This window comes from Hypanus sabinus (genome assembly GCF_030144855.1).
Source record: "Hypanus sabinus isolate sHypSab1 chromosome X2 unlocalized genomic scaffold, sHypSab1.hap1 SUPER_X2_unloc_17, whole genome shotgun sequence".
NCBI classification, from domain to species: Eukaryota; Metazoa; Chordata; class Chondrichthyes; order Myliobatiformes; family Dasyatidae; genus Hypanus; species Hypanus sabinus.
In genome coordinates, this window is record NW_026778987.1 from 512,503 (window position 1) to 584,591 (window position 72,089).

Below are 72,089 nucleotides of genomic sequence, written 5' to 3' on the forward strand. Positions count from 1 at the left end.
GTTGGTGTAATTTCAGACGGTGACGAGGAGGAGTACAGGAGTGAGATAGATCAGCAAGTTGAGTGGTGTCACAGCAACAACCTTGCACTCAGCATCATGAAGACAAAGGAATTGATTGTGGATCCAGGAAGGGGAAGTCGAGGGAACACACACCAGTCCTCATCGTGGGATCAGAAGTGAAAAGGGTGAGCAGTTTCCATTTCCTGCCTGTCAGCATCTCTGAGGAACTATCCTGGGCCCAACATATTGATGCAGTTACAATGAAGGCACAACATCGGCTATATTGCATTCGGAGATTGAGGGGAATCGGTCTGTCACTAAAGACACTTGCAAATTTCTACAGATGTACTGTGGAGAGCATTCTAACTGGTTGCATCACTGCCTGGTGTGGAGAGGCCACTGCTCAGGATCGGAAAATGCTGCAGAAAGTTGTAAACTCAGCCAGCTCCTTCATGGGCACTGGACTCCACAGCATTCAGGACACATTCAAAAGATGATGCCACAAAAAGGTGTCATCCATCATAAAGGACCCCCATCACCCAGGACATGACCTCTTCTCATTTCTACCATCAAGGAGGATGTACAGGACCCTGAACACACACTCACCGGTTCAGGAACAGGTTCTTCCCCACCATCAGATTTCTGAATGGACAATGAATTCAAGAACATTTCCTCAGTATTTTCTCTCCGGTTTTGCACTACGTTTTGAATTTACTTTTATAAATTCTTATTGTGATTTATAATTTTTATTACTATGTATTGCAATGTACTGCTGTCACAAAACAACAAATTTTACCACATATGCCGGTGATATTAGACCTGATTCTGATACACAAACACACGCAGCTGGGCTCAGACATACAACACTCCCACATTCCTCCCTTTGTGACACCCTGCTTGCTCCGTGGCCCCCGTATGAAGCTCAAACTGTTGCAACACCTGCCCTTTAAATTCATGGCTGAGGCTGTGTTGTGTCTGTTCACTGTTTGAGGTCAATATTAAATGAAGAGAATTGAATGGGAAGGAAGGTTTGAATAGAAGAATAAAGATCTCCTCTGAAGGTATACGGGGTCCTGGTGAGAGCGTACATGGAACACTGTGCACAGGTCTGGTCTCCCTCCCGGAGTCAGCCTGTGGAATGAAGGGAATGAAGAGATTTCCCAGATTCATTTAGGAGGTGAGGTAGTGTCCTCGGAGAGATTATACTGACCGGGCCTGTCTCAAAATAAGAGGTGGTCTGACTGAGACAGACACAGTCTCACAGGGTATTGACAGAGTGGGGCAGGAATGCCGTGTTTCTTCACTGGGTGTTGAATAAGGTCACAGACTCAGAATCCGATGTCATCTGACAGGACTCAGATGAGGAGTGCGGCAAATCTTTGATTTTTTCCCCACAAGGTTTCTACATTCACAAGAAATATTGAAGGACTAAGCGATAATGGGAACGTTGCAAGATATTTTCGCTGACGTCAAAGATCAGCCATGTTCGGAGTGGAAGGCAGAACATGGGCAAGGGGTCGAATGGACACGCCTGCTGCAGTTTATTATTTTCTAAAGCATGTATTTATCTTTGCGCCTTGTTTACGCTTGGGTTTCAGCCCGTCCGCTTGAGAGCACCGGAGATCCATCGGCTGCCGTAGCGCGTAAGATCCGGGCTCCCAGCAGCCGGAGACAGGTCTGGGAGGAAACTCCCGACGAAAGGCCCCTGATTCTTGGCAGGAAAAGACCGGCCACCCTCCGTTCAGCTGAAACATCTCACGGAATCTCTGCCATGGGAAGGATTCACCTGGCCGGTGTTGCAGCCTTTACCCGAAATTTGGCTCCCAATCTCCGGCCACATCCCTCGGACCGCTCCGAACATTCAGCATCCCGCCCACTGGCACTCCTCAACCAATAGGAGCAAGACTCTCCCAGCAGTGCCGCTGATTGGCTGTAAGTGTGACTGACGGGCTGCTACCGGGAGCTGGAGATGTCAGTCACAGTTTGTTCTCGCAATCGAAGGAATTTCCCCGAAACTTAAACTTCAGAGTAAATTTTATTATCAGAGTACGGATAACTCACCACATACAAACTCGAGAAGCATTTTGCTGCGGACACAGAGAAGATCGACAGAATAGTAACTATAACTGGATCAGTGAAAGATCAGCCAGAGTGCGGAAGACAATAAACTGTGCAAATACAAATATAAATAATTAGCAATAAGTAACAGGAACATGAAATAACCGCAGCGGCTGCTGATGGATCTCCGGAGCTCTCACCGCTCCCCTGTGCAATCCGACAGGCGGAAGGCCAAGGGAGAACAGGCGCAAAGGTAAATTCGTGATTTAGAAAATAAGAAACAGGAGCAGGCGTGGCCATTCGGCCCATTGCACTGTTCTGCCCCTCAATCAGAACATGTTGAACTTTGACCTCAGCGCCACTTTCCTGAAACGTTCCCAACACCGCCAAGCTCCTAAATATGTCCGTTTAATTTAGGAAACTTGTGGAAAAAAATTCCAAATATTCACCGCACTGTGTTGGGGAAAGTTCTCCTCATCTCAGTCCTGCTGAGGTGACCTCGGATTTTGAGTCTGTGATCCCTGGTTCTACTGCCCTGTATTGTATTTCATTTGCCACTTCTTTGACCATTCTCCTAATCTATCCAAGTCTCTCTGCAGACTCTCTGTTTCCTCAGCGCTACCGTCCCCTCCACTTATATTTGTATCATCAGCAAACTTAGCCACAAAGCCATCTATTCCATAATCCAAATCGTTGATATATAACGCAAAAAGAAGCGGCCCCAACACGGACCCCTGTGGAACACCACTAGTAACTGGCAGTCAACCAGAATGCAATCCTTTATTCCCACTCTCTGTTTCCTGACAATCAGCCAACGCTTTATCCACGTATGTAACTTTCCCGTAATTCCATGGGCTCTTGTCTTATTTCGCAGCCTCCTGTGCGGCACCTTCTCAAAGTCCTTCTGAAAATCCAAATACACAACATCCACTGCATCTCCCTTGTCTAGCCTACTTGTAATTTCCTCAAAAAATTGCACTAGGTTTGTCAGGCAGGATTTTCCTTCAAGGAAACCATGCTGAGTTCTGCCTATCTTGTCATATGCCTCCAGATACTCGGTAACCTCATCCTTGACAATCGACTCCAAAAACTTCCCAACCACCGATGTCAAGCTAACAGGTCTATGATTTTCTTTTTGCTTCCTTGCCCCCTTCTTAAATAGCGGAGTCCTCCGGAAATAGGCCAGAATCTATTGACTTTTGAAAGACCATTGCTAATGCCTCCGCGATCTCCACAGATACTTCCTTCAAAACACAAGGGTGCATACCATCTGGTCCTGGAGATTGATCTACCCTTAGACTATTCAGCTTCCTGAGTACTTTCTCTGTCGTAATTGTGACTGCACACACTTCTCTTCCCTGACACCTTTGAGTGTCCGGGAATACTCACCCTTGAGTATACTGCTGATATCTTCCTCAGTGAGGACTGATGCAAATACTCGTTCAGTTCCTCAGCCATCTCCTTATCTCCCATTACAATTTCTCCAGCATCATTTTCTATCTGTCCTGTATCTGCTCTCACCAGTATTTTTATATACTTGAACAAGTCCTGCTGTTCCTGCCCCGATCCTGTCACTATCCAGTGAGATTGAGCCTGTCCCTTTTACTTCTGTAATTCTGAGACAGGCCCAATGCGATCAGTCTCAGTCAAACCACCTCCGATTTCACTCATTTTGTTCCGATGATTGGTTGTGGGAGCATCTCAATGGACGGTAAGTGAGTGTAGTCATCCTGTGTTGTTCCCGAGTCGATTTTACATTTCTCTCCACAGATGCTGCCTGACCTGCTCAGTCCCTCGAATTTGTTACTCGAGATTCCAGCATCTGCAGTCTCTTGTGCCTCTCGTTTCAGAACTTGTCCCTTTCAGTCCTGCCTCAGACTGAACCAGGCTCTTCTCTCCGGCTTTATTTCTGTTCTGCTTCTTCTTCAGCCCATCACGCCTACCGGGACAGAGGCCGTCAACAGCAGCTCGTCAGAGTCCCCTGTCCAGGGCGAAGGTTAGCGGCCCTGTGGCTTCTCCTTTCTCCGCTGGACTTCAATCGTCTTCCAGGAGAAGGTCCTTCCGATCCCGGGGATGAGGTCTTTGGAGGTTCATTTGACATTTCTGTGCACTGCCACTTTTCGGGACGAGGTTGCAAACCCCAGGCCCAACGCCGCTCCTTTCGGAGCCGGGCTCAGACAGTCTACGGCCGAATTTTCATTTATGTTCTGATCTGTTTAATGTGTTGCTGATCTCACCCTGCGATTACCACCATTACTTCCCATTGAACACATCCAGCAGCAGAATGTTCATCCCTGAGACTGTTCCGACATGCTTAATCTGTTTCTAATCCCTCCTTGAAATAGATAGAATTTCTCCCACAGAGAGCAACATAATGTTCACTCCCTGAGACTGCAGCGCGCGTAGTGGACAATCCCGGTACTGCAGCTGATCAGCAGCTCCCCGAAAGTGAAAGCATTCTGAATCAGGAAGTGCTGGGAGTTAACATGGCTTCGAAAGGAGAGACCGAGAGTTTGAGCGAGGAGGTAATTTGTCCCGTCTGCCTGGATTTCTTCATCGATCCGGTTATACTGGAGTGCGGACACAACTTCTGTCGCTCTTGTATCACACGGTGTTGGGAAAGGGAGGAGAGAAACTCCTGCCCGGAATGCAGAGAGCTGTTTGCTGACCGCACCCTCAGGGTGAATCGGGCCTTAGCAAATCTGACACAAAAAGTTCGGAATCTAAGCCTGAACCCGAAAGGGAAGGAAAGTAAACGTCACTGCGAGGAACATGAGGAAGAACTGAAGCTGTTTTGTGAAACGGACAAGTCACTGATCTGTCTGGTCTGTAGAGACGCGCAGGAACACAGAAAGCACCGCTTCATGCCGATTAAAGAAGCTGTTAAAATCTACAAGGTAAAACTAACGTTAGTTTAATACTTAACATATTAACATATTACATTACACTTAACAGCCCAGACCCACCCCTCCCCACAACTGTCCACGTAAGCTCTGTAACTCCCTGATCCACTCGCTCCTCCCCACTGATCTCCCTCCTGGCACCGACACCTGCAAGCGGGACAAGTGCTACACCTGACTCCTAACCTCCTCCCTCGTCACCATTCAGGGCCGCAAACAGCCCAGTTCCTCCCGTTTCTTCCATGGTCGATTGTCCTCTCGTATTAGATTCCTTCTTCTCCAGCCCTTTACCTCTTCCACCTGTCCCCTCTCAGCTTCTCACTTCATCACTCTCCCCCACGTTCCCCCTCACGTTGTCTCACCCGTCACCTGTCAGCTGGTTCTCATCCCCAACCTTTTTATTCTGGCTCCTGTCCCATTCCTTCCCAGTCCAAATGAAGGGTCTCATCCCGAAACACCGGCTGTTTATTTCCTCTGAATAGATGCTGCCTGACTCACTGAGTTCTTCCGGCATTTTGTGTGATAATCGGGTTTGATCACCTGTTTCTTTTGATGCATCTTTGTTTCTATTTCCTTCACTCTCTGACTTCCAGGATCAGATAAAATCTTCCTTCGACTCTCTCACAAAAAAGAAATCAGACTTCCAGGAAAAGGAGCAGCAACAGAAAGAGAAGATTTCCGGAGTTCTGGTGAGGCTTCCTGAGCGGAATTTCTGATATTACTGTCGAGTTTTGCTCCCTTTAATGCAGAATAGCCGAGTATTGCAGCTCTAGTGACCTGGTTTCGATCCTGACCTCTGCTGCTGTCTGTGTGGAGTTTGCATGCTCTCCCTGTGACCACGAAAGATTCCGACACATCCCAGGGACATGCCGGATGAATGGCTAATTACCGTTAACCCTGTAAAGGTGGGGAGGGTGTGTGTGAATCAGATGGGAGTTTATGGGTCAATAAGTGATAATAGGTTTCAGGAAAACTTGACGGAATGGAGTTGACGGGAATGCACTCAGAAGTAGCATGGACTCCAATAGACCGAACTGAACGACAAAAGGAAACAGAGCACAGCAATGCAGTATATTAATCTTCACCTTTCCTTCGACAGGAACAGTCACACAGCCTTCAGTCCCACATCACATCCCAGTTTGCTGAACTGCGCCAGATTATCACTGAGAAAGAGCAGAGTTTACTCAGGGATCTCAGGGAAGAAGAGAAGAGGATTCTCAACCCAATGGAGAAAAATCTTCTAGCTCTTCAAGAGAATATAAGGATTATTCAGGAGGAAATCACTAAGTTAAAGGAACAGATGGATCAGAAAGACAGCGTGATATTTCTCAAGGTGAGGGATTATATTTCAATTTGTTTCTGTCAAAAGGCACTAAATGAACAGTGGTATATTTGAAATAAACACAGCACAGCGGCCAATTCTAACAAATCAATTGCCACTGCTGGCGACCTCACACAAGTTGTTATACCTGCATGATGCACCCTCCCATCACTCCAATAATGACATTTCAAAATGTCCAAGATACGCTTTCAGTCCTTCATTAAAAAAACACAATCTTGAAGCGATGAAACTTCAGGGTAATTCATTGTAAAGTAAGCTGCAACACAGCGGTCAAGAACAGAATGACATCCGCCCGTCCCCAGCTCAAACCTGCCCAGAACAAAGTACAGATACGTAACTTTTTCCCTTCGCTTTTACCACGTCCCCACTCACGTGACGAGTTACCGTAATAAACACGTAACACAGAATACAATGCAGACAGAAAACAGACGTGTTTCTCCGACACACAACATTTACAAATGGCAGCAAACTGTTTCTCACCAGACAATTGTTGCATCTATTCAGGGTTGTTGTTGTCCCATAATAATAAGATTATTAAGGGATTCGACACGCTGGAGGCAGGAAGCATGTTCCCGCTGATGGGTGAGTCCAGAACTAGAGACCACAGTTTAAGAATAAGGGGTAGGCCATTTAGAAAAGTGATGCGGAAAAACTTTTTCACCCAGAGAGTGGTGGATATGTGGAATGCTCTGCCCCAGAAGGCAGTGGAGGCCAAGTCTCTGGATGCATTCAAGAGAGAGTTAGATAGAGCTCTTATAGCTAACGGGGTCAAGGGATATGGGGAGAGGGCAGGAATGGGGCACTGATTGTGTATGATCAGCCATGATCACAGTGAATGGCTGTGCTGGACAGAAGGGCCGAATGGCCTACTCCTGCACCTATTGTCTATTGTCTATTGTCCTAAGAGAGGGCTTCCACAACTTCTGTACACCCCAGGACAAAATGCAAATCTCTCTGAAATTATTTACTCCGATCATAACACAGAGCTGCTGACTGTTTCCTTAATTACTGCACTAAATATCCTTTGAAATTTCCATTAACACCCAGTTCCAGTCACAGGCTGTGAGTGTGTCTGTTGCTGTTGGTGTGAGGGTCTCTGTCAATCAGTGAGAACAAAGAATGTGACCCACACATTAGACTTATCCTCCATATCCGGTTTCCATCAGATTATGGAAACTTTCACTGTCTCTTTATTTTTTGGATATATTTCACATGGGATTATATCCCATTCTCTATCATAAACAGGCCATTAGGTCCATCTTCTATCAGTTTCCCTGCATCACAATCCTCCTGCCACCTACTCACCACAACCAGCAACAGTGCCCAGAACTCCCTGGTCCCTCACGTGTTTATCCAGCCTCCCCATTACAGTCACTCTGCTGTTCCATTTCATCCACTCCTGTGGCAGCGAGTTTCACATCCTCCTCACTTAATTTCTTGTGGAATTTGTTAAAATCCATCTGGAATTATATATCCCCACGAGTCTTCCCATACATTGAGGTACTTCCTCCACCCGCACACAATCACATACATCACTGATCTTAAATTCCTCCATCCTATCACACTGACGTCATATCCAGATGATAATGCACAGCCTGTCCTGTCTTCCCTGTAAGATTCATCCACTCAGTAATGGTCTGATATTCAGAAACTTTCCCTGTAAATTCATGGTTCTGTATTGTCCGTGTGTCTGAGTGATTGTGGGAGTGCGAATTTTCAACACCTTGTAATGATTTGGATGAAATTCAGGATGTGGACAGTAAGTCCAAGTCTAATCAGATTTGTGTTTTATTTATTTCAGGAGGAAGCTCGTCGGAACAGGAGGTAGGACAGGCTCTTTACTGAAACACTGAATGGATTTGTAAGATAGTTCAGAATAGCAATTTATAACCAGTAGTTTAATATTTACAGGATTAATGACGATGTCCAGGAATTAGCAGTGACAGATGAGACCCTACCGGTTGAAAACTTCGATCACCCCTATTTGTTGAACACAGTGCTGAGAGAAACGCTTGATGCTATTAATCGAGGTAAAACGTACAACGATTCATTTCCCCTTGTTTATGAAGCTCAATTTAGTTCCAATGTGAGGCAAAGATTGTCTGTAATACTGGGCTGAAGGGGAACTGAAGTTTATTCCACATCAACCCCACCGACTGGGAGGCATCACTGTCACATGGTCAGCTGGAGATGTCAGACCCCTGAACATACCAGCACAGGGTCACAACACAATCAATATACGGGACTGTCAGATGAACCACTGTGTTCCAATCCCAGGCAAATGCATTAACACACCAGGACATAAGTCTGGATCTACCAGAGGAGCTGAGAATTTAATACTGACAATAATATTGTCAGGAATAAAAATGAGTATCAGTGTGGTGACAGGGATTGTCAGGAAAATACACAAGTCGTTCATGTGCCCTGTGAGTGCAGACTCTGACTGACACAGGTCTTCCCCCTTCCGGATCAGCATCTCTCATTGTTGTTAGAGGCAGAAGAGGGGAGTGGTCGTGATCGGGGACTGAATCGCCAGGGGAACAGACAGGAGATTCTATTGATGTGAACGGGACACCTGAATGGTATGTTGCATCCTGGGTGCCAGGGTCAGGGATGGGTATCAGTGCATTAGGGAATCGTCAGGGGAACAGACAGGAAAATCTATTGATGTGAACGGGACACCCGAATGGTATGTTGCCTCCTGGGTGCCAGGGTCAGGGATGGGTATCAGTGCATTAGGGAATCGTCAGGGGAACAGACAGGAGAATCTATTGATGTGAACGGGACACTCGAATGGTATGTTGCCTCCTGGGTGCCAGGGTCAGGGATGCCTCGAATCGTGTCCGCAGCATTTTAGAGAGGGAGGGAAAAGAGCCAGATATCTTTGTAAATTTGTGACAATGACATTGGAAGTAAAAACAAAGAGGTCCTGAAAATAGAATTTGGAGAGCTTGGTAGAAAGCACTGAAGCAGCACCCCCAGGGTTGTAATTTCCAGATTATTGCATGTGATACGTGCTGGTGAGGGTAGAAACAGGATAATTTGACAGATAAACATGGCTGAGAAGATGGTGCTGGGGACAGGGATTCAGGTTCTTGGATCATTGGGATCTCTTCTGGTGGAGGAATGACCTACTCAAAAGGGATGGGTCGCACCTCGACCCGAGGGAGAACTATATTCTCACAGAGTGGTTTGATAGAGCTGTTGGGGAGGATTTAAACTAATTTGGTGGGGGGAGGGGGTGTTGGAACTGGAGTGAAGGGATAAGACTGATGGTAAAAATGCAAAGATAGCGTCCAGTCAGACTGTCAGATAGGGCGGACAGATGAGAGGAGAAAATTGCAGCCAGTAGGGTGAGTATCAGTGCATTAGGGATGCAGAATTAAAAAGGGTAGCAGATACAGTACACCAAGTGTTATATTCCAATATATGGAGTATGAGAAATAAGGTGGATGATCTTGTTGCACTATTACCGATTGTTAGGTATGATGTTCTGGCCATCACTGAATTTTGACTGAAGGATGGTTGTAGATGGGATCTGAATGTTCAAGGTTACACAATGTATCGGAGGAAGGAAGGAAGGCCGATGGGGTGGTGTGGCTCTGCTGGTAAATCAGTAGCAAGATGTGACATAGGATTGGAAGATGTTGAATCCTTGTGGGTTGAGGTAAGGAACTGCAAAAGTAAAAATGACACTGACACCAGTCATATACAGGCCTCCCAACAGTCAGTGGGTTGAGACCCACAGATTACAACTGGAAATAGAAAAAGCTGATGAAAAGGACAATGTTATGATAATCATGGGAGATTTCAACATGCAGGTCAATTGGGGAAATCAGGTTGGTAAAGGATTTCAAGAGAGTGAGTTTGTTGAATGCAATGTGATGGCTTTCTAGAGCAGTTTGTCGTTGAGCCTACTCGGGGAACAGCTCTACTGGATTGGGTGTTATGTATTGAACCAGAGGTGAGTAGTTAAAAGAAACCTTAGGAGGCAGAGCTCACAACATGACTGAGTTCAACTTGAAATCTGATAAGGAGACAGTAAAGTCTGACTTTGTAGTATTTCAGAGGAGTAAAAGAAATTACAGTGGTCTGAGAGAGGAGTTGGCCAAAGCAAATTGGAAGGAGATGCTGCCAGGGATGAGAGCAGAGCAGAAATGGTGTCAGTTTCTGGGAAAATGAGGATAGATGTACTCCAAAAATAAATAAATACTCAAATGGCGAAATAGTACAACCATGGCTGACAAGTTAATGTAAAGGCAAAGGAGAGGGCATACAACTAAACAAAAATTATTCGGAAGAGAGAGGATTGGGAAGCTTTTAAATATCTACAGAGAGGAACTAAAAGGTGGGAAAAAATAAACAAGAAATTGATTTGAATTGAACTGGCCTGGTTGAAGAGGCTGTCCCGGAGCCTGTTGCTCCCGGCTTTTATGCTGCGGTACCGTATCCCGGATGGTAGCAACTGGTACAGGTTGTGGTTGGGGTGACTCTGGTATCCAATGATCCTTCAGGCCCTTTTTACACACCTATCTTTGGAAAACAAGATAGCAAACAATATCAAATTGTTTTTCAAGTATTGTAAAAAAAATAAAACAGAGATGAGAGTGGATATAGGACAGCTAGAAAATGAGGCTGGATGCATAATAACAGAGGATAAAGAGATGGCAGATAAGCCAAATATTTTGCACCAGTATTCACCGTGGAAGACACCAGCACTGTGCCCGGTGTTGAAGAGTGCGAGGGAAGAGAAGTGAGTGCAGTTACTGTTACAAGGGACAAGCTGCTCAAAAAGCTGAAAGCCCCAAAGATACATAAGTCACCCAGACCAGATGAACTGCACCCCAGTGTTCTGAAAGAGGTCGCAGTAGAAATTATGGAGGCATTCCAAATGATCTTTCAAAATCACTGGACCCTGGCATGGTGCCAGAGGACTGGAAAATGGCAAATGTCACTTGACTCTTTAAGTAAGGAGGAAGGCAGCAGAAAGGAAATTATTGACCAGTTTGCCTCACCTCTGTGGTTGGGAAGAAATTGGAGTCAGTTGTTAAGTATGAGGCTATGGAATACTTGGTGACACTGGACAAGATAGGACAAGTCAGCATGGCTTCGTTAGGGAATATTCTGCCTGACAAACCTGTTGGGATTCTTTGAGGAGATTACAAGCAGGATCGATAAAGGGGATGCAGTGGATGTTGTATACTTGGAATCTCGGAAGGCCTTTGACAAAGTGCCACGCATGAAGGTGGTAACCAGGTTAAGAGGCCATGGTATTACAGAAAAGTTACAGGCATGGTTAGAACATTGGCTGATTGGTAGGAAACAGCGAATGGGAGTAAACGGAACCTTTCCTGGTTGGCTGCCAGTGACTCGTGTTCCTCAGGGACACAGGTGTTAGGACACCTTCATTTTATGCTGTATATCAAGATTTAGCTGATGGAATAGACAATAAGATATAGGAGCAGAAATAGGCCATTCGGCCCATTGAGTTTGCTCCAATATTCAGTCATGGGAAGACCCAATTCTTCCGGACATCCCCACTCCACTGCTTTCACCCCATACCATTTGATGCCCTGGCTAAATGAGAACCGGTACATCTCTGCCTTAAATATGCCTTGGCCTCCACAGCCACATGTCGCAACAAATTCCACAGATTCTCCACACACACTGACTAAAGTAATTTCTCCGCATCTCAGTTCTAAAAGGACGTCCTTCAATCATGAAGTCATACCCTCTTGTCCTAGAGTAAATGGCTTTGTTTCCAGGCTTTGCAGATGATACGAAGATTGGCGGAGGGGCCGGTAGTGTTGAGGAAACAGTTAGGCTGGACAAGGACTTGGATGAGGAGAATGGGAAAGAAATTGGCAAATTATATACAATGTTGGAAAATTCATGGTCCTGCACTTTGGTCGTAGAAATAATGTGCAGATTTTTTTTTCAAATGGGGAGAAAATCAAAAAATCTGAGCCGAAATTGGATTCAGCAGTCATTCTGCAGAACTCCCTAAAGGTTAACTTGAAGGTAGAGTCACTGGTGAGGAAGGCAAATCCAATGTTAGCATTGAATTCAATCGGTTTAAATAGCATTCATTTCAAGAGCAGGGATGTGATGCTGAGGATTTATAAGGCACTGGTGAAGACTCACCTTGAGTATTGTGAACAATTTTGGGCTCCTCGTCTAAGAAAAGATGTGCTGGCATTGCAGAAGGTTCATTTCATAAGGATGATTCCAGGAATGAAAGGGTTATCATACGAGGAACGTTTGATAGCTCTGTGTCTGCACTCGCTGGAATTTAGAAAGATGAGGGGGAATCTCATTGAAACCTTTCAAATGTTGAAATTCCTAGAAACCTTTCGAATGTTGAAAGTCTCAGACAGAGTAGATGTGGAAGGGATGTTTCCCATGGTGGTGGAGTTTAGGACAAGAGGGCACAGCCTCAAGACAGAGGGGGAATCTATTTAAAACATGCGGAGAAATTTGTGCCAGCAGCTAGTGAATTTGTGGAACCTGTTGGGTGTATTTAAGGCAGAGCTTGATAGGTTCTAGATTGGACACAGCATCAAAGGTTACGGGGAGAAGACCAGGTAGTGGGGCTGAGGAGGGAAAAAAAGGATCATCAATTATTGAATGGCGGAGCAGACTCGATAGGAAAATGGCCTAATTCTGCTCCTATGTTTTATGGTGATCAGACCACTTCATTGAAGCATTGTGAGAATCAGCTCGGACACACCAACAAGCATTGACATGAGTCAAGATTTCATCTCGGGAGAAGCACACACAGCATAACCGGCCTGGCAAAGCTCCCTCACACACATACACAGGAAGGACTGGCAGATTGTAGTCAGAGCCTCAGCAATGTACGTTGTTATTTCCCTCAGTAACCTGGAAACCAGTCTCTTCAGAGACAGTCATTTATTCATTTAAACAACTCAATCACGTGTGACTCATTGTCAACACACACCAGACATGTGATGACACACTGAAACATACAAATTCTTCAATGTGCACACTCTCCTTCAATGTGTATACACTCCACACGGATATTTACCACAATCAACACACACACACACACACACACACACACACACACACACACACACACACACACACACACACTAACAGAGTGTGACACACGGCCACAGAAATAGGCACAAATTCCCATTTAGGATTGAAATCTGCCGTCCTTACCCAGTCTGTCTGTTCTGTGTCACTGAGCTGCCCTCTGACGTGACGTCACATCAACACTTCACAGACAGACTTAGGGGTGAGATTCCTCAGGAGGATGATCTCGGAGGGTTTGATGGATGTTGAACTCACGGCCCACTTCATCAATTTGCAAGACTAAGATGTCTTCTTGAGCATGGCCCATTTGTGTGTATTTGCCACACCCCCCATCCCTCTAACCATTTCCCATCTGTGTATTTATTTTAAAATATGTTATTTTTTACCTGTTTCTACAGCGTCTGAGGGAAAATTCCGTTCACCAACCTCCCTCTCTTAGAATGTTACCCGATTTCCCATCTCACTTTCAATCTGAGGCCTCTGGTTCTGTACTCCCATTTCTTGGAAAAAGAACGTTATTTAAGCTCCTTAGAATTATTTCCCTCCATAAGGGGTCATACCTGAACATCCTACACTACAGCTGAATAGCCCAAGCTTACCCACTCTCTGATTTTAACCCAAGCCCCCAGTCCTGGTAACATCCTCCTGAAGCCTCCTGTCCAGTGTAATGACATCCTCCCCATATTCGGGAACCGGAAAAGCAGACAATACTCCAAGTGTGGTCTGTCATCGACATCAAAGGCCTTGCTTAAGTTCATGTGGACAGTGTGGAATAGGCTGATGAATACAGGACTGAAGGTGTTTTTTTAGATTGGGACAAGAAGGGCGGCGTGGGAGCTAAATTCTGAAGGAAGACAGTGTAAAAAAAAAACTTTGTGTACAAGAACGGCGAGACTGCACAGGACAGCGCGGAGAGTTTAAAAAGATGACCACCCTATACAGCGGGCAGCGGAGTGGGTGGCAGCAGAGTGTAGGGCTTTGGCTCAACGGGCTTAGGCGGTAACGGGAAGAGCTGAGAGCGAGGAACCGACTCTTTTTCTCCCCTTGGCAAATCGGCCTGGACGGACGGGGGAACAGCAGGGCACATTAGTTAACCGTTTAAAAAGTCCGTGTGCTTGGTGAAGTAAGTGGGTGAGTAGACCCATCTTTCTTTGTGTCATTCCTGTAGAATTAGGTAGCATGTCTGCAGGGTCTGTGCTTTGTTCAGGGTGTCAGATGTGGGAATCCTGGAAGACCTCCAGCCTCCCTGATAGCCACATCTGCACCAGGTGAACCGAGATTCAGCTCCTCGGAGACCGTGTTAGGGATCTGGAGCTGCAGCTTGATGACCTACTGCTTATTAGAGAAAATGAAGAGGTGATAGACAGGAGCTACAGGGCGGTAGTTATCCCTAGGCTACAGGGGTCAGAAAACTGGGTGACTGTCAGGAGAGGGAAGGGAAATGCCCATATAGTGGAGAGCACCCCTGTGGCTGCCCCCCTCAGCAACAAGTATATCGTTTTGGACGCTGTTGAGGGGGATGACCTGACAGGGGACGGCTACGGTGACCGGGTCTCTGGCACTGAGCCTGGCGCTGTTGTGCAGGAGGGAAGGAGGGAGAAGAGGAATGCGGTAGTCATAGGGGATTCCATAGTCAGTGGAACAGACAGGAGATTCTGTGCGCCTGGCAGAGATACCCACATGGTGTGCTGCCTCCCAGGTGCCAGGGTACGGGATGTCTCGGATCGGGTCCAGAATATTCTGAAGGGAGAGGGTGAGCAGCCAGCTGTCTTGGTACATGTTGGTACCAATGACATAGAGAGGGAAAGGGAGGAGGTCCTGAAGAGAGATTTCCGTGAGTTAGGAATGAAGCTGAGAAGCAGGACCTCCAGGGTAGTAACCTCAGGATTGCTACCTGTGCCACGTGCTAGCGAGGGCAAGAATAGTAGGATCAGGCAGAGACTGGTGCAGGGGGCAGGGCTTCAGATTCTTGGATCATTGGGATCTCTTTCGGGGGAAGTACTACTTATTCAAAAAGGACGGGTTACCCCTGAACCCGAAGGGGATCAATATCATCGCGGGAATGTTTAATAGAGCTGTTAGGGAGGGTTTAAACTAATTTGGCAGGGGGATGGTAAACCGGAATGATAGAGCGGAGGAGAGGGAATCTATAAATCTAAGATAGTGAGCAGTAAAGATGTCAGGAAGGACAGGCAGGTGATGGGGCAAATTTGCAGCCACTGGGATGAGTTGCAGTGCAATCAAAGCAAAACTGACCAAATACTGGACTTAAGGTGTTATACTTAAATACACACAGCATAAGGCATAAGGTGGATGATCTTGTCGTACAGCTACAGATTGGCAGGTATAATTTTGTGGCCATCACTGAGACGTGGCTAAAGGATGCATGGCTGTGAGAGCTAAACGTCCAAGGATACACGGTGTATCGGAAGGATAGGCAGGTAGGCAGAGGGGGTGGCGTGGCTTTATTGGTATGAAATGATATTAAATCATTAGAAAGAGGTGACATAGGATCGGAAGTGCAGAATCTTTCTGGGTTGAGCTAAGAAATCGCCGGGGTAAAAGGACCCTGATGGCAGTTATCTACAGGCCTCCTAACAGCTGCAGTGATGTGGATTACAAATTACAACAGAAAATAGAAAAGGCTTGCCAGAAGGGCAGTGTTATGATAATTGTGGGGATTTTAACATGCGAGTGGATTGGGAAAATCAGGTCGACACTGGATCTCAAGAGAGAGAATTTGTAGAATGTCTACGAGATGGCTTTTCAGAACAGCTTGTTGTTGAGCCCACTAGGGGATCAGAGATACTGGATTGGATATTGTGTAATGACCCAGAGGTGATTAGAGAGATTGAGGTGAAGGAACCGTTAGGAGGCAATGATCGTAACATGATTGAGTTCACTGTGAAATTTGAGAAAGAGAAGCCGAAATCCGATGTGTCGGTATTGCAGTAGAGTAAAGGAAATTACAGTGGCACGAGAGAGGAACTGGCCAAATTTGACTTGAAAGGGACATTAGAGGGAAGGACGGCCTAGCAGCAGTGGCTGGAGTTTATGTGAGGAGTGAGGAATGTGCAAGACAGATATATTCCAAAAAAGAAGAATTTTTCAAATGGAAAAAGAGAAGTCAAAGCCAAAGTGGCTGACAAGAGAAGTCAAAGCCAAAGTAAAAGCAAAGGAGAGGGCATTCAAAGAAGCAAAAATTAGTGGGAAGACAGAGGATTGGGAAGATTTTAAAAGCTTACAAAAGGAAACTAAGAAGGCCATTAAGAGGGAAAAGATGAACTATGAAAGGAAGCTTGCAAATTATATCAAAGAAGATACTAAAAGCTTTGTCAAGTATATAAAGAATAAAAAACGGTTGAGAGTGGATATTAGACAGATAGAAAATGATGCTGGAGAAATTGTAATGGGAGATAAGGAGATGGCTGAGGAACTGAACGAGTATTTGCATCAGTCCTCACTGAGGAAGATATCAGCAGTATACCGGACACTCAAGGGTGTCAGGGAAGAGAAGTGTGCGCAGTCACAATTACGACAGAGAAAGTACTCAGGAAGCTGAATAGTCTCAGGGTAGATAAATCTCCAGGACCAGACGGAATGCACACTTGTGTTTTGAAGGAAGTAGCTGTGGAGATCGCGGAGACATTAGCAATGATCTTTCAAAAGTCAATAGATTCTGGCATGGTTCCGGAGGAGTGGAAGATTGTAAATGCCACTCTGGTATTTAAGAAAGGGGCAAGGAAGCAAAAAGTAAATTATAGACCTGTTAGATTGAGAAATGGTTGTAAAGTTTCTGGAGTCAATTGTCAAGAATGAGGTTACGGAGTACCTGGACGCATATGACAAGATAGGCCAAACTCAGCATGGTTGCCTTAAAGGAAAATCCTGCCTGACAAACCCATTGAAATCTTTTGAGGAGATTACAAGTAGGCTAGACAAGGGAGATGCAGTGGATGTTGTGTATTTGGATTTTCAGAAGGCTTTTGACAAGGTGCCACACATGAAGTTGCTAAACAAGATAAGAGCCCATGGAATTATGGGAAATTTACTTATGTGAATAGAGCGTTGGCTGATTGGCAGGAAACAGAGAGTGGGTTAAAGGATCCCATTCTGGTTGTCTGCCAGTTACCAGTGGTGTTCCACAGGGCTCCATGTTGGGGCCACTTCTTTTTACATTGTATATCAACGATTTGGATTATGAAATAGATGGCTTTGTGGCTAAGTTTGCTGATGATACAAAGATAAGCGGAGGGGACGGTAGTGCTGAGGAAACAGAGAGTCTGCAGAGAGACTTGGATAGATTGGGAGAATGGTCAAAGAAGTGGCAAATGAAATACAATGTTTAAAAGTGTATGGTCATGCACGTTGGTAGAAGAAATAAACGGGCTGACTATTATTGAAATGGAGAGAGAATTCAAAATTCTGAGATGCAATTGTACTTGGAAGTGCTCGTGCAGGATACCCTTAAGGTTAACCTCCAGGTTGAGTCGGTGGTGAAGAAGATGAATGCAATATTGGCATTCATTTCTAGAGGAATAGAAAATAAGAGCAGGGATGTGTTGTTGAGGCTCTATAAGGAACTGGTAAGACCTCACTTGGAATACTGTGTGCAGTTTTGGGCTCCTTATTTATGAAAGGATGTGCTGACATTGGAGAGGGTTCAGAGAAGATTCACGAGAATGATTCCGGGAATGAGAGGGTTAACATGTGAGGAATGTTTGACCGCTCTTGGACTGTACTCCGTGGAGTTTAGAAGAATGAGGGGAACCTCACAGAAGCATTTCGGATGTTAAAAGGCATGGACAGAGTGGATATGGCAAAGTTGTTTCCCATGGTGGGGGAGTCTAGTACGAGAGCATGACTTAAGGATTGAAGGGCGCCCATTCAGAACGGAGATGCAAAGAAATTTTTTTAGCCAGAGGGTGGTGAATCTGTGTATTTCTTGCGGCAGTGGAAGCCAAGTCATTGTGTGTATTTAAGACAGAGATTGATAGGTATGTGAGTAGACAGGGCATCAAAGGTCATGGTGAGAGGGTGGGAGAGTGGGACTAAATGGGAGAATGGGAAAATGGATCAGCTCATGATAAAATAACTCCTGCTTTAAAAATCAAACACAAGAAAATCTACAGATGCTGGTAATCCAAGCTGCACAGGTCCTGATGAAGGGTCTCGCCAGATCTCTCTGACACCTGTCTGGAGAGAGTTGATGTTGGGAGGATGTGGGTGGGTCGAGAACGGTGAGCACAGCCTCCGACTATAGGGATGTCCATTTAGGACAGAGTCTCCCCCGATCCCCGGGGCCGCGCTGACCGAGTCTCCCCCCGATCCCCGGGGCCGCGCTGCCCGAGTCTCCCCCCGATCCCCGGGGCCGCGCTGTCCGAGTCTCCCCCCGATCCCCGGGGCCGCGCTGCCCGAGACTCCCCCCGATCCCCGGGGCCGCGCTGTCCGAGTCTCCCCCCGATCCCCGGGGCCCCGCTGTCCGAGTCTCCCCCCGATCCCCGGGGCCGCGCTGCCCGAGTCTCCCCCCGATCCCCGGGGCCGCGCTGCCCGAGTCTCCCCCCGATCCCCGGGGCCGCGCTGCCCGAGTCTCCCCCCGATCCCCGGGGCCGCGCTGTCCGAGTCTCCCCCGATCCCCGGGGCCGCGCTGTCCGAGTCTCCCCCGATCCCCGGGGCCGCGCTGTCCGAGTCTCCCCCCGATCCCCGGGGCCGCGCTGTCCGAGTCTCCCCCCGATCCCCGGGGCCGCGCTGCCCGAGACTCCCCCCGATCCCCGGGGCCGCGCTGTCCGAGTCTCCCCCCGATCCCCGGGGCCCCGCTGTCCGAGTCTCCCCCCGATCCCCGGGGCCGCGCTGTCCGAGTCTCCCCCCGATCCCCGGGGCCGCGCTGTCCGAGTCTCCCCCCGATCCCCGGGGCCGCGCTGCCCGAGTCTCCCCCCGATCCCCGGGGCCGCGCTGTCCGAGTCTCCCCCCGATCCCCGGGGCCGCGCTGCCCGAGTCTCCCCCCGATCCCCGGGGCCGCGCTGTCCGAGTCTCCCCCCGATCCCCGGGGCCGCGCTGTCCGAGTCTCCCCCCCGATCCCCGGGGCCGCGCTGTCCGAGTCTGCCCCCGATCCCCGGGTCCCCGCTGTCCGAGTCTCCCCCCGATCCCCGGGGCCGCGCAGTCCGAGTCTCCCCACGATCCCCGGGGCCGCGCTGTCCGAGTCTCCCCCCGATCCCCGGGGCCGCGCTGTCCGAGTCTCCCCCCGATCCCCGGGGCCGCGCTGTCCGAGTCTCCCCCCGATCCCCGGGGCCCCGCTGTCCGAGTCTCCCCCCGATCCCCGGGGCCCCGCTGTCCGAGTCTCCCCCCCATCACGGGGCCGCGCTGTCCGAGTCTCCCCCCGATCCCCGGGACCGCGCTGTCCGAGTCTCCCCCCGATCCCCGGGGCCGCGCTGTCCGAGTCTCCCCCCGATCCCCGGGGCCGCGCTGTCCGAGTCTCCCCCCGATCCCCGGGGCCGCGCTGTCCGAGTCTCCCCCCGATCCCCAGGGCCGCGCTGTCCGAGTCTCCCCCCGATCCCCGGGGCCGCGCTGTCCGAGTCTCCCCCGATCCCCGGGGCCCCGCTGTCCGAGTCTCCCCCCGATCCCCGGGGCCGCGCTGTCCGAGTCTCCCCCCGATCCCCGGGGCCGCGCTGCCCGAGTCTCCCCCCGATCCCCGGGGTCGCGCGGTCCGAGTCTCCCCCCGATCCCCGGGGCCGCGCTGCCCGAGTCTCCCCCCGATCCCCGGGGCCGCGCTGTCCGAGTCTCCCCCCGATCCCCGGGGCCGCGCTGTCCGAGTCTCCCCCCGATCCCCGGGGCCCCGCTGTCCGAGTCTCCCCCCGATCCCCGGGGACTCACTAATTCTCTGCTTCTCCCCCCGATCCCCGGGGCCCCGCTGTCCGAGTCTCCCCCCCGATCCCCGGGGCCCCGCTGTCCGAGTCTCCCCCCCGATCCCCGGGACCGCGCTGTCCGAGTCTCCCCCCGATCCCCGGGGACTCACTAATTCTCTGCTTCTCCCCCCAGTCTCTGTCACCCTGGATGAGGAAACGGCGAATCCGTGTCTCGAGGTGTCTGAGGATCGGAAGAGTGTGAGACGGACCGGGACCGGGACCCGGAGGAATCTCCCTGACACCGGGAAGAGATTCACAGACTGGCCTTGTGTGCTGGGATCGGAGGGATTCACATCGGGGAGACATTACTGGGAGGTGGAGGTGACGGGGATTCAGTACTGGGGTCTGGGAGTCGCCGCAGAGTCTGTGAAGAGGAAGGGACCGGTCAGACTGAGACCGGAGACCGGATTCTGGGTCATCGGGCGGAGTTATGACGTGTTACATCGGGATTGTGACGTGTTCGGTCCCCCCTCCCCCGAGTCCCGTCTCGCTGCCCGTCCCATCCCCGGGAGGGTGGGAGTTTATCTCAGTTACGAGTCCGGGACAGTTTCATTTTACAACGCGAAGACCAAGTCCCATCTCCACACCTTCACTGGGAATAAATTCACGGTGAAACTTTATCCTTTCTTCGCGACCTGGGATGAAAACCAGTGGCTGAGAATCTGCTCCGGTTCCGCTCCGGGTCTGTAAACGGGTCGGGTCCCGGGACCGGCGTCAGGAGTAAAGTCCCTGTAAATATAAATGTGCGGAGAGTGCAGCTAAATACGTGGCTCAGGGGATGGTGCAGGAGGGAGGGTTTCATGTTTCTGGTCAATTGGGCTTTGTTCCCGGGAAGGTGGGGCCTGTTCCGACGGGACGGTTTGCCCCTAAACTGGGCGGGGGGGGGGGGAATAACATTCTTGCGGGTAGATTTGCCAGTGCTGCTCCGGGGAATTTAATCTAGATTTGCAGAGGGAGGGGAACCAGAGTGTTAGAGCAGATAGTGAGGAGCAGGAGGATAGGGAACATGAGAGGACTGCATGTATAAACGGAAATGAAAAAAAAAAGCAGACGATATACATATTCTCAGGTACATCTATTTCAATGCACGGAGTATTGTCGGTAAAACAGATGAGTTTAGGGCTTGGGTTGACACGTGGGATAACGACATTACTGCTATCAGTGAGGGGCAGAACTGGCAGCTTAATGTTCCGGTAAAATTGGAGAACGGCCAATTTTGTGGAAATGAAAAAGGATCTAGGAAGAGTGGATTGGGATAAGTTTTTTTTCTGGCAAGGATGTGTTCAGTAAGTTCACAGGCATAAGAAATTAAATAGAGATTGGGTTGGAAATGTTATAGCAACTTCATTTAATTCAAAATCGAGAGGAGTTGCAATTTCGGTTAATAAATCTTTACCAATTAAAATACAAAATGTAATAATTGATTCTGCGGGAGATATGTGATTATACATTGTCAATTTTTTTCAGAATTATGCACTTGTATGAACATTTATACACCAAATGAAAATGATGCAAAATTCATACAAGCAGATTTTTTGAACTTCTGACGCAAATGATAAAATATTAATAGGCGGAAATTTTAATTTTTGTTTAGATCCAGTTTTGGATAGGTCAACTAAAGTTGTTACAAAATTAAAAGTAATAAAACTAACTTGATCATTAATGAAAGATTTAAACCTGATTGATATATGGAGAAAAATTAATCCAGGAGAAAGAGATTATTCATTTTATTCAAATAGACATAAATCTTAGATGGAGATTTAATACAATTTTATTAAAACGTCAAGATTTCTGTGATTTTATGAAAAAACAGATTCAATTTTTTTTGGATACAAATTTACATTCAGTTGAGGATAAAATTGTATTATGGGAAGCGATGAAAGCATATTTAAGGGGTCAGATTATAAGTTATACATCTAAAATTAAGAAGGAAAATTGGGAAAAGATATCATAAAGTTAGAAAAAGAATCTCAAAGATATATGACAGAAGAAAAACAAAGACAACTTGTTAATAAAAAACTACAATATAATACACTCCAGACATATCGTACAGAAAAAGTAATTATGAGAACTAAACAGAAATATTATGAATTAGTTGAAAGATCACATAAAATTCTTGCTTGGCAGTTGAAAACAGAACAGGCTTTTAAAACAATAAATGCAATTAAAACAAGTGTAAGGTTGCTGATAAACCTTTAGAAATTAATGAAACTTTAATTTTTTTTTAATACTGAACTATATCAATCAGAATCACAAAATAAGATTACTGAGATAGATAAATTTTTTATCACAAATAACCCTTCCAAAATTTAATTTGGAAGAACAGAAAGGATTGGATATGCCCTTTACATTAAAAGAGGTTGAAGAAGCTTTAGGATCACTTCAGAGTAACAAATCCCCAGAAGAAAATGGTTTTCCTCCTGAATTTTATAAAAAAAATTAAAAATGTATTAATTCCTCCCTTTATGGAATTAATATACCAAGTGGAAAGAATGCATAAACTCCCACAATCTTTTTTAACAGCGATCATAACTGTATTGCCAAAAAAGAGATCCTCTAAAACCAACATCATATAGGCCTATTTCTTTGTTGAATACAGATTATAAGATAATAGCAAAAATTTTATCTAATAGAATATCTAAATATTTACCAAAATTAATACATATGGATCAAACAGATTTTATTAAAAACAGACAATCAATGGATAATCTAACCTGGTTACTTAGTATAATTCATCTGGCACAAAAAAGAGAGGAAATGAGTGTGACATTTGCTTTGGATGCAGAAAAAGCATTTGATAGATTGGAATGGGATTTTTTGTTTAAGATATTGGAAAAATATGAGCTCGGAAAATCTTTTATACAATGGATTAAAACCTTAAATACTAATCCTCAAGCTAAAGTAGTTACAAATGCTCAGATTTCAACACCATTTTGCTTAACGAGGTCAACGAGACAAGGCTGCCCGTTATCACCTGCTTTATTTGCATTGGCAAAAGAACCATTAGCTGAATTAATTAGAACAGATTCAGATATTGGCGGTTTTAGAGTTAATCAAGAAGAATATAAGATCAATTTATTTGCTGATGATGTTTTGATTTATTTAACAAACCCATTACAATCTTTGCAAAGATTATTTTTAAATTGGAAGAATACGGGAAAGTATCAGGGTATAAATTAAATTGGGATAAAAGTGAAATTTTACCCCTTACCAAACGAAATTATATTCAATGTCGATTAGTAACTCAATTTTGATGCTCAATAAATGGGATAAAATATTTAGGTATCAGAGTTGACAATGATGTAAAAAATTTATATAAACAAAATTATTTCCCATTATTAAAAAAAAATAAAAGAGGATCTTGATAAATGGATGATGTTACCAATAACATTAATAGGTAGAGTTAATGCTGTAAAAATGAATATATTCCATAGATTGCAATATTTATTCCAAACTTTACCAATACAATTACCGCAGAAGTTTTTTCAAGAACTAAATAAATATGTAAGGAAATTTCTTTGGAAAGGAAAGATGTCAAGAATATCATTGGAAAAATTGAGATGTAAATTTGATTTAGGAGGGTTACAACTTCCAAATTTTAAGAATTATGATAAAGCAAATCAACTTAGATTTATTGCATCTTTTTTGATGAAAAAAAAACCGGCATGGATTAGAATAAAATTAGATAATATAGCAGAAAACATACCAGAAGATTTTACATATAAATGGGAATCCAAATTGATACGGGAAAAAAAAGAATCTCCTATATTAAGACACTTGATTGATTTATGGAATAAGGTAAATATGGACGATAAGATAAAGAAATCTTTATTAGCAAAAACAAACTTTAATTCAAAATAGGCTTATTCTTTTTACAATGGATAATAAACTTTTACATAATTGGTTCCAAAAGGGGATTAAATATATACGTAATTGTTTTGAAGGGGGTATATTGATGTTGTTTGATGAATGAAAAAATAAATATAAAATATCAAACAACACTCTTTTCTCTTATTTTCAATTAAAGGACAATTTACGAGAAAAGCTGGGTCAAACAATGTTGATGCCAAAACTTAGTGAAATAGAAATATTAATTCAAAAAGGAAAAATTTAAAAAATTACATCTTGTATGTACAATTTGATTCAAAAACAGACTAAATCTGGAATTCATAAATCAAGACAAAAATGGGAAACTGATTTGAATGTTAAAATTGTTGGAAAAAGCTGGTCAAGATTATGTTCTGATAGTATGATAAATACAATAAATGTTCAAATCAGATTAATACAATATAATTTTTACATCAATTATATATAACACCACAGAAAATAAATAGATTAAATTCAAATATGTCTGACCAATGCTTTCGATGTAATCAAGAAATTGGTACTTTTTTACATTCTACTTGGTCTTGTTTTAAAATTCAACCATTTTCGATATATCTGACTTTTATTGGAACAAAGTACTCCCAAATAGTTCAATATTATTTTTATTAGGAGATATTGAAGGGACAATACTGAAAATTAAATTGAATAAGTATCAGAAAAAAATTATATATATTGTATTGGCAGTAGCTAAAAAAGTTATCGCAATTACTTGGAATTCTGAGTTATATTTAACTATGGATCAATGGAATAATGAAATATATAGTTGTATTCCACTTGAAAAAATTACATATAATCTAAGAAATGAATATGATATATTTTTAAAAATTTGGCTCCCATACCTACAAAAGAGATTAAATATATAGGTCCTTTGAAGATAAAATTATAATGTAATTGGGGAAAGTAAGTATAAATATTAAAATTATTTTGAACTCCATGGAGCATGTGGGTATCCTCCAATATCGAGGCAATATTTTTCTTCTTTATTTCTTTCTTTAGATAAGGGTTAAGGTGGGGAGGGGGAGGATTAATATTATTTTTCTTTTTCTTACTAATTTTTCATTACATTTATTCTTTGTAATTTTCTAAAAAAAATAATAAATAAATAAAAAGAGCATCTCAGTAATCCAACAGCCCACTCACCTTTGCTACCCTTTATGTTATTTCCTTATGTTTAACACAATTATTACGTGCTTTTTCCAGCTCAAACTGTGAATTGATCTAAAGTTAGTCCCATAATTTAATCGTTTTTAATTGAAAACTATCTACCCTCGCAAAGATTGTACTGAAGACTGCATTTGATTTTTCTTCAGCCTTGTACGCTTCACATTGAAATAGTATGTGTTTCGACGGTTTCATAATGACAAAATGTACACGACACAGAATGAAGTTTTCCAATTAGTTACAAGGCATAATTAAGCATAGTGTGGATATTTCTGTCATGTGAATATCATTCCTTCACTTGTTTTAAGCCCTTCTTCTATAAACCCAACAGGTTTATGTATTCTGGAAAGGTGTCTGACTTTACGTCCATTATCCTACGTCTTGCCATAAGCCCCTAATTCTTAACACTACCAACCTTTTAGCTTCTAATTTGCTAAGTGGAAGGTTCGTATCCACAGCTTAACATTTAACAGCTTTTGGTGCTAAACAGTCAACATCATCATTTCCCTCAACACTGTGATATGCAGGCCCCATAATGTGCAGACATATAAATCAAACTTTATATACGAAATACCGTTTGACAAGTTTCCAACAGTCAATCTGACCTACTGCCAGAATGACCTGTTTAAGACTCATCAAAACCGAAATATATTCTGAGCAAATTATAAGGACCAATTTCTTCCATCCACTGTAAGCCTAAACTGTTGGCAAAGAATTCTGCCTTCTATGCTGATAAATGGCTATAAGTCATTTCTTTATCATTATCTCAATTCAGGCACACAAAAACAGCCACACCAACATCGCCAGTTAAATTATCTTTTGATTCATCTGTAAAAATGGTTACTGTATGATAATAACTTTCATTAATATACTGATGACCAACAGACTCTCAGGCAGAACCGAATCCGATCGTGTAAACTAAAATCAACTGAAGTCATTGGAAAAAACAAGGTGGGGTTACAGAGAAAGCTACAGTGGGACATACTGTACCATCAGATACACCCATATTCGCAGCGTGGTAAGAACCCAGCCACCCAAAACAAAAAACACTCTTCTAGTGATGTCCCCCACTGTCCTCCAGCGCACCTTTAACAGGATGATCATTTCCTTGACCCGCAAATTAATCCAGTATGTTGACATCAACTTGAACCTCTGTTACTTTGAGGGCAATTGTCCCACTGCAATCAGTAAAGCCAAAACAGGAGACAACATTACCGCACCAGAACACAAACTAAAAAGTCGGTAATTGTATCACATACAAACATTTTTAATTTGAAGATGAAGGTGATCCACAAGCCACACATACATAATCAAGAACAGATCAAATTCAACAAATATAATTGGTCAACAAAGATTTTCATGTTGCACCCAAGAATACCCACATAGATGTCTGAGGAGATTTAAAGCTCCTTTACATTTATCAATTATTTTACTGATAGGTGCTTCCACGTCAGCCTATTATCCATCCACATACTGAGAAATCTTACCACTGACACTTCCTCGAGACATTAATCCTGTAAGTTAAAATCAAGTGCAAGTCTATTAATGGTGTTTGTAAACCACATAATGTGTTTTAACGACTGAAAGCTTACAATCCTCATCAATCTGCCCACTGTTTGATCCATTAATTGTAAATTGCAGTTAATACCTCAAATCCATAAAGCTAAGTCATCTGTATATTGTGATTTACCCAGGGAATCCCATTTTCCCATCTCAGAAAAAATATCATTAATCATAATATTAAATAATGAAGGGCTACAAATACTGCCTTGTGGGATTCCATTCTCTATCTCATAGACACAAACATGCCAACCGTTACTTGGACAGTCCATACAAAAAAAAACTCAGAAAAATTATACAATGTCCCCCTTACTCCTAATTTAATCAAAAGTCCTTTCTTCCGTATCATTTCCCTTTTCAGTCTCAAGAAATACTGCTATTACAACATCTTTATTTAATTGTGCTTTCCGAATATCATCTTCCAAACCTAAAACTGAATCTAATGTCATTTCACACTTCCAAAATCCACTCTAATAAAACACTTTATCACCACTCTTTCCAAACTATAACTCAAGCGTTTGATTACTATACATTCCATAAGTTTACATAAATGAGACTTTCACGATATAGGCCCTTAACTAGAAGGATCAAATGGGGATCTGACAGGTTTTCAGGCACTACTATTTCCATTTTCCATGAGGAAAGTAGATGCACAATTCAAATATTTAATATTTTACAAATGCGAATTATATACAATTACAATTTCAAATATCATTCTTTCCTGGAGACACCTGACCTGCATTATTAATAGACTTCTTAAATTCATACAAAGAAATCTCTCCATCGGTGATACAATCATTGCTACAGCTGACTTCCAGCACATCAGGGTATTCACTGAAAAATATATCCCTGCATTGTTTAACTTCTTCACTTAAATTATCCTGATTATGAATCTCAGCAAATGACCCAGCCAGTAACACAACCTTCCCTGTTTCAGTAACCATCATTTTGCCCTCAATAATCAACACAGGAATATTATGATCCCCACAAATCCCCCCATTTTCTAAATCATATCCCAAACAATTCCAAGTTTGATATCCCTTCCAATATTATATCCATATAACCTCCAGTAAATCACCTACTTCCTCACCACGTCCTTTGCCCTTTTATTGTTAATAATGTAACTCGGAGACTGATGCACCATCACATAAAAACTCACATTTCTCCCAATTTGCTTCCTGTCCCGTTATAAATCCAAATCCAAACTCATAAAGACAGGAAGGCTGACTGACGTTCACATAAACCAATCACCCTCTGAGTTCCCATTTGAGCGACAGGCACTGCAGCCAATGACAGCAGGGGTCAGTGTGAAATCTGAGCTACGATAGGCTGGAGGAAATCGGCCCATGACCAGCCCCTCCTCTTCCGCTCCATCGCCATGGCGGAGATCAGCGAGTCGCTTCTGTCGGTGTCGCCGGCCTCGGCGCCCACAAGGACGGGTGTGATTCCCCTTCGCGCCTCGGTGGGTCTGTTTCGGTGGCGTCTGTGGTGGCTGACAAAACATGCTTCGACAGGGAGCGAGCGAGGACATTGACTACAACTCCCAGAAGGCCCCACTGATGACGTTGTGGTGTTGTTTAGGGGTAAGGGATAAAACCAAAATGGAGGAAAATGTAATGCATTACGTTTTCTGTACTGTGTCGTGCCTTCAATAAACAATTAAACTAAAAGAGAGATTCCAGCGAGAAATAGATAGAACACAGAACTATACAGCACAGTACAGGCCTTTCGGCCCACAATGTTGTGCCGACCCTTAAACTCTGCCTCCCTAAGCTTAACTTCCTCCATATACCTGTTTAGTAGACTCTTAAACTTCACTAGTGTATCTGCCTCCACCACTGACTCGGGCAGTGCATTCCACGCACCAACCACTCTCTGAGTATAAAATCTTCCTCTAATATCCCCCCTTGAACGTCCCTCCCCTTACCTTAAAGCCATGTCCTCTCGTATTGAGCAGTGGCGCCCTGGGGAAGAGGCGCTGGCTGTCCACTCTGTCTATTCCCCTTAATATCAACTATACCTCTATCATTTCTCCTCTCATCAGCCTTCTCTCCAGAGAGTAAAGCCTTAGCTCCCTTAATCTCTGATCATAATCCATACTCTCTAAACCACACAGCATTCTGGTAAATCTCCTCTGTACCCTTTTCAGTGCTTCCACAACCTTCTTATAGTGAGGTGATCAGAACTGGACAGAGTACTGCAAGTGTGGCACAACCAGAGTTTTACAGAGCTGCATCATTACATCGTGACTCTTAAACTCTATCCCTCGACTTATAAACGCTAACACCCCATAAGCTTTCTCAACTACTTTGTCTACCTGTGAGGCAACTTTCAGGGATCTGTGTACATGTAGCCCCAGATCCTTCTGCTCCTTCACACTTCCAAGTATCCTGCCATTTACTTTGTACTCTGCCTTGGAGTTTGTACTTCCAAAGTGTACCACCTCACACTTCTCCAGGTTGAACTCTATCTGCCTCTTCTCAGCCCACTCCTGCATCCTATCAATGTTTTTCTGCAATCTTTGACAATCCTCTTCTCTATCTGCAACATCACCAACCTTTGTGTCTTCTGCAAACTTGCCAACCCATCCTTCTACTCCCACATCCCGGTCGTTAATAAAAATCACGAAAATTAGGGATCCCAGAATTGAAACTTGTGGGACACCACTAGTCACAACCCTCCAATCCGAGTGTACACCCTCCACCACAACTCTCTTTCTGCCGGCAAGCCAATACTGAATCCACCTGGTCAAACATTCCTGGGTCCCAGACCTTCTGATTTTATGAATAAGCCTACCGTGTGGAACCTTGTCAAATGCATTACTAAAATCCATGTAGATCACATCCACTGCACTACCCTCATCTATATGCCTGGTCACCTCTTAAAAAATCTCCATCAGGCTTGTTAGACATGATCTTCCCTTCAGAAAGCCATGCTGACTGTCACTGATCAGACCATGGTTCTCTAAATGCCATCCACCTCTGCGTGTTTCCCATTCCCCAGTGTACTACGACAGGTATATGTAGCCTCAGGTCCCCCGGGCGGGAGGGGGCAAGAGAGCAAATGCTCCGGGGGCCCTGGCCTTCATCGTATGGGGGGGGGGGGGGAGAAGGTCTGCCACCCCTGTGGTGAGGCGCCTTGGTGGCTGAGGTGGGGCATTTATTTCCTGTCTCAGGAAATCTCTGAGTTCTGCCCTCAGGCAGTTTCAGGTAAGGGAGGTGCAGAGGTTGGGTTGGTGTGGGCATAATCTGGCTGGGTGGGGCGGTCTGGGTGGTCTTGTTGCAGCTAGATTTGCCCCTGTAATGCAGAGAACGAAGTGAGATTGGGGAGAAAGACGGGGGAGTGGGGAGAGGAAAGAAGGGGGAGTGGGGCCTGTGAGAGAGAGGGCAATAGAAGAGAGAAGGGAGTGTGGGGACCGGGAGAGAGACGGGGAGTGGATATGAAGAGACGGGGGTAGTAAAAGAGAAAAGGGATTGTAGGGGGAAAGAGAGAGAGAGAGAAGGGAGAGTGTGGATTGAAAGAGGTAGAAGTCCGAGTGGGGAGATGAAGAGAGATGAGGAAGAATAGGGAATAAGTGACGAGTAAGGGCAAGTGTGTTGTGGAAGAGGGATTCCGGAGAAAGGGGAGTACAACAGTGTCACTCCACTCTTCAGGAAGCGAGAGAGGCAGAGGGAAGAGGGATTCCGGAGAAAGGGGAGTACAACAGTGTCACTCCACTCTTCAGGAAGCGAGAGAGGCAGAGGGAAGGAAACTGAAGGCCAGTTGGTCTGACCTCAGTGTTTGAGAAGATGTTGCATTCGATTGTTAAGGATGATGTCTCAGTGCTCTTTGGGCAAATGATAAAAAGGGCCGTAGTCAGCATAGTTTCCTGACAAATCTGTTGAAATTCATTGAAGAAATAACAAGCGGGATCGACAAAAGACAATCGGTTGATGTTGTGTGTTTTGAATTTCAGGCCTTTAAAAAGGTGGCAGACATGAGGCTGTTTAACACGCTACGAGCCCATGGTATTACAGAAAGAGCCCAGCACAGATAAAGCAGTGGCTGATTGACAGGAGGCAGAATGTGTGAATAAATGGAGCGTTTTCTGTCTGGCTGCAGATGTCCAGTGGCATTCCACAGGGGTCTGTGATGGGACCCATTCTTCTCTGCTATATGGCAATGACTTGGATGATGTATTTGATGGTTTTGCTGCAAAATCTGCAGAGGACATGAACAGAGATGGAGGGAAAGGTAGTTCTGAGGACGTAGAGAGGCCACAGAAGGAGCTAGACAGATTAGGATTGGAAACGGCAGATGGTATACAGAGCATTCATTTCATGAGGACTAAAAGGTAAAAGTAGGGACGAAATGTTGAAACATTAAAAAGCTCTGGTGAGGCCTCACTTGTAGTATTTTGAGCAGGTTTGAGCTGCTTGTCTTAGAAAGCATGTGCTGAATCTCGAGGGGGTTCAGAGGTGGGGCACGAAAATGGTTCCAGTATTGAACAGGTTGTCATATCACCATTGATGTCTCTGGGCCAGAATTCAGAAAAATAAGGGGTGAACTCGTTGAAGGAGGAGCCTTGATAGAGTGGATGTGGGCAGGGTTTTTCCTGTGATTGGTGGGTCTAAGACCGGATGAGACATGAGGGCATCCTGTTAGAACGGAAATGAGGAGGAGTTTCTTTAGCCAGAGTGGAGAATCTATGGGATTCTTTGCCACAGGCAGTGGTGGAGGCCGAGTCTCTCTGTACATTTACTACAGATGGTCATATATTACTGATTGTTCAGGGTGTTAAAGGATACGGGGAGAAGACAGGAGATTGGGTCTGTTGCGAAATTGGATCAACCAGGATGATATGCTGATATATTGAAACAGAGTGGATGGGCCGAATGTCCTAACCTGCTCCAGCACCTCATGGTCTTATGGACTTTCTGCCTTTTGAACACTTCTGTCTCTTTGGGATGTGTATATCCTGCGCTTTCTGAATTGCTTACCGAAATTCCACCCATTCTTGCTTTGACGTTATCGGTGCCAAAGGTCTTTTCCAATCACTTTTGGCCAGCTCCTCTCTCAGGCCTCTGCAGTTTCCTTCATTCCACTGCAACACTGCATCTCCGTTGTGCTTCCCCTTCTCAAATTGCAAATTCAATCCCGGTTCATTGCATCACACCCTAACCAGAATAGCAGATCCCTTAGTGCAGTGGTCCCCAGCCACCAGGCCGCAATGCATGTTCTACTGGGCCGCGAGGAACCGAAATGATTTGGCGATAGTGGGTTTAACCACGAGCTGCTCTCTGAAGCCACCTCGCAGGCATTCTAGAAATTCTCCCCCGGGGCATCCAGCAGCAACCGGGCTTTCCCAATCTATTTGTGTACTGAAATCCCACATGACTATTGTAACGTTGACCCGCTGACTTGCATTTTCTATCTCCCGTTGTAGTTTGTAGACTACGTCCTTACTACTGTTTGGGGGTCTGCACATACCTTCCACCAGGATTTCTTTGCACTTGCAGTTCCTCAGCTCTCCCCACAGCGACTCAGCACCTTCCGACCCTATGCCAGCTCTTTCTGATGGTTTGATTTTGTTATGTTTACCAACAGGGCCACGCTGTCAGTGATGCCCACAACCTCATGTATGCCAGTCTGCAGCTCTTCCTCCTCGTCAGTTTGCACAATGCGCGCATTCAAATGTAATACCTTCAGTCCTGTGTTCAGCCTTTTAGATTCTGTGCGTCTTTTCCATCGCAACTCATCCTGTCGACTGCCAGGTTGCCCGATCAGCAGCCTTTCATTGCCAGCAGTCTCACAACATACTGTCTCTGTCTACAAACCAACGACCTCATCCTCGGCGGTAGCACATCGGTTCCCAAACCCCTTACCTAACTCACAAAATTTCTTTTCAGGGCCTGCTGACATTTTTAACTGTCATTGGTGCCAATACTTACCAACAAGTCTGGTTGCTCGCCCTCCCCCTTTAGAATGCCAGGGACCTGATCGGAGTCATCCCTGTCCCTGGCAGCTGGACACATCTCACCATCCGGGTGACTCTATCGCCAGCACAGAACCGCTGGTCGGTGGTTGACAACAGGAGGGACTCTAACCCTGTTACGGCGGAGGGAGGATCGGGTGAGAGTTAATGTTCTGGAAATGGAGGGGTTGCCTCATCGATCAGAGGGAATGAAAGGTTGGAGAGGCTTCAGTTGTTTCCTCTGTAGCGATGGGGGCTGAGGGGAGACCAGAGGCAGACCGAGGCTGAGTAGAGATCTGAGAGAAGAGAACCGACATCGTTTGTTCACCAGGTGAATATCTCAATTCCCAGAGGATTTCAATGTGAGCGTGGGACAGTTCAGAGATGATATTTACCTGTGCCCCAGTACTCAATTCTGCTCCACAGTTCGTTCGTGTTCTCTCTCTCTCTCTCTCTCTCTCTCTCTCTCTCTCTCTCTCTCTTTATAAATATACAATTCCTCATCTCATCTTTTCCTCATCCATACTCTTTTGCACCTTCCCACTCCCCACTCCTTCCTCCAAACATTCTTCCCGACACAGTCACTAACCTGCATCTTTCCCTTATTGTCTCTTACTCCGTTTATGCCTAACCTTTCGCTTGCCTCTCGTTTACTCCCCAATTCCCCCTTTGCTGTAGCTTGCTGTCTCCGCCACCCACCCGTCCAGACCAGCACCCCTCCCTCACCCCGCACTGTGATGACGGTTTTACACACTCAGTGGATTACAGATGTTGTATAATTTCTCGTCGGTTGGAAAGATTCAATGTTCTCTCAGAAGATAAAGGCTTGTGGTTTCTGGGAGAGGCCTGTTTGTTTCCGTTTAGTGTGCTGCAGAATAGGCGGTGGAGGAGTGTGGAGAAGGGGGAGAGAGGGTAATTGAGGATGTAAGAGAGGGGGAAGAAGAGGGGAAAGGAGAGGGGTAGAGAGAAGGGAAAGAGAGAGGGAGAGAGTGACAGGCACAGAGAATGGGGGGGGAGAGGAGAGAGAGTACGAGAGAGTGACAGGCAGAGTTAGGGTGGGGGGAGAGAGAAGAGAAGAGGAGAGATGAACGTAAATTGGGACATTTGCTTTAAATGAATCAAGGTACAGTGATATCTTTTGATTCGCATCCCGTCTATAAAGAGCAATTCATCACCTCGAGACTGGGAGTGCGGGGTCGCGAAATGTGAGGGGGCAATTAATTAACAACGAATCATACAGACCAATTAATCACAACACTGGATTAGGCAGATTGTGAAGTTAGTGGTCCATCTCTCAGGAAGTCAGAATGTTCGACGTTTGTGGGGTCTTTGATAATGCGGACTGTTTTATTGAGGCAGAGAGATGTGTAAACAGTGTTCACAGTTTCCATGATGTACTGAACTTGTTCACAGCTCTCTGCAGTGTTTCCGGTGGTGGTCAGTGCTGTTGCCGTGACAACACGACTAGTTTCCGCACAGGATGTGTTCTGTAAAAATAGATGATGATCGTCCAGGAGGAGCCGATTTTCTTCAGCCTCTGGAAGAAACAGAGATGCCGCTGAGCTCTCTTGGCGATAGTGTCCTTGTGGCTGGACAAGGACAGGCTGTCAGTGGTGTTCACTCTCAGGAGATTGGAGCTCTCAACCCCCTTATCCTCTGCTGTTGATGTAAACAGGAATGTCTGCATCGCCCCGGCTGACTTCCTGTTGTCAGTAACCAGCTCTATTGTATTGGTGAAATGGAGGGGGTGGGGAGTGTTGATACCAGGTCACAAAGCTCTCCAGCTCCGACACGACACGCGGGTGGAGAAGGTTTACAGGAGTAAATTCCAACCGTGTGAAAACAGCACTGGCTCTGTGAACACGGGTGGATCTGTCCAGACGGACTGAAGGGTCTATTTACGCGCTTTCCCCGAATCTCGTCCTTCTCTCTCACTTTTCTCACTCTCACCTTCCTCTCTCTAGTCTCTCTCCGCTTCTCCTCTCTCATCCCAAACTCTACTATCCCTCCTCCTCACTCTCCTCTATTACTCCCCACTCCCTCCGCCTTACACCACGCTCACACTGACCCCTCACCCTCTGCTTACTCCCTACCTTCCTGAATCCTGCATCACTCATATGAAACATATTCCTCCCGCGTCCTCCTCATCCAGCCGAAAGGCTTTATCTGCTGTCGCTTCCGCAGGACACGGATTTACTCAAATTCCGGTGACTCTGATTCACTGTCAAACCCTCAGCGGAGAGGGTGGGAGAGGGCGAGGGGAAATATCAGGACATTGGGAAGAGGGAGAAACAGTTGAGGGAATTGGGAAGGGGGCGAGGGAGGAGGGAGATTAAGGGACGACGAGATGTGGGAAGAAGTAAGTGTGTAGAAGGAAGAGAGATAGAATGGGTGAAGAGCTCGGGGGAAGTTGAGAAGCAGGAGATACCGGGAGAGCAAGTTCACTCTCACCCTCTCCATCTCCCTCTCCCTATACGTCTCTCTCTCTCACTCCCACTCCTTTCTCTCTCTCCCTCTCCCCCTCTCTCTCTCTCAAACTCCCTCTGTCTCTCTCCCGCTCCTCTTCTCTCCCCCTCTCCCTCACTCTCCTCTCTCTCTCTCTCACTCTCTCTCCACACCCCCTCTCTCCCCCTCTATTTCCCTCTCCCTCTCACTCTCTCTGACTCTCTCACTCCCTCTCTCGCTGTCTGTGTCTGTCCCTCTCACTCACTCTCTCCCCATCCTCTCTCTGTTCCTTACTCGCGCTCTCTCTCACTCTGTTCCTCTCCCTCTATCTCTCTCCCTCTCTCTGCTTCTCCCTCTCCCCCCGTTCGTCTCTCTCTGTGTCTCTCTCTGCCTCTCTCTGTCACCCCCTCTCTCTGTTCCTCACACGCTGTCTCTCTCACTCTCTGTTCCTCTCTCCCACTCTCTCTCTCTCTCTCTTTCTCTCTCTCTCTCTCTCTCTCTCTCTCTCTGTTTCTCTCTGTCTCTCTCCCTCTCTCTCCCCCCCTCTTTGGCCTTCCCTCTCTCCCCCTCTCTCTGTCACCCCCTCTCTCTGTTCCTCACACGCTGTCGCTCTCACTCTCTCTCTGTCTCTCTCTCCGTCACTCTCTGTTCCTCTCTCTCTGTCTCTCTCCCTCCCTCTCCCCCTTCTCCCTCTCACTCTCAGTGTACTATAAAGGCACGGATGGAGGAAAAGATATGCAGTCTGGGAACAAGGCGGAGCAGGGGTCACTGACCAAAGCCAATGCCGATACAATTAATTGCTGACTTGGTCAGTTTCACTCCTCGCTCTCCATCTCTGTCTAACTGTCCGTGGCGGACAGATGTGACAGAGGTGAGGAGAGAAAGAGAGTGAGGTAGAGATATGTTAAGAGACAAAGGGTAGACTATGGGGGAGAGAATGGGACAGTGCGGGTAGGTAGGTTGAAGAGGGTGAGAGTGGGATGAGCGAGTGGGTGCAGTGAGAGAGGGTGAAGAGAGGCACCGAGGGAAGGGGGAAGGAAGCTGGAGGCTAAGAACGTGAGCAGCGATAGAGGGTGGGCAGGCAGAGAGGGAGAACCATTTTATGTGAAATCTGAGCAAACAAGAGAAGAAGAGCGGGAACAGGGGTGGGAAGGAAGGAGTGGACCAGCGTGAAAGTGGGAGAGATGGAGAGGGCTGGAGTGGAGGAGAGTGTGGGAGTGATTGCGAGAGTAATACAGGGGAGAGGTGTGTGTGTGTGTGTGTGAGAGAGAGAGAGAGAGTGATAAAGGGGGAGACAGAGAGACTGCAATGAACAGTTGGGGTGAGAGAGGGACAGAGAGAGTGAGCACGTGGGAGAGATGGGTAAGAATGGAGGAAGGGAGAGATGTGCAGGAAATGGGAAAAGAAAGGGGCAGAGAGGAGGAGGTGTAACGGAGAACACAAAATGCTGGAGGAACTCAGCAGTTCAGGCAACCTCTATGGAAAATAATAAAGAGTGGACGTGTCGGACCGAGATCAGCAAGCTGAGAGGATTCTATCAGTGGGGAGTAGGAACTGTCGAGGATGCTGCGGGATTGTTTGTCAGATTACAGTAAGTGAGAAGTACAATATATAATGAAAAACACAATCCCAAGTCTAAAACAAAGAGTGAAAGAATTGATAAAGGAACAAGTGATACGAACAATCTACTAAACAAATGTAAACAGAGCACAGAATCATTGATCTGAGAGAGGGGGTGTAGAGAGGATGAGGGGAAGAGTGGGTGAGACTTGAGAGGGGTGGAGAAAGGGGAAAAGGGAAGGGTAGAGTGAGGAAAGAGAGGGGTGAGAGTGAAAGAAAGAGAACGTGGGGAGAGAGGATTCAAGTGTAGGAGAGTGAGGTATATTGGGGAGGAAAGAGTGAAGCAGAAAGTTGCGGGAGTGTGAGGAGAGAGTGTGGAAGAGGGGAGGAGAGTGAGTGAGAGAGGAGAGAGTTGAGAGAGGGGAGGGAGAGAAGAGAATGGTAAGGAGTAAAAGAGGTTTGTAGGCTAGAGAGTGGGGAGGGGGGAGGGACAGAAATGGATGTGTATGGAGTGGGAGGTGCCTCACCTCATCTTGCCCTGATGACGGATTCTGCTTTTCCTTTTGCTAAGGCAGACGTTGATGGACTTTCGATCGGTCAGGACATGAAAGGATACAAGGCGAAGGCAGGAAAATGGAGCTGAGAGGGAAAATGGATTTACCGTGATGAAGTGGCAGAGCAGTTTTGATGGGCCAAATGGCCTAATTCTGCTCCTGTCTCTCATGGTCTTATGGTCCAAGAGCAGCCTCTCATTCAATTAGAGCAAGAGCAATGAACTGGTTCTGGACTTTGGAGGAGGAAACAGGAACCCATGAGGCAATCCTCATCGGGGCTCAAAGGTGGAGACCTTCAGCAAATTTAAATTCCACAGTGTCAACATTTCAGAGGATCTGTTCCGAGCCCGGGACACAAGTGCAATTACACGAAAGCAGGAACTGTCTGTTCCTGCTCAGAAGCTTGAATGGATTCAGAATGACATCTAAAACCCTGACAAACTTGGACAGATGTGTGGTGGGGAGCATGTTCAGAGGTTGCATCATGGCCTGGTATGGAAACACCAAAGCCCCTGAAAGGAAAATCCGATTAGAAATAGTGGATATGGCCCAGCACATCACGGGTAAAACTCTCCTTACAACTGAGCACATCTCTGAGGGCTGCTGTCACAGGAAATCAGCATCCATCATCAAGGACCCCCACCACCCAGGCCATGCTCTCTCCTCAATGCTGCCATCAGGAAGAAGGTGCATGAGCCTCAGGAGCCTCAACCCCAGGTTCAGGAACAGTTATTACACTCAACCAACAGGTCCTAAAAAAGAGGGGATAATTTTACTCAAATTAACTTGCCCCATCACTAAACCATTCCCACAACCGATGGACATAATCAACAACTCTTCATCTCATGTTCTTAATTTTTATTTCTGGGTTATTTCTTAGTTTTATTCTTTTGTATTTGAATTTCGTTGTCTTTTCCACATGGTTGTTTTGTTTGTCCTTTTGTGGGCGATCTTTCATTCATCGTATAATGGTTCTTGAGTTTACTGAATTTACAATATAATCAAATCCCAGGATTATACTTGGTGACATGCGTATACTTTGATAATAAATTTACTTTGCACATTTTAAATTGTACATTCCAATTTGTAAATAACTCTGAAACACAAGAGCGGGTTGTGAGCTCGGTCTGCTGGGTAAATTATTTTGTTCTGATCTGAATGGTCGGCCCAACACTGTGACCCATCCTTCGAGGCACACCAATTACTGGAAATATTACTGCATCCAAAACCCTCAAATGCTCTGTCTCTCTGCTCAAGTGTGCAAACACACGTAGACACACACACACACACACACACACTTAAAAATGTCGACAATCATACCAGCGCCCAAAAATACCTGGGTGACCTGCCGCAACGATTATCGCCCAGTGATGCTCACTACTGTGATGAAGTGCTTTGAGGGGTTGGTCATGGTCAATCAACTCCTGTCTGTGTGCAGGGACCCACTGCAATTTGCCAACCGCCACAATCTGTCAAAAAATACTGGCTCAAACTCAGCCTTAGATCACCAGGATAAAAGCAATTTAGGCTGCTGATATCAGCTCAGCATTCAACACAATCAGACCCTCAATTGTAATCAACAAGATCCAAAACCTGGGCCTCTGTACCTCCTTCTGCAACTGGATCCTCACCAGGAGACCCCAGTCTGTGTGGATCAGAAATAACATCTCCTCCTTGCTGACAATCAACACTGGCACACCTCAACGATGCGTGCTCAGCCCACTGCTCTACTCTCTCTACACCACGTCTTTGTGTCTAGGCTTATCTATAAACTTGCCGATGACACAACTATTGTTGGTGGAATTTCAGACGGTGACGAGAAGGAGTACAGGAGTGAGATAGATCAGCAAGTTGAGTGGTGTCACAGCAACAACCTTGCACTCAGCATCATGAAGACAAAGGAATTGATTGTGGATTCAGGAAGGGGAAGTCGAGGGAACACACACCAGTCCTCATCATGGGATCAGAAGTGAAAAGGGTGAGCAGTTCCCATTTCCTGCCTGTCAACATCTCTGAGGAACTATCCGGGGCCCAACATATTGATGCAGTTACAATGAAGGCACAGCATCGGCTATATTTCATTCGGAGATTGAGGGGAATCGGACTGACACTAAAGACACTTGCAAATTTCTAAAGATGCACCGTGGAGAGCATTCTAACTGGTTGCATCACTGCGTGGTGTGGAGAGTCCTCTGCACAGGATCGGAAAATGCTGCAGAAAGTTGTAAACTCAGCCAACTCCTTCATGGGCACTGGACTCCACAGCATCCAGGACACATTCAAAAGATGATGCCACAAAAAGAGGGCATCCACAATTAAGGACCCCCATCACCCAGGACATGCCTTTGTCTCATTGCTACCATCAAGGAGGATGTCCAGGACCCTGGAGACACACTCACTGGTTCAGGAACAGCTTCTTCCCGACTGTCAGATTTCTGAATGGGCAAAGAACCCATGAACATCCCCATCCCCATTTTCCATCTCGTTTTGAACTACATTTTAAATATAATTTTACACATTCTAATTGTAATCAGTAGTTTCACCACATATGCCAGTGATATTAAACCTGATTCTGATACACAAACACACACAGCTGGGCTCAGACATACAACACTCCCACATTCCTCCCTTTGTGACACCCTGCTTGCTCCGTGGCCCCCGGTATTAAGCTCAAACTGTTGCAACACCTGCCCTTTAAATTCATGGCTGAGGCTGTGTTGTGTCTGTTCACTGTTTGAGTTCGATATTAAATGAAGAGCATTGAATGGGAAGGAAGGTTTGAATAGAAGAAAACCTTCTCTGAAGGTATATGGGGTCCTGTTGAGAGGCCTAGACAATGTAGATATAGAAAGGATGTTTCCCATGGTGGGAGAGTCCAGGACAAGAGGGCAGATCCTCAGGATAGAGGGGAATCCTTTCAGAGCAGAGATGCAAAGAAACTTCTTTAGCCAAAAGGTGGTGAATTTGTGGAATTTGTTGCCACATGAAGCTGTGGAGGCCAGGTCGTTGGGAGTATTTATTGCAGAGATTGACTGCTTCTTGTTCGGACATGACATCAAAGGTTACAGGGAGGAGGCTGGAATCTGGGGTTGAGGAGGAGATTTTAAACAAGGGATCAGCCATGATTGATGGTGGAGTAGACTCGATGGGCCAGATGGCCTCATTCTACTCTTATCTCCCACGGTTCTTATAGTCTTATGGACTATTTTCTAAATGGGGAGAAATTTCAAAAATTGAGATGCAAAGGGATTTGGGAGTCCTTGCGCAGGATTCCCTGAAGGTTAATTTGCAGGAGTCTGTGGTGAGGAAGGCATATGCGATGTCACCATTCATTTGAAGAGGACAAGACTATAAACGCAAAAATGTACTGTTGAGTCTTTATAAAGCTCTGGTGAGACCTCACTTGGAGTATTGGGAGCAGTTTTGTGCCCCTGAGCTTGGAGAGGATGTGCTGAAACCGGACAGGTTTCAAATGTGGTTCATGAAAATGATTCCAGGATTAAATGTCTTGTCATATGAAAATCATTCGATGGCTCTGGGTCTGAATTCACTGCAATTCAGAAGAATGAGGGGTGACCTGATTGAAACCTGTTGAATACTGAGAGAGCTTGATGGAGTGAATGTGGAGAAGGTGTTTCCTCTGGTGGGCATGTCTAAGGACACAGACTCAAAATAGAAGGGTGTCCTTTTGGATCAGAGATGAGGAGAATTTCTGTCGCCGGGAGAAGTGAATCTGTGGAAATCAGCTTGCGAGGCCAATTCATTATGTATTTTTCAGTCAGAGGTTGATTGATTCTTGATTGGTCAGTGCCTGACGTGATACGGGGCAAAGACAGGCGATTGCTGTAGAGAGTAAAAATGGATCGGCCATGATGAAATGGCTGAGCAGACGTGATAGAATAAATACAAGAATAAAGATCTCCTCTGAAGGTATATGGGGTCCTGTTGAGAGCCTGCATGGAACACTGTGCACAGGTCTGGTCCCCGTCCCAGAGGCAGCCTATCGGATAAAGGGAATGAAGAAGTTTCCCAGATTGATTTTCGGTTGTGGTAGTGTCCTCAGAGAGATTACAATGATTGGGCCTGTCTCAAAACTAGAGAAATAAGAGGTGGTCTGACTGAAAGAGACACAGAATCACAGGGCAGGGGCAGGAATGATGTTTTCCTAGGTGGGGGTTGGCGGCGGGGTGGTGTTGAACAAGGGGTCAGAGACTCAAAATCCGAGGTTACCTCAGCAGGGCTGAGATCCGGAGAAATTTCCTCACCCATATTGTGGTGAATATTTGGAATTTTCTCCACAAGTTTTCTAAATTCAAATTTCAAATTTAGGGACTCAGCGATGATGGGAAAGGACACGACCCACCCAGCCAACACACTTTTTGTTTCTCTTCCCTCTGGGAGAAGGTTCAGGAGCTTGAAGATTCGTAAGGCCAGATTTAGGAACAGCTTCTTTCCAACTGTGATAAGACTGCTGAACGGATCTTGACCCGGATCTGGGCCGCAACTTCCAAATATCCCGACCTGACTTGTACTACCTTGTACTACCCTTTTCTATTTTCTAACTATGATTTATAATTTAATTTTTTATTGCATTTACTTCGATTTGTTCTTCAGGGAGCGCAAAGCGCAGAGTCAAATATTGCTTTGATTATTGTACGTTCTAGTATCAATTGTTTGGTGACAATAAAGAGAAGTATAAAGTATAAATATCGGGTATTCTGAGGGAAGGGGAGAACAGGCGCAAAGGGCTGACTGGCCACGCACGCCTGCTACTGTTTCTTATTTTCTAAAGCAAGAGTTGACCATGGGTTTCAGCCATCCGGATTGCACAGGGGAGCGGTGAGAGCTCCGGAGATCCACCGGCAGCCGCTGCGGGTCAGCTCCCGTCTCCCGGCAGAAAGGGACGGGTCTGGGAGACAACTCCAGACAACAGGCCCCGATCCTCGGCGGGGAAAGGCCGGGCTCCCTCCGTGTAGCTGAAACATCTCACGGAATCTCCGCCAGTCTCTTCAGCTCTGCCTTCGAAAGGATTCACGACCCGCCGGTGTTGCAGCCGAAACCCGAGGCGCAGCTCCCGGTCTCCGGCCTCAGTCGGTCCCGGTTCCAAACTCTGGCCCGGCCGGGCTCTCAGCGTCCCACCCACTGACACCCCTCTGGCAATGGGAGCATACCTCTCCCAACAGTGTTTGAGGGCGGACAAACAATTGATACTAGAGCGTTCAATAATCACAGTGATGTTTGATTCTGTGTTCGCGCTCCCAGAAGTACAATTCGAAGTAAATACAATAAAAATTTAAATTATAAATTATAATCAGAAAACAGAAAAGGGAAAGTAAGGTAGTGCAAGTTAGGTCCAGATATTTGGAAGGTACGGCCCAGATCCGTGTCAGGACTTGTTCAGCAGTCTTATCACCGTTGGAAAGAAGCTGTTCCCAAATCTGACCGTAGGAATCTTCAAGCTCCTGAACCTTCTCCCGGAGGGAAGAGGGACAAAAAGTGTGTTGGCTGGGTGGGTCGTGTCTTTGATATCAGCGCCACTTTCCTGCAACGTCCCCAACGCTGAGCCCCTAAATTTGACTTTTGAATTCAGAAAACTTGTGGGAATTGTGCACTTTGCATCTCAGTTTTTGAAATTTCTCCCCATTTAGAAAATAGTCCATGAGACCATAAGAACCGTGAGACATAAGAGCAGAATGAGGCCATCTGGCCCGTCGGAGCAAGCAGGGTGTCACAAAGGGAGGAATGTGGGAGTGTTGTATGTCTGAGCCCAGCTGTGTGTGTTTGTGCATCAGAATCAGGTTTAATATCACCGGCATACGTGGTGAAATTTGTTGTTTTGTGTCTGCAGTACATTGCAATATTTAGCAATAAAAACTACAGATTACAATTAGGATGTGTAAAATTAAATTTGAAATGTAGTGCAAAATGAGAGGGAAAATACTGAGGAAGTGTTCATGGGTTCTTTGACCATTCAGATATCTGATGGTGGAGGGAAGAAGCTGTTCCCGAACCAGTTAGTGTGTCTCCAGGGTTCTGTACATCCTCCCTGATGGGAGCAATGAGACGAAGGCATGTCCTGGGTGATGGGGACCTACATCAATGTAAAATCTTCCCCATCCACCACCAATTCAGAAAGGGTTAACTTTAGTTTTGCAACTGACTCGTACGTTTAGGCAGGAAATGAAGTGAGAGAGATAGAGGGAGAGAGAGAGAGACAGAGAGAGAGAGGAGGGGTAGTGAAAGAGGGAAACGGATAGGGAGAAGGTGATGGAGAAGGTGAGAGTGAACTTGCTCTCCTGTCTGGTTCCACTCAGTCCTGGTTATCCATCTTCCCAGTAACACCTGCTTCTCAACTTCCCCGGAGTTCTTTACCCGTTCTATCTCTCCTCCTTCTACACACTTACCTCTCCCCATATCTCGTCATCCCCTAGTCTCCCTCCTCCCTCACCGCTTCCCAACTCCCTCAACTGTGTTTCTCCCTATTCCTAAAGTCCTGAAACTTCCACTCACCCTCTCCCTCCCTCTCCGCTGAGGGATTGACAGTGAATCAGTCACCGGAAGTTGATTAAATCCGTGTCCTGCGGAAGCGACAGCAGATAAAGCCTTTCGGCTGGATGAGGAGGGCGCGGGAGGAATATGTTTCATATGAGTGATGCAGGATTCAGGAAGGTAGGGAGTAAGCAGAGGGTGAGGGGTCAGTGTGAGAGTGATGTAAGGCGGAGGGAGTGGGGAGTAATGGAGGAGAGTGAGGAGGAGGGATAGTAGAGTTTGGGATGAGAGAGGAGAAGCGGAGAGAGACTAGAGAGAGGAAGGTGAGAGTGAGAAAAGTGAGAGAGAAGGACGAGATTCGGGGAAAGCGCGCAAATAGACCCTTCAGTCCGTCTGGACAGATCCACCCGTGTTCACAGAGCCAGTGCTGTTTTCACACGGTTGGAATTTACTCCTGTAAACCTTCTCCACCCGCGTGTCGGGTCGGAGCTGGAGAGCTTTGTGACCTGGTATCAACACTCCCCACCCACTCCATTTCACCAATACAATAGAGCTGGTTACTGACAACAGGAAGTCAGCCGGGGCGATGCAGACATTCCTGTTTACATCAACGGCAGAGGATAAGGGGGTTGAGAGCTCCAATCTCCTGAGAGTGAACACCACTGACAGCCTGTCCTTGTCCAGCCACAAGGACACTATCGCCAAGAGAGCTCAGCGGCATCTCTGCTTCTTCCAGAGGCTGAAGAAAATCGGCGCCTCCTGGGCGACCATCATCTGTTTTTACAGAACACATCCTGTGCGGAAACTGGTCGTGTTGTCACGGCAACAGCACTGACCACCACCGGAAACACTGCAGAGAGCTGTGAACAAGTTCAGTACCTCATGGAAACTGTGGACACTGTTTACACATCTCTCTGCCTCAATAAAACAGTCCGCATTATCAAAGACCCCACACACGTCGAACATTCTGACTTCCTGAGAGATGGACCACCAACTTCACAATCTCCCTAATGTAGCGCTGTGATTAATTGGTCTGTATGATTCGTTCATTTAATTAATTGTCCCTTCACATTTCGCGACCCCGCACTCCCAGTCCCGAGGTGATGAATTGATCTATATGGACGGGATGCGAATCAAAAGTTATCACTGTATCTTGATTCATTGAAAGCAACTGTCCCAATTTACGCTCATCTCTCCTCTCTTCTCTCTCTCCCCCCCCCCCCTTCTCCACACTCCTCCGCCGCCTATTCTGCAGCACACTAAACGGAAACAAACAGGCCTCTCCCAGAAACCACAACACTTTATATTCTGAGAGAATATTGAATCTTTCCAACCGACGAGAAATTATACAACATCTGTAATCCACTGAATGTGTAAAACCGTCATCACAGTGCGGGGTGGGGGAGGGGGTCTGGTCTGGACGGGTGGGTGGCGGAGACAGCAAGCTACAGGAAAGGGGGAATTGGGGAGAAAGCGAGAGGCAAGCGGAAGGTTAGGCATAAACGGAGTAAGAGACAATAAGGGAAAGATGCAGGTTAGTGACTGTGTCGGGAAGAATGTTTGGAGGAAAGAGTGGGAGGGTGCAAAAGATTACGGATGAGGAAAAGAAAAGATAGAGAAATTGAGGAATTGTATATGTAAAGAGAGTGAGAGAGAGAGACGGAGAGAGAGAGAGGAACAGAGAGAGAGACAGACAGACAGAGAGAGAGGGTGAGAGAGACAGCGAGGGAGAGCAAGAGAGATACAAAGGCAGAGAGAGGAAAAAAGAGGGGGAGAGAGGGAGACAGAGGGAGGGAGAGAGAGAGAGAGAGGGAGAGAGAGAGGGAGCAAGAGACAGACAGGCAGAGGGAGAGGAAAAGAGAGGGACAGAGAGAGGGTGGCAGAGAGAGAGGGTGTGGTGAGAGAGTGAGGCAGAGAGAGAGGGGTGGAGAGAGGGAGAGAGAAAGAGAGAGCAGGAGAGACACAGAGGTAGAGAGACAGAAAGAGAGAGAGAGGGAGAGGAACAAAGTGTGAGAGAGAGAAAGAGAGAGGGAGAGATGGAGAGAAGGAGAGAGACAGAGAGAGAGGGAGAGTGAGAGACAGAGAGACAGGCAGAGAGAGAGAGGATGGGGAGAGTGAGTCAGAGAGAGGGAGATTTTCAGAGATGGGAAGAGAGTGAGGGAGAGACAGAAAGAGAGAGAGTGAGGAAGAAAGAGTGGGACAGAGGAACAGTGAGAGAGAGACGTAGACAGGGAGAGAGAGAGAGAGTGGGTGGGGAGAGGGGGAGAGATAGAGATGGAGAGGATGGAGCGAGAGGGAGCGAGAGGAACCGTGAGAGAGAAAGACCAAGAGAGAGAGAGGGAGGGAGAGCAAGGGGGAGAGAGAGGAACAGAGAGAGAGGGAGAGAGTTGGTGGGGAGAGAGGGAGAGGAACAGAGAGTGAGAGAGAGGGAGAGAGGAGAGAGAGGGAGAGCGAGAGGCTAAGAGAGAGAGAGAAGGAGAGACAGAGAGACAGGCAGAGAGAGGGTGGGGAGAGAGTGAGAGAGGGAGAGACAGAGAGGGGGAGAGACAGAGAGAGAGACAGAAAGAGAGAGAGAGGGAGAGGAACAAAGTGTGAGAGAGAAAGAGAGAGGGAGAGATGGAGAGAAGGAGAGAGACAGAGAGAGAGGGAGAGTGAGAGACAGAGAGACAGGCAGAGAGAGAGGATGGGGAGAGTGAGTCAGAGAGAGGGAGATTTTCAGAGATGGGAAGAGAGTGAAGGAGAGACAGAAAGAGAGAGAGTGAGGAAGAAAGAGTGGGACAGAGGAACAGTGAGAGAGACGTAGACAGGGAGAGAGAGAGAGAGAGAGTGGGTGGGGAGAAGGGGAGAGACAGAGATGGAGAGGATGGAGCGAGAGGGAGCGAGAGGAACCGTGAGAGAGAAAGACCAAGAGAGAGAGAGGGAGGGAGAGCAAGGGGGAGAGAGAGGAACAGAGAGAGGGAGAGAGTTGGTGGGGAGAGAGGGAGAGGAACAGAGAGTGAGAGAGAGGAAGAGCAAGAGAGAGAGAGGGAGAGAGACAGAGAGAGAGGAACAGAGAGAGAGGGAGAAAGAGAGAGATACCGTGAGAGAGACAGAGACAGAGAGGGAGAAGAACAGAGAGAGAGAGGGAGAGAGAGTGAGAGAGAGACAGAGAGGGAGAGATGGACAGGGAGAAATACAGAGAGAGAGGGAGGGTGGGAAGAGAGTGAGAGAGTGAGAGAGAGAGGGTGGGGAGAGTGTGAGAGAGACAGAGAGGGAGATAGACAGAGGGGGAGAGAGGCAGAGAGGGTGAGAGAGAGACAGAGCTGGAGGGAGAGAGGGAGAGGGAGTGGAACAGAGAGTGAGGAACAGAGAGTGAGAGAGACAGAGGAGAGCAAGAGAGAGGGGGAGAGAGGCACAGAGAGAGAGAGGGAGAGAGACAGACAGAGAGAGGGTGGGGAGAGAGTGACAGAAAGAGAGAGGGAGAGAGAGGAACGGAGTGAGAGAGACAGAGACTGAGAGAAAGTGGGGGAACAGAGAGAGAGAGAGAGGCAGAGGGAGAGCGGGTGTGGTGAGAGAGTGAGAGGGGCGGAGAGAGGGAGAGACAGACAGAGAGAGCGTAGGGAGAGAGGGAGAGACAGAGTGGGAAGGAGAGAGAGATAGAGACGCAGAGAGAGAGAGGGTGGGGAGAGAGTGAGAGAGACGGAGAGAGGGAGATAGACAGAGAGGGGGAGACAGAGAGAAAGAGAGAGAGGGAGGGGTGGGGAGAGAGGGAGGAACAGAGAAAGAGAGAGGGAGGGAGGAAGAGAGAGTGAGAGAAACAGAGAGAGAGATGCAGAGAAAGACAGAGAGAGGGAGAGAAAGAGTGGGTGGGGAGAGAGGGAGAGAGGAACAGAGTGAGTGAGAGTGACAGAGATGGAGAAATAGGGAGATGGAGCAAGAGGGAGAGAATCAGGGAGAGAGGAACAGAGAGTGAGAGAGAAAGACAGGGAGAGCAAGAGAGAGGGACAGATATAGGAACAGAGAGAGAGGGAGAGTGGTTGGGGAGAGAGGGAGAGGAACAGAGTGAGATGGAGAGAGAGTCAGAGAGGGAGAGATGGAGAGAGAGGGAGAGCGAGAGAAAGAGAGAGAGAGAACAGGCAGAGAGAGAGGGTGCGGAGAGAGTGAGAGAGACGGAGAGGGAGAGGACGGGGGAGAGACAGAGAGAGAGGAACAGTGAGATAGACAGAGGGAGGGAGAGGGGAGAGGGAGAGCAAGAGAGAGAGAGGGAGAGAGACAGAGAGGAAGAGAGAGAGATGAGGGAGAGAGACAGAGAGAGAGTGGGTGGGGAGAGAGGGAGAGACAGACAGAGAGAGCGCGGGGAGAGAGAGAGGGAGAGACAGAGAAGGAGAGAGAGACAGGCAGAGAGTGAGAGAGGGTGGGGAGAGAGTGAGAGAGACAGGGAGAGAGGGAGATAGACAGAGAGGGAAGAAACAGAGAGAGAAAGAGAGAGTAGGAGGAAGACAGAGAGATAGAGAGAGAGAGAGAGAGGGAGAGACAGAGAGGAACAGAGAGATGGAGAGAAAGAGAGAGGGAGAGAGAGAGTGTGTGGGGAGAGAGCGAGAGGAACAGTGAGAGAGAGAGTGACTGAGACAGAGAGAGAGGGAGAGATGGAGCGAGAGGGAGAGTCAGAGAGACTGAGAGAGAGGGGGAGAGGCAGACAGAGAGGAACAGTGAGAAAGAGAGAGAGGGAGGGAGGAAGAGAGAGAGAGAGAGAGGAACAGAGAGAGAGATGGAGAGAAAGACAGTGAGGGAGAGAAAGAGTGGGTGGGGAGAGAGGGAGAGAGGAACAGTGAGAGAGAGTGACAGAGATGAGAGAGGGAGAGATGGAACGAGAGGGAGAGAATCAGAGAGAGAGGAACAGAGAGTGAGAGAGAAAGACAGGGAGAGCAAGAGAGAGAGACAGATAGAGGAACAGAGAGAGAGACAGAGAGAGAGCGGGTGGGGAGAGAGGGAGAACAGAGTGAGATAGAGAGAGAGAGGGAGAGATGGAGAGAGAGGGAGAGCGAAAGAAAGAGGAAGAAGGAGACAGAGACAGGCATAGAGAGAGGGTGGGGAGAGAGTGAGAGAGACGGAGAGGGAGATAGACAGAGCGGGGGAGCGAGAGTGAGAGAGACAGAAAGGGAGAGAGAGACACAGAGAGAGAGTAAGAGAGTGAAAGAGAAAGAGAGAGGTACAGGGAGTGAGAGAGCGAGACAGAGAGGGAGAGATGGAGAGAGAGGGAGAGCCAGAGACAGAGAGAGAGGAGAGACAGTGAGACAGGCAGAGAGAGAGTGTGGGGAGAGAGTGAGAGAGACAGAGAGAGAGGGAGACAGAGAGGGATGGTGGGGAGAGGGAGAGACAGAGAGAGAGACAGAAAGAGAAAGAGAGGGAGAGAGAACAGAATGTGAGAGGGGGAGAGATGGAGAGAGAGAGGGAGAGAGACAGAAAGGTAGAGAGAGAATGAGGATGGGGAGAGAGTGAGTGAGAGACGGAGACAGAGAGTGAGACAGAGAGTGAGGGGAGAGAGAGGGTGTGGAGAGAGTGAGAGAGAGAGACAGACAGACAGAGGAGAGAGAGTGTGAGAGAGAGGGAGAGCGATAGAGAGAGGGAGGGCGACAGAAAGAGAGAGAGAGAAAGAGAGTGAGAGACAGAGAGAGAGGGAGACATACAGGGAGATGCAGAGGGTGAGAGTGAAATTTCTCTCCTGTCTGGTTCCATTCAGTCCTGTTTCTCCATTTTCCCAGTATCTCCTGCTTCTCAACTTCCCCCGAGCACTTTACCCTTTCTATCTTTGACAGTGAATTAGAGTCACCGGAAGTTGATTAAATCCGTGTCCTGCGGAAGCAACAGCAGATAAAGCCTTTCGGCTGGATGAGGAGGGCGCGGGAGGAATATGTTTCATATGAGTGATGCAGGATTCAGGAAGGTAGGGAGTAAGCAGAGGGTGAGGGGTTAGTGCGAGAGTGGTGTAAGGCAGTGGGAGTGGGGAGTAATAGAGGAGAGTGAGGAGGAGGGATAGTAGAGTTTGGGATGAGAGAGGAGAAGCGGAGAGAGACTAGAGTGAGGAAGGTGAGAGTGAGAAAAGTGAGAGAGAAGGACGAGATTCGGGGAAAGCGCGGAAATAGATCCTTCAGTCCGTCTGGACAGTTCCACCCGTGTTCACAGAGCCAGTGCTGTTTGCACACGGTTGGAATTTACTCCAGTAAACCTTCTCCACCCGCATGTCGGGTCCGAGCTGGAGAGCTTTGTGACCTGGTATCAACACTCCCCACCCCCTCCATTTCACCAACACGATAGAGCTGGTTACAGACAACAGGAAGTCAGCCGGGGCGATGCAGACATTCCTGTTTACATCAACGGCAGAGGATAAGGGGGTTGAGAGCTCCAATCTCCTGAGAGTGAACACCACAAACAGCCTGTCCTTGTCCAGCCACAAGGACACTATCGCCAAGAAAACTCAGCGGCCTCTCTGCTTCTTCCAGAGGCTGAAGAAAATCGGCGCCTCCTGGACGACCATCATCTATTTTTACAGAACACATCCTGTGCGGAAACTAGTCGTGTTGTCACGGCAACAGCACTGACCACCACCGGAAACACTGCAGAGAGCTGTGAACAAGTTCAGTACATCATGGAAACTGTATGATTCGTTAAGTTAATTAATTGGCCCTCACATTTCGTGACCCTGTCTCGAGGTGAAGAATTAATCTCTATGGACGGGATGCGAATCAAAGGTTATCACTGTACCTTGATTCATTGAAAGCAAATGTCCAAATTTACGCTCACCTCTCCTCTCCTCTTCTCTCTCCCCCCTCTCTCAGTCTCTCTGCCTGTCACTCTCTCTTTCTTTCTCTCTGACTCTCTCCCTCTCTCTCTCTTCCCTTTCTCTCTACCCCTCTCCTTTCCCCTCTTCTTCCCCCTCTCTTACATCCTCAATTACCCTCTCTCTCCCCGCTTCTCCACACTCCTCCACCGCCTATTCTGCAGCACACTAAACGGGAACATACAGGCCTCTCCCGGAAACCACAAGCCTTTATCTTTGCAACGGACGAGACATTATACAGCATCTGTAATCCACTGAGTGTGTAAAACCGTCATCACAGTGCGGGGTGGGGGTGGGGGTGGGGGGTTGGTCTGGACGGGTGGGTGGCGGAGACAGCCAGCTACAGGAAAGGGGGAATTGGGGAGAAAGAGCGGCAAGCGAAAGGTTAGGCAAAAACGGAGTAAGAGACAATAAGGGAAAGATGCAGGTTAGTGACGGTGTAGGGAAGAATGTTTGGAGGAAAGAGTGGGAAGGTGTAAAAGAGTACGGATGAGGAAAAGAGGAGATAGAGAAATTGAGGGGGGAGTGAGAGAGACAGAGAGAGAGAGAGAGAGAGAGAGAGAGAGAGAGAGAGAGAGAGAGAGAGAGAGAGAGAGAGAGAGAGAGAGAGAGAGAGAGAGAGAGAGAGAGAGAGAGAGAGAGAGAGAAAGGGAGGGAGAGAGAGAGAGAGAGAGAAAGGGAGGGAGAGAGAGAGAGAGAGAGAGAACGAACTGTGGAGCAGAGTACAGTACTGGGGCACAGGTCAACATCATCTTTGGACTGTCCCACAGTCACCTTGAAATCACGTCCTCTGGTAATTGAGATATTCACCTGGTGAACAAACGATGCCGGTTCTCTTCTCTCAGCTCTACTCAGCCTCAGTCTGCCTCTGGTCTCCCCTCAGCCCCCATCGCTACAGAGGAAACAACTGAAGCCTCTCGAACCTTTCATTCCCTCTGATCCATGAGGCATCCCCTCCATTTCCAGAACATTAACTCTCACCCGATCCTCCCTCCGCCGTAACAGGGTTAGAGTTCCTCCTGTTGTCAACCAACGACCAGCGGTTCTGTGCTGGCGATAGAGTCACCCGGATGGTCAGATGTGCCCAGGTGCCAGGGACAGGGATGACTCCGATCAGGTCCCTGGCATTCTAAAGGGGGAGGGCGAGCAACCAGACTTGTTGGTAAATATTGGCACCACTGACAGGTAGAAAATGTCAGCAGGCCCTAAAAAAGATATTTTGTGAGTTAGGTAAGAGGTTTGGGAACCGATGTGCTACCGCCGAGGATGAGGTAGTTGGTTTGTAGACAGAGACAGTACGTTGTGAGACTGCTGGCAATGAGAGGCTGCTGATCGGGCAACCTGGCAGTCGACAGGATGAGTTGCGATGGAAAAGACGCACAGAATCTAAAAGGCTGAACACAGGACTGACGGTATTACATTTGAATGCGCGCATTGTGCAAACTGACGTGGAGGAAGAGCTGCGGACTGGCATACATGAGGTTGTGGGCATCACTGACAGCGTGGCCCTGTTGGTAAACATAACAAAATCAAACCATCAGAAAGAGCCGGCATAGGGGCGGAAGGTGCTGAGTCGCTGTGGGGAGAGCTGAGGAACTGCAAGTGCAAAGAAATCCTGGTGGAAGGTATGTGCAGACCCCCAAACAGTAGTAAGGACGTAGTCTACAAACTACAACGGGAGATAGAAAATGCAAGTCAGCAGGTCAACGTTACAATAGTCATGTGGGATTTCAGTACACAAATAGATTGGGAAAACCCGGTTGGTGCTGGATGCCCCGAGGGAGGATTTCTAGAATGCCTGCGAGGTGGCTTCAGAGAGCAGCTCGTGGTTAACCCCACTATTGCCAAATCATATCGTTCCCTCGCGGCCCGGTACAGCATGTTTTGCGGCCTGGTGGCTGGGGACCACTGCACTAAGGGATCTGCTGTTCTGGATAGGGTGTGATGCAATGAACCGGGATTGAATTTGCAATTTGAGAAGGGGAAGCACAACGTAGATGCAGTGTTGCAGTGAAATGAAGGAAACTGCAGAGGTGTGAGAGAGGAGCTGGCCAAAAGTGATTGGAAAAGACCTTTGGCACCGATAATGTCAAAGCAAGACGGGGTGGAATTTCGGGAAGCACTTCAGAAAGCGCAGGATATACACATCCCAAAGAGACAGAAGTGTTCAAAAGGCAGATAGTCCATAAGACCATAAGGTGCAGGAGCAGATGAGGACATTCGGCCCATGGACTTTGCTTTAACATATCACCATATCATCCTGGTTTATCCAATTTCGTCGCAGACCCAATCTCCTGTCTTCTCCCCGTATCCTTTCACACCCTGAACAATCAGTAATATATGACCTTCTGTAGTAAATGTACAGAGAGACTCGGCCTCCACCGTTGCCTGTGGCAAAGAATCCCATTGATTCTCTACTGTGGCTAAAGAAACTCCTCCTCATTTCCGTTCTAACAGGATGGCTGTTTTGGGTCATCCGGTCTTAGACCCACCAATCACAGGAAAAACCCTGCCCACATCCACTCTATCAAGGCTCCTCCTTCAACGAGTTCACCCCTTATTTTTCTGAATTCTGGCCCAGAGACATCAATGGTGATATGACAACCTGTTCAATACTGGAACCATTTTCGTGCCCCTCCTCTGAACCCCCTCGAGATTCAGCACATCCTTTCTAAGACAAGGAGCTCAAACCTGCTCAAAATACAAGTGAGGCCTCACCAGAGCTTTTTAAAGTTCCAACATTTCGTCCTTGCTTTTACCTTTCAGTCCTCATGAAATGAATGCTGACATTAGATTTGTCTTCCTCATCGGTCTCAACCTACAAATTTATCTTTAGGGAATTCAGCACAAGGATTCCCAGTTTCCTCTGTACCTCGTTATTATTAAAAAAACTTTCTCCCCGTCCAACCAGTCATTTCTTTTACCAAAGTTCATGACCATACATTTCCCGACTCTGTATTCCATCTGCCATTTCCAGTCCTAATCTGTCTAGCTCCTTCTGTGGCCTCTCTACGTCCTCAGAACTACCTTTCCCTCCATCTCTGTTCATGTCCTCTGCAGATTTTGCAACAAAGCCATCAAATACATCATCCAAGTCATCGCCATTTAGCAGAGAATAATCGGTCCCATCACAGACCCCGTGGAATGCCATTGGACATCTGCAGCCAGACAGAAAACGCTCCATTTATTCACACGTTCTGCCTCCTGTCAATCAGCCACTGCTTTATATGTGCTGGGCTCTTTCTGTAATACCATGGGCTCGTAGCTTGTTAAACAGCCTCATGTCTGCCACCTTTTCAAAGGCCTGAAATTCAAAGTACACAACATCAACCGATTGTCCTTTGTCTATCCCGCTTGTTATTTCTTCAATGAATTTCAACAGATTTGTCAGGAAACTATGCTGACTCCGGCCCTTTCTATCATTTGTCCAAAGTTCCCTGAAACATCATCTTTAATAATCGAATCCAATATCTTCCCAAACACTGAGGTCAGACCAACTGGCCTTTAGTTTCCCTCCCTCTGCCTCTCTTGCTTCCTGAAGAGTGGAGTGACACTGTTGTACTCCCCTTTCTCCGGAATCCCTCTTCCACAACACACTGGTCCTTACTCTTCAGTTATTCCCTATTCTTCCTTATCTCTCTTCTTCTCCCCACTCTGACTTCATTCTCTGCCACTCCCCATTCTCCCATCTCACTTTCCCAATCCCCACTTTTCCCACTCCGAATCCTTTCTTCTCTCCCACTACACACGCTCCCTCTCTCTCACTTCTCACTCTCCCCTCTTTCTCTCAAACCACAAAAGTTTGCTTCTCTCTCACGCCCTTCCCACGCTGCCTTCCCTCTCTCCCACTGCCCAACCGCTCTCACTCTACGTCTCTTTCCTACTCCTCACACTTCATTCTCTCTCTCTCCATTATCTGTCCCCAATCCCTACGTTCCCACTCTCCACTCTCCTGACTCTGTCCCCCACTACACGCACTCGCTTTTCTTTCTCATAAGCAACTGTCCAATTTCTCTCACTCTTCCCACTCTCCCTCAATTTGGTCTACTCATTAATCTCCCATCTCTCTTTCACACTCTCTACACTTCCACTCTCCCCACTCTCCCTTCCCTTTCTCCCACTCTAACTTCCCTTCTCCCCACCCTCCCTCCCCTTTCTCCAACTCTCCCTTCCCTTTCTCCCCATTCCCCCACTCTCCCTTTCCTTCTCCCCTCTCTCCCTTCCCTTTCTCCCCACTCTCCCTTTCCTTATCCACTCCTTTCCCTTTCTGTCACTATCCTTTTTCTCTCTCCCAGTCCACACTGCTCCTTCGGTTCTCTATTATCCACTCCCATCTCCCTCCTCTACTTTCCCTTCTGTGTCTCACAGACGCCTTTCCCATCTCTCACTACCAGATTCATTCTTGCTTTTCCCAATCAACAATATAAATTCCCTTTCCCCACTCCACACTCTCCCTTATCTCTGTCTCTCCCCTCTCTCTTAATTGACTGTCTCTATCTGCCATCCCATCCCATCTCTGTCACCCACTCCCCACTCTTCCTTCTCTCTCACCCACACACCACCCTCATTTCTCCACCCGCTCCGCATTCTCCACTCTCTCTCCCACAGTTTACAACCACTTCTCGCTCGCTCTCCCAATTCTCCCTTCCTTCTGTCCGTGCCTTAGTCCCTCTGTCACTCACACACTCACTCTCAGATTTCTCGCTTCCTTGCCCTGCCCACTCTCCGCATTTCCCGACCCGCGCCGATGCTCATTTCTTTCTTTCCCAGACCCCTCTCTCCCTTCTGTCTTCCAATTTCCACTCCCCCGTCACATACCGACGTTCCCTTTTCTCTCCCACACAATCATCTCTCCCATCTCACCGTCCCAAACTCCACATTCTCTTCGCTCGCTCCCCTCCCCTCCCACCCTGTCAACATTCTCCCACTCCCAAAGTCCCTCACTCTCCCATCTCTCTCTCTCTGACACAGTCCCTACATGTGCTTGGCTCGCTCTCTTTGTCATCCTCGAGGGGCCACCCTGTTTCACTCCAGGCTGAAGACTGCAGAACAGCGCTGGAGACAAGGTGTGCATTGAATAGGGCTGTGGGAGCGTTTAGTATTGTCCCTTTAGCAAAGAGCCGTGCCTGCCCATGATCTAGGTGTGACGAGTTTCGTAGTTGCTTTTACCTTGCACGTATGCGTACCTGTACTCTGTCCCCACACCGTTTTCTCGGGTATTGTACGGCCGACCCAACTTTTCCCACGCTCCTCTATTCTAAGCATTTGTGCGAATATTGTAGCCATTTGTGTTGTTCCCAAGCTTTTCTCCCCTTGTAAATAAACTCATCATTAAAACTGTGTGTCCAGAGCTCTTGCCTGTGAGACCCGGAGAATCTCTCTTTTCCGTCACAACATTCGGCGCTGCGAGCAGGATCTCATCGGTCTTGGCTGGACACAGAAGCACAGGGGAGAATGTTCTGGAACAAGGGGAAGAAAGCCAGTGCAGGCATCCAGAATAGGATCCCCGGGTGGACCGATGAAAGGGAGGGGTTTGAGAGTCTGGCCAGCATGCTGGCAGACCACGGGAAACCAGTGAACCGGTCGGAGCAGTTAGACCCCTTGGCGAGAGGCTGGGCCACCATGTGGTCTCCCTCCTTAAGGAATCAGGGTTCCCAAAGCCAGGGGGGTCAAAGGGGTGCCTTCTGGTTGTTTGCGTCCCTGCTGAGACGCCAGGTCAAGATTACCGACCACATTCAGCACTGATGTGGTCAGAAGGACAAGGAGCCAGAACAGTTCCGGCACCGCTGCTGCCCGCTGCGGGAGGGAGCACAAGCTGCCCAGACCCGAGTCCAGGAGCTCGGGGTCAGGGGAACCGAGGCCGCCTGCAGGCTCACACAACTGCTGCACGCTGCGGGAGGGAGCACAAGCTGCCCAGACCCGAGTCCAGGAGCTCGGGGTCGGGGGAACCGAGGCCGCCTGCAGGCTCACACAACTGCTGCCCGCTGCGGGAGGGAGCACAAGCTGCCCAGACCCGAGTCCAGGAGCTCGGGGTCGGGGGTACCGAGGCCGCCTGCAGGCTCACACAACTGCTGCCCGCTGCGGGAGGGAGCACAAGCTGCCCAGACCCGAGCCGTGGAGCTCGGGGTCGGGGGAACCGAGGCCGCCTGCAGGCTCACACAACTGCTGCACGCTGCGGGAGGGAGCACAAGCTGCCCAGACCCGAGTCCAGGAGCTCGGGGTCAGGGGAACCGAGGCCGCCTGCAGGCTCACACAACTGCTGCACGCTGCGGGAGGGAGCACAAGCTGCCCAGACCCGAGCCGAGGAGCTCGGGGTCGGGGGAACCGAGGCGGCCTGCAGGCTCACACAACTGCTGCACGCTGCGGGAGGCAGCACAAGCTGCCCAGACCCGAGTCCAGGAGCTCGGGGTCGGGGGAACCGAGGCGGCCTGCAGGCTCACACAACTGCTGCCCGCTGCGGGAGGGAGCACAAGCTGCCCAGACCCGAGCCGAGGAGCTCGGGGTCGGGGGAACTGAGGCCGCCTGCAGGCTCACACAACTGCTGCACGCTGCGGGAGGGAGCACAAGCTGCCCAGACCCGAGTCCAGAAGCTCGGGGTCGGGGGAACCGAGGCCGCCTGCAGGCTCACACAACTGCTGCACGCTGCGGGAGGGAGCACAAGCTGCCCAGACCCGAGCCGAGGAGCTCGGGGTCGGGGGAACCGAGGCCGCCTGCAGGCTCACACAACTGCTGCACGCTGCGGGAGGCAGCACAAGCTGCCCAGACCCGAGCCGAGGAGCTCGGGGTCGGGGGAACCGAGGCCGCCTGCAGGCTCACACAACTGCTGCCCGCTGCGGGAGGGAGCACAAGCTGCCTAGACCCGAGTCCAGGAGCTCGGGGTCGGGGGAACCGAGGCCGCCTGCAGGCTCACACAACTGCTGCACGCTGCGGGAGGGAGCACAAGCTGCCCAGACCCGAGTCCAGGAGCTCGGGGTCGGGGGGACCGAGGCCGCCTGCAGACTCACACAACTGCTGCACGCTGCGGGAGGGAGCACAAGCTGCCCAGACCCGAGCCGAGGAGCTCGGGGTCGGGGGAACCGAGGCCGCCTGCGGGCTCACACAACTGCTGCACGCTGCGGGAGGGAGCACAAGCTGCCCAGACCCGAGCCGTGGAGCTCGGGGTCGGGGGAACTAGACCCGAGTCCAGGAGCTCGGGGTCGGGGGAACCGAGGTCGCCTGCGGGCTCACACAACTGCTGCACGCTGCGGGAGGTAGCACAGGCTGCCCAGACCCGAGCCGAGGAGCTCGGGGTCGGGGGAACTGAGGCCGCCTGCAGACTCACACAACTGCTGCACGCTGCGGGAGGGAGCACAAGCTGCCCAGACCCGAGCCGTGGAGCTCGGGGTCGGGGGAACCGAGGCCGCCTGCAGGCTCACACAACTGCTGCATGCTGCGGGAGGGAGCCGGACCCGCTGAAGACTCGAACCCTGGTCCAGCGCGGCGACAAGCTGGACGCGTGGCTGGGGGATGGGGACACCTGGCTGGATAGCAACGGGGAAGGGGAGCCCGAGGAGCCTAGGGCCCATAACCACCCTTCCCCCTTCACACCCGAGCTCCAACATGCCCGACCCGTCACCACGCCGTCCCAGGTTCACCCCAGCGAGGGAGGAGATGGAGAGGACCCGCCCAGACCTACCCCGGTTACTCCGTGACCACGGAGACCCGGGACTTCTCCAAGCAGCTGACCCAACCGGCGGTTCGGTACCGCCAACGACAAGGCGAGTGCCTGGCTGCCTCGCCTGCCCTCAAGACAGAACTCAGATTTCCTGAGACAGGAAATGCCCCACCTCAGCCACCAAGGCACCTCACCACAGGGGTGACAGACCCTCTCCGCCCCCCCCCCATAGGATGAAGGCCAGGGCCCCCGGGGCATTTGCTCTCTGGCCCTCTCCCACCCGGGGGACCTGAGGCCACATATACCTGTCGTAGTGCACTGGGGAAAGGGAAACACGCAGAGGTGGATGGCACTTGTCGATACAGGTGCCCAGCACACCATCCTCCCAGGCAATCCCGCCGCATAGCGCGCTTCAGCCCTTCGAGCGCCAGCTACTCGCCCGATACCTGGCGTTCATCGACACAGAACACCAAACAGGCACCGACCCTGTCGTCCTCCGCTCCCACCTCCCCATAATGCGATGGGTCACGTCCCCTGATTCCTCCCACAAAGAGGGCCGTCCTCCATTGTCCAGTGGAAGCTACATTGCGGAGCGGGCCGAACCCGGTCCTGAAGGGGTCAGCTGCCTCCATGAACAAGTCATGGCTTTCCCCCAGTCCCAGAACCCTGCCCCGGACATCCCCAAGGTACAACCCTCCTCAGCGTGTTGGGGTCAACACCTCGATTCCCTCCATCCCGACGACAAACTGCACGCCTGGTTCACAGTCGGCTCAAGCCGCTGTAAAGGGGGAGACCATTGTGGACAGCGTCAGCACTTCATCCCGCCACGGGCAAAATTTACCACAGAGAGGGAGGGGGGTTCCAGTCAACTTGCCGAGCTGGCAGCATTAACCCTCCCCCTCCAAAACACCACCGGACCAATCCAAATCTCCACTGACTCCAGAGGTAATGGCATTGCGGTGTGGACGGCCACACCGGGAGCACCGGATGCATTCCGGCCCTCACCCCATCACCCCACGTCCTCACCTACCACCCCACCAGCCTCCGGATCCAGCATATAATTCTCCGCAACCTTCAACAGGACCCCACCACTAAGCACATCTTTCCCTCTCTACCCCTCTCTGCTTTTCGCAGGGATCGTTCCCTCCGCCACTGCCTGGTCCACACGTCCCTCCCCACAGATCTCCCACCGGGTACTTATCCCTGCAAGCGTAAGTGCTACACCTGTCCCTACACCTCCTCTCTTACCACCATTCAGGGCCCCAGACAGTCCTTCCAGGTGAGGCAACTCTTCACTTGTGAGTCTGTTGGGGTCATCTATTGCATCCGGTGCTCCCGGTGCGGCCTCCTCAACATCGGCGAGACCCGAGGCAGATTGGGGGATCGCTTCGTCGAGCACCTCCGCTCCGTCCGCCACGACAGACAGGATCTCCCGGTCGCCACCCACTTCAACTCTCCTTCACATTCCCTTTCGGATATGTCCATACATGGCCTCCCTACTGCCATGATGAGGCTAAACCCATATACCGTCTGGATAGTCTCCAGCCCCTTGGCATGAACACCAAATTCTCCAACTTCCGGTAATTCCCTCCCCTCCCTTCCCCCATCCCACTTTCACTCTGCCTCCTCTTCCAGCTGCCTACCACCTCTCTTATGATTCTGCCTTCCTCTACTACCCATAGTGCTTTCCCCTTAACATTCCCTCTTCACTTTCCTGCCTATCCCCTCCCTGCTTCCACTCCCCACCCCTCGATCTTTCGTCTGAGTAGTTTTTCACCTGGCACCTACAAGCCTTCTCCTTCCCACCCTCACCCTCCTTCCTTGTAGGGCCCCTGCCCCCTCCTTCTTCAGTCCTGGCGAAGGGCCTCGGCCCGAAACGTTGACTCGTTTCCACGGACGCTGCCTGACCTGCTGAGTTCCTCCAGCTTGTTTGTACGCGTTGATCTTTATTTAACTGTGTTTCCTAAAATAATCTTCCAAACACAAAGCTGATTCGAAACTTTTCCGAATTCCCGACTGATAAAACGTGAGATCAACACTTCCATCAAAAATATAATGCAAACTCTCGATTACCACACATTCCACAAGTTTTCATAAAAGAGACGTTCATGACAAGGAGGGTCAGACGGGGAGTTGCAGGTTTTAGAATGGACACTATGACAACAACCACTTTCCATGAGGAAAGTGGATGGCCAAACCTCCAAATACGATTCAAAAAGTTAATATTTTCACACAAGAAAATTATATACATACCTGTTGAATCAAGAATTTCTACTACAAGTGCGTCATACATTTTATTCCCATTCACCACTCTATACCCGGCCCCTTTCCTTATAAATCTGGCAACACCACCCCTCTACCAACTAACCTGTCAAGCCAAACGACAATATAATCCTGCACAGGAATAAAAACCTAAAATGTGCAAGTTTCCTGAACAGATATAACATTGGAAGAATCTGAAAATCAGAAATAAACTTCTTAAAGTCTTAAACATTATAAATCAGATTTATTGCATTTCCTTGATATATTTTAATACTATTATGTATGTTCACAAGTAGACTGGGATACAGATACCCCACCCAACAAAACTTCATTTAAAGCTTCCCACAAAACACCAGATACACCGAGACACCTTTCTGCAGCTTTCACAATAATTTTAATTTCCTCAGCAGGATAAGATGTCTGAGCAGGACAATTCACCACATTGGTTATAAACATCACAAACTTCATTTTATCCAGCAGTGAAGTATCTTTGGTGAGAGAGCTGTGGTGACGACATATATCCACTGACGTCACAGTCTGTTCTCTGAGTGGGATCACTTTATCCAGTTTACCTGCTCTGCTTGCTGTATTTGTCCTTGAACAGACCCTTCTGCTCACTGTGTTGTTCTGAACCAATTGAACTGGTCACTTCATGCCTTACTAAACCAATCCCTTCTGCCTACACAAGGAACACATCCCTCCATTCCCCTCACATTCGCGTGGTTCCTTATAGCTTCTATCACATCTGCCTCCACCACCACCCGATATTCACTCCAGACACCCACCACTATGGGAATGAAAAACAAAACTTGAAACGCAAATCTCCTTTAACCATTCTGAGTCAGGTTTTTAACATCGTTGACTTTTTTAATAGTTTTTTTCAACAGCAGCTATGCAGAGAAAAGACAAAATTACACTAAATCACAAAATTATTCAATAGTGCAAAAAGGACCAATGAGGATGTGTTCCCACTTTCTCCTGAAGTGCATGCCCACTGGCATTGGACATTTCCTCCTTAGAGAAAAAATCCCGGCTGTCCACTCTGTCTGTGTCTCTCACATTCCTGTAAACGTCTGTCAGACTTCCCTCAGCTTCTGCCACTCCGGAAAAAATTCCCCGAGATTGTCCAGTCTCACTTTATCCAGGCAGCATCCTGTTAAGCATCTTCCACTCACCATCCAAAACCTCCGCATTATTCCTGTATTCGAATGCAATTCTCCAGATGTGGTTAAACTAGAGATTTATACAACTGCCACGTAACTGCCTGACAATGGAATCACTATCTGGGAGTTATGAATTCCCCTGTAGATCAACAATGTCTAATCTCATTCAGGCCACACTTGGAGTATTGTCAACAGTGTTGGGCCCCACATCTCAGACAGGATGTGTTGTCATTGGAGAGAGTCCAGAGGAGGTTCAGAAAGATGATTTCGGGAATGAAGGGGTTAAAATATGAGGAGCACTTGGCAGCTTTGACCCTGTGCTCACTGGAACTCAGAAAAATGCGGGGCATCTCATTGAAACCTACCGAATGTTGAAAGGACTGGATAAGGTGGATGTGGAGAAGGTATTTCCTGTGGTGGGGCACAGCCACAAAGTTGAGGGGCCACCTTTTCAAACAGAGGTAAGCAGCTTTTTTTTTATTAGCCAAGGTGTATTGGATCTGTGGAATGCTCTGCCACAGACTGCGGTAGAGGCCGAGTGTGTGGGTATATTCAAGTCAGAATTTGATCGTTTCCTGATCGGTCAGGGTATTAAAGGATATGGCGGGAGGTCAGATATCTGGAATTGAGTGCGATCTGGGATCAGCCATGATGGAAAGTTGGCTGACTCAATGTGCTGAATGGCCTAATTCTGTTCCTATGCCTTATGGACTTATGAACACAAGCCCCCTCAATCATGATGAATCTCCTCTGCACTCTTCCAGCACAAAACATCCTTTGTACAGAATGCTAAGCGGAACTGAATACAACTTTTCAAGAACGTTGTCAAGTCAGGCAGCATCTGTTGAGGGGAACAGAGTCGATGGTTGGGACAGAACCCCTCCCTTACGGCACTAACACAGGCCCTTCGGCCCAACCTTTCCATACCGTCCTCCAGTCCATTTCAACTAATCCCTCTGCCTGTCTTTGACACAGAACACAGAAATCTACAGCACATTACAGGCTCTTCAGCCCACAATGTTGTACCGACCATGTAACCTACTCTAGAGACTGCCTTGGATTTCCTGATCGTATATCCCTCTAAGTTTCTAAGCTCCATGAACCTATCTAAGAATCTCTTAAAATATCCTATTGTATCCATCTCCACCACCATTGCCAGCAGCCCATTCCATGCATCCACCACTCTCTGAGTAAGGAACTTACCCCTGACTTTCCCTCGGTACCGACTTCCAAGCAGCTTAAAACTACGTCCCATCGTGTTAGTTACTTCAAGCCTAGGAAAATGCCTCTGGCTATCCACATGGTCAAAGCCTCTCATCATCTTATACACCTCTATCAGGTCACCTCTCATCCTCCGTCGCTCCAAGAAGGAAAGGCCAAGTTCACTCAATCGATTCTCATAAGGCATGCTCTCCAATCCAAGAGCAACATCCTTGTGAATCTACGCTACACTCTCTATAGTACCCACATCCTTCCTGTAGTGAGGCCACCAGAACTGAACACAGGACTCCCAAGTGGAGTCCAACTAAGCCCACAGCCCTGCCGTGTTGGGGTACAATTACTTATGTACAGGTTAGGAGAAATATAGCTTCAACATCACCTCACAGCTCTTGAACTCAATCCCTCGGTTGATGAAGACCATCACACCAGAACCCTTCCTAACAATACTGCCAACCTCCACGGCAGCTTTGAGTGTCGCATGGACTCGGACCCCAAGATCTCTGACACTCCACACAGCCAAGAGTCTTCCCATTAATATTATATTCTGTGTTCAAATTTGACCTGCAGAAATGAATCTCTTCATCTTCTCGCTGTGCCACATTCCAGTTCTGGATCCGAGGCGAGGAATTAGATTGCTGAGCCTCTGGCTAGGATCATTATGTCCTCATTGTCCATGGGAATGTTACAGGAGGATTGGAGGTTGGCGAATGTTGTCCCATTGTTCAAAAAGGGAAGTAGGGACAGTCTTTTAAGATAGAGTTCTTTTAAGAGGTTACCAGGCATATAGATGAGGGTAGTGCAGTGGATGTGATCGACATAGCTTATTCATAAAGTCAGAAGGCATTGGAACCAGGGATGTTTGACCAGGTGGATTCAGAATTGGCTTGCCTGCAGAAAGCAGAGTTGTGGTGGAGGGTTTACATTCGGATTGAAGGGTTGTGACTAATAGTGTCCCACAAGGATCAATTCTGGGATCCCTACTTTTCGTGATTTTTATTAACGACCTGAGTGTGGGGGTAGAAGGATGGGTTAGCAAGTTTGCAGAAGACACAACGGTTGGTGGTGTTTTGGATAGTTCAGAGGATTGTCAAGGATTGCAGAGAGACATTGATAGGATGCAGGAGTGGGCTGAGAAGTGGCAGATAGAGTTCAACCTGGAGAAGTATGAGATGGTACACTTTGGAAGAACACACTCCAAGGCAGAGTACAAAGTAAATGGCAGGATACTTGGAAGTGTGGAAGAGCAGAGGGATCTGGGGCTACATGTCCACAGATCCCTGAAAGTTGCCTCACAGGTAGGCAGAGTAGATAAAAAAGCTTATGGGGTGTTAACTTTCATGTCGAGGGATAGAGTTTAAGAGTCGCTATGTAATGATGCAGCTCTGTAAAACGCAGGTTGGGCCACACTTGGAGTACTCTGTCCAGTTCTGATCACCTCACTATAAGAAGGTTGTGGATGCACTGGAAAGGGTACAGAGGAGATTTACCAGAATGCTGTCTGGTTCAGAGAGTATAGATTATGATCAGAGATTAATGGAGCTAGGGCTTTACTCTCTGGAGAGAAGGAGGATGAGAGGAGAAATGATAGAGGTATAGTTGATATTAAGGGGAATTAATAGCCAGCGCCTCTTCCCCAGGGCACCACTGCTCAATACAAGAGGACACGGCTTTAAGGTAAGGGGAGGGAAGTTCAAGGGGATATGAGAGGAAGATTTTATACTCGGAGAGTGGTTGGTGCGTGGAATGCACTGCCCGAGTCAGTGGTGGAGGCAGACACACTAGTGAAGTTTAAGAGTCTACTAGACAGGTAACTGGAGGAATTTAAGCTTAGGGAGGCAGAGTTTAAGGGTCGGCACAACATCGTGGGCCGAAGGGCCTGTACTGTGATGTATTGTTCTGTGTTCTATCTATTGCTCGCTGGAATCTCTCTTTGAAGGCACGACACAGTAGAGAAAACGTAATGCATTACATTTTCCTCCATTTTGCTTTTATACCTTACCCCTAAACAACATCACAACGTCATCAGTGGGGCCTTCTGGGAGTTGTAGTCATTGATCCTCGCTCGCTCCCTGTCAAAGCATGTTTCGTCAGCCACCACAGACGTAGCCGAAACAGACCCACCGAGGCACGAAGGGGAATCACACCCGTCCTTGTGGGCGCCGAGGCCCTCCCTCCTGCACAATCTCCTTAGCCACGTATTTAGCTGCACTCTCCGCACATTTATATTTACAGGGACTTTACTCCTGACGCCGGTCCCGGGACCCGACCCGTTTACAGACCCGGAGCGGAACCGGAGCAGATTCTCAGGCACTGTTTTCCATCCCGAGTCCGGAAGAGAGGATAAAGTTTCCCGGTGAATTGATTCCCAGTGAAGGTGTGGAGATGGGACTTGGTCTCCGCGTTGTAAAATGAAACTGTCCCGGACTCGTAACTGAGATAAACTCCCACCCTCCCGGGGATGGGACCGGCAGCGAGACGGGACTCGGGGGAGGGGAGAACACGGAACACGTCATAATCCCGATGTAACACGTCACCATTCCGCCCGATGACCCAGAATCCGGTCTCCAGACTCAGACTGAACCATCCCTTCCTCTCCACAGACTCTGCGGCGACTCCCAGACACCAGACCCGATTCCCCGTCACCTCCACCTCCCAGTAATGTCTCCCCGATGTGAATCCCTCCGATCCCAGCACACAAGCCCAGTATGTGAATCTCTTCCCGGTGTCAGGGAGATTCCTGCGGGTCCCGGTACATCTCACACTCTTCCGATCCTCAGACACCTCGAGACACGGATTCGCCGTTTCCACATCCAGGGTGACAGAGACTGGGGGGAGAAGCAGAGAATTAGAGAGTCCCCGGGGATCGGGGGGAGACTCGGACAGCGCGGTCCCGGGGATCGGGGGGAGACTCGGACAGCGCGGCCCCGGGGATCGGGGGGGGGGGAGGATACTCGGGCAGCAGTCACCTGGGACTGGTGGACAGGCCGCTGGGCCTCAGGCGCAGTCGAGCGGCCGACAAGAACCTTCACCGTCGTTTGACCCGACGAAAGCGGATGGACATCTAATGTTTCGCCAAGGCTTTTACGCTGGACGGAGAGCAGAGAGACCCCTGGCCCTTGACTCCTCAAACAGGGGAAACATACTCCCTGACTCCTGCCTGTTGATCCCTGAGATCTCCTCTCATTCTTCAAAACCGGGAACAGAGAACATCGAGCAGTACAGCACAGGAACAGGCCCGTCATACAATGTTCACTTTCATCTGTGAGTGTGATGGTTTGAGACATTAAAGGAGGTGATAATGGGAACCAGTAGCGGAGAGATGAATGGCAGATTGAACCAGGAGGGGGTGGGGTGGAAAGCCTGTGGGTGAACTGTGTGTGTAAACGTAATGAGAAGCTGGAGGGGGCAAAGATGGCAGATGAGGATGACTTTGTCCCCTTTCCCACAACCCCATCCCCCGCAGCCCCTCATTAGGACAGGGGATGAATTTGCAGGAACCCTTAAGCAACACAGGTCCTGATGAAGTGTTTCAGTCTGAACCGTCGACCGTTTACTCTTTTCCATAGAAATTTCCCGGCCTGCTGTTCCCCCGACAATTTGTGTGTGTTACTCTGCTTTAAATCTCCTTAATTATTTGGCCTCCACAGCTGCCTGTGGCAGGTTCACTATCCTGTGGATAAAGGAATTCCTCCTCATCTCTGTCCTAAATGGACACCCCTATAGTCGGAGGCTGTGCTTACCGTTCTCGACCCACCCACATCCTCCCAACATCAACTCTCTCCAGACAGGTGTCAGAGAGATCTGGCGAGACCCTTCATCAGGACCTGTGTAGCTTTGATTACCAGCATCTGCAGATTTTCTCCTGTTTGATTTTTAAAGAAGAAGTTAATAAGTAAACTTCTTGATTAGTCAGAGAATCAAAATTTATGTGGAGGAGGCAGGAGAATAGGTTTGATGGGGATAATAAATCAGCTATTCTGCTAAACCCCCGTGAGTACAGGCTCAGAACCATCAAACACGCCTCATATGTTAACGCTTTCATTCCCAGAATCATTCCTGTGAATCTTCTGCACCCCCTCCAATGCCAGTACATGTTTTCCGATAGAAGGGATCCAAAACTGCTCACAATACTCTAAGTGTGGTCTGACCAATGCCTTATAAAACCTCAGAATTACACCCTTGCTCTTGTACTCTAATCCTCTCGAAATGAAAGCAAACATTGAGTTTGCCAATCTTATCACCGACACAAACTGCAAGTTAACCTTCAGGGAATCCTGCACAAGGACACCCATGTCCTTTTGCACCTCTGATTTTTGAAAATAGGCACTGTTTACAGAATTGTCTATGTCTTTATTTCTTCAACCAAAGTCGTACCTGCCTAAGGTTGTACCTGCCAAACTCTACCTGTACTATAAGATCCTTATACTGGTGCATTCAAATATGACCATAAGACAAAGCAGCAGAATCCGGCTATTCGGCCCTTCGAATCTGCTTCGCCATTTTATCATGAGCTGATCCATTCTCCCATTTAGTCCCACTCTCCCACCATCTCACTATGACCTTTGATGCCCTGGCTACTCAGATACTGATCAATCTCTGCCTTAAATACACCCAATGACCTGGCCTCCACTGCCACAAGAAATTCACAGATTCACCACACTCTGGCTAAAAAATTTCTTCGCATCTCCCTTCTGAATGGGCGCCCTTCAATCCTTAAGTCATGTTCTCTTGTACTAGACTGCCCCACCATGGGAAACAACTGTGCCACATCCACTCTGTCCACGCCTTTTAACATTCGAAATGTTTCTGTGAGGTTCTCCCTCATTCTTCTAAAGGAGTACAGTCCAAGAGTGATCAAATGTTCCTCATATGTTAACCCTCTCATTCCCGGAATCATTCTAGTGTATCTTCTCTGAACCCTCTCCAATGTCAGAACATCCTTTCTTAAAGAAGGAGCCCAAACCTGCACACAGTATTCCAAGTGAGGTCTTTCCAGTTCCTTATAGTGCCTCAATATCACATCTCAGAACTTTGAATTCTCTCTCCTTTTAAATAATAGTCTGCCCGTTTATTTCTTCGACCAAAGTGCATGACAATACACTTTTCAACATAGTATTTTATTTGCCACTTCTTTGACCATTCTCCCAATCTATCCAAGTCTCTCTGCAGATTCTCTGTTTTCTCAGCACTTCCGCCCACTCCACCTATCTTTGTATCATCGGCAAACTTAGCCACAAAGCCATCTATTCCATAATCCAAATCGTTGACATAAAACGTAAAAAGAAGCGGCTCCAACAAAGACCCCTGTGGAACACCACTGGTAACTGGGAGACAACCAGACTGGGATCCTTTATTCCCACTGTCTGTTTCCTGCCAATCAGCCAACGCTCTATCCACATATGTAAATTTCCTGTAATTCCATGGGCTCTTATCTTGTTTAGCAGCCTCATGTGTGGCACCTGGTCAAAGCCCTTCTGAAAATCCAAATACACAACATCCACTGCATCTCCCTTGTCTAGCCTACTTGTAATTTCCACAAAAAATTTCAATGGGTTTCTCAGGCAGGATTTTCCTTTAAGGAAACCATGCTGAGTTTGGCCTATCTTGTCATATGTTTCCATTTACTCCGTAACCTCACCCTTGACAATTGACTCCAGAACTTCCCAACCATTTCTCAAGCTAACAGGTCTATAATTCACTTTTTGTTTCCTTGCCCCCTTCCTAAATACCAGAGTGGCATTCAAAACTAAAGGGTGCATTCCATCTGGTCCTGGAGATTTATCTACCCTGAGACTATTCAGCTTCCTGAGTACTTTCTCTGTCGTAATTCTGACTGCGCACACTTCTCATCCCTGACACCCTTGAGTGTCCGGTATACTGCTGATATCTTCCTCAGTGAGGACAGATGAAAATACTCGTTCAGTTTCCTAGCCATCTCCTTATCTCCCATTACAATTTCTCCAGCATCATTTTCTATCTGTATTATATCCACTCTCACCCGTTTTTTTATTCTTTATATACTTGAAAAAGCTTTTAGTATCTTCTTTGATATTATTTGCTAGCTTCTTTTTTATTGTTCATCTTTTCGCTCTTAATGGCCTTCTTAGTTTCCTTTTGTAAGCTTTTAAAAACTTCCCAATCCTCTGTCTTCCCACTAATTTTTGTTTCCTTGAATGCCCTCTCCTCTGCTTTTACTTTGGCTTTGACTTCTCTTGTCAGCCATGTAGCAACGTTTTTCCATTCCAAAATTTCTTCATTTTTGGAATAAATCTGTCTTGCACCTTACTGACTTCTCGAATAAACTCCAGGCACTGCTGCTCTGCCGTCCTTCCTGCTAGTGTCCCTTTCCAGTCAAATTTGGCCAGTTCCTCTCTCGGGCCACTGTAATTTCTTTTACTCCTCTGAAATACCGACACATCGGATTTCGGCTTCTCTTTCTCAAATTTCGCAGTGAACTGATCATTGCCTCCTAACGGTTCCTTCACCTCAATCTCTCTAATCACCTCTGGGTCATTACACAATATCCAATCCAGTACCTCTGATCCCCTAGTGGGCTCAACAACAAGCTGTTCTGAAAAGCCATCTCGTAGACATTCTACAAATTCTCTGTCTTGAGATCCAGTGTCGACCTGATTTTCCCAATCCACTCGCATGTTAAAATCCCCACAATTATCACAACACTGCCCTTCTGGTAAGCCTTTTCTATTTCCTGTTGTAATTTGTAGTCCACATCACTGCAGCTGTTAGGAGGCCGGTAGATAACTGCCATCAGGGTCCTTTTACCCCGCGATTTCTTAGCTCAACCCATAAAGATTCTGCACCTTCCGATCCTATGTCATCTCTTTCTAATGATTTAATATCATTTCTTACCAATAAAGCCACGTCACCCCCTCTGCCTACCTGCCTATCCTTCCGATACACCGTGTATCCTTGGACGTTCAGCTCTCACAGACATGCATCCTTTAGCCACGTCTCTGTGATAGCCACAAAATTATACCTGCCAATCTGTAGCTGTACGACAAGATCATCCACCTTCTTCCTTATGCTGTGTGTATTTAAGTATAACACCTTAAGTCCAGTATTTGGTACTTTTTGTTTTGATTGCACTGCAGCTCATCCCAGTGGCTGCAAATTTGCCCCATCACCTGCCTGTGCTTCGTGACATCTTTACTGCTCAGTCTCATAGATTTATTTCTGTTTTCTCCCTCCTCCACTCTATCATTCCGGTTTCCATGACCTCTGTCAAATTTGTTTAAGCCCTCCCTAACAGCTCTATTAAACATTCCCGCTATGGTTCAGGTGTAACCCGTCCTTTTTAAACAGGTAATACTTCCCCCAGAAGAGATACTAATTATCCAAGAATCTGAAACCCTGGCCCCTGCACCAGTCTCTCAGCCACGCATTCATCAGCCTGATCCTACTATTCTTGCCCTCGCTAGCACATGGCACAGGCAGCAATCCTGAGATTACTACCCTGGAGGTCCTGCTTCTCAGCTTCATTCCTAACTCCCGGAAATCTCTCTTCAGGACCTCCTCCCTTTTCCTCTTGGTACCAACATGTACCAAGACAGCTGGCTGCTCGCCCTCTCCCTTCAGGATATTCTAGACCCGATCCCAGACACCCCGTACCCTGGCACCTGGGAGGCAGCACAACATGCGGGTATCTCTATCAGGCTCACAGAATCTCCTGTCTGTTCCCCTGACTATGGAATCCCCTATGACTACCGCATTCCTCTTCTCCCTCCTTCCCTCCTGTACAACAGCGCCAGGCTCAGTGCCAGAGACCCGGTCACCGTGGCCGTCCCCTGTCAGGTCATCCACCTCAACAGCATCCAAAACGATATACTTCTTGCTGAGGGGGGCAGACACAGTGGTGCTCTCCACTACCCTGGCATTTCCCTTCCCTCTCCTGACAGTCACCCAGTTTTCTGACCCCTGTAGCCTAGGGATGACTACCTCCCTGTAGCTCCCGTCTATCACCTCTTCATTTTCTCTAATAAGCAGTAGGTCATCAGGCTGCAGTTCCAGATCCCTAACACGGTCTCCGAGGAGCTGAATCTCGGTTCACCTGGTGTATTTGTGGCTATCAGGGAGGCTGGAGGTCTCCCAGGATTCCCACATCTGAGACCCTGAGCAAAGCACTAACCCGCAGACATGCTAGCTAATTCTACAGGAATGAAAGAAAGAAAGATGGGTCTACTCACCCACTAACTTCGCCAAACACACGGACTTTTTAAACCGTTCGCTAATGTGCCCTGCTGTTCCCCCGTCCATCGGGCCGATTTGCCAAGGGGAGAAAAAGAATCGGTGCCTCACTCTCGCCTCTTCCCGTTACCGCCTAAGCCCGTTGAGCCAAACTGCTGCCACCCACTCCGCTGCCCGCTGTGTAGAGTGGTCATCTTTTTAAACTCTCCGCACTGTCCTGCGCAGTCTCGCCGTTCTTGTACGCAAAGTTTTTATTTTAGAAAACTGCCTTCCTTCAGAATTTAGCTCCCACGCCGCACTTCTTGTTCCAATCTAAAAAAACACCTTCAGTCGTGTATTCATCAGCCTATTCCACACTGTCCACATGAAATTCAGCAAGGCCTTTGATGTCGATGATAGACCACACTTGGAGCATTGTCTGCATTTCCGGTTCCCGAATATGGGGAGGATGTCGTTACACTGGACAGGAGGCTTCAGGAGGATGTTACCAGGACTGGGGGCTTGGGTTATAAGCAGAGAGTGGATAAGCTTGGGCTATTCAGATGTAGTGTAGGATGTTCAGATATGCCCCCTTATCAAGATAAATAATTTTAAGGAGCTTAAATAGTTTCTTTTTCCAAGTAATGGGAGTACAGAACCAGAGGCCTCAGACTGAATGTGAGACAGGAAATTTTTCTGTGTGGTCTACCGGGTAACATTCTCATAGAGAGGGAGGTTGTTAAATGGAATTTTCCCTCAAACGCTGTAGTAACAGGTAAAAATAAAATATTTTAAAATAAATTTGGGCCGGTACACAGATGGGAAATGGTTAGAGGGATGGGGGGCAGGCAAACACACACAAATGGGCCACACTCAAGAAGACATCTTAGTCTCGCACATTGATGAAGTGGGCCGTG

At 47.9% G+C, this 72,089-nt stretch overlaps 1 protein-coding gene across 1 annotated transcript; it reads left to right on the forward strand.

Moving 5' to 3' along the window:
• Positions 1-4,538: 4,538 nt before the first annotated feature.
• Positions 4,539-21,689, forward strand: LOC132385753 (zinc-binding protein A33-like). Its single transcript, XM_059957978.1, has 6 exons — positions 4,539-4,955; positions 5,552-5,647; positions 6,058-6,291; positions 8,102-8,124; positions 8,212-8,330; positions 20,398-21,689. The coding sequence occupies exons 1-6, from the start codon at positions 4,545-4,547 to the stop codon at positions 20,952-20,954; spliced, it is 1,440 nt and encodes a 479-aa protein (XP_059813961.1). The 5' UTR covers positions 4,539-4,544; the 3' UTR covers positions 20,955-21,689.
• The last annotated feature ends 50,400 nt before the right edge of the window (positions 21,690-72,089 follow it).

Bases quoted from the DNA above. Each gene is read 5' to 3' on its own strand.
- LOC132385753 (XM_059957978.1), top strand. From the start codon at position 4,545: ATGGCTTCGAAAGGAGAGACCGAGAGTTTGAGCGAGGAGGTAATTTGT. The intron at 4,956-5,551 runs GTAAAACTAACG...TCTGACTTCCAG, and splicing joins AAGCTGTTAAAATCTACAAG to GATCAGATAAAATCTTCCTT. The intron at 5,648-6,057 runs GTGAGGCTTCCT...TTCCTTCGACAG, and splicing joins AGAAGATTTCCGGAGTTCTG to GAACAGTCACACAGCCTTCA.